The following is a 72,089-nucleotide window of genomic DNA, read 5'->3' as shown; positions in this document are numbered from 1 at the left end:
AAAGCAAATTTATATGCTACTGAATGTGTCCGTATTGCTTAAAAATAACATAGAAACAAGAAAATACTCTCATGAGTTAATTTTTTTAATGCAAAATTAATTTTTTTAAACACTTATTAAATTCAGAAACAATGGACATTGATTAAAGTAAGGATTGTCAACAAAAGCTTGGAAAAATAAAATAAGGATTTTAAAACCCTAAATCACACATTTTCTGCCTTTAGGAAGATCCCATTTCCTGCACAGATCACAAAGGAGCTTCACTACAAACAGTCTTCAACTGTATCACCTTCGAGTTAATAATTTTCAAGTGTGACACAAATGTAAATAATACAATGAATATCCTCATTCATTGGATAACTATTGATTGAGCACTTCCTTTGTTCTAGTAATGATGGTAGGAGCTGGAGCCGTAATGGTAGAATAAGATATGATCCCTGTCCTCTAGAATCTTAGAAGATGACAGGAGAGGGAAAGAAGAGATCACAAAACTAAAATCCAGGATAATGGACACCAACAGCTAACATTTAGGATAACTTGTATCAATAGCTAATATTTATTCAACACATATAATGTGCCAAGCAATATGCTAAGCACTTTCAAGCAGTTTCAGGCTGTTTCACAAAACCCTATGAAATGGCTGCTATTATTAGCCTCATTTGCCAAGTCGGGACTCTGAAGTCAAAAACTTACTAGAAAGCAGGGGAGGTAGGATTCAAGTCCCCATTTGCTGCATCCGAGCCCTGTCTGTTAACAATGACAACCATTGCCTTAGTGATAGATGTAGAATACACTGTGCTGTGGAATCCATAGCACCCCAGTCTTGGTGGATAAGGATCAGGATTCCTAGAGAGCACAACATGTACAATGAGACCTGAGCACAACATGTACAATGAGACCTGACAAGGATTGTACCAGTCAGAGAAGGATAAGAAACACCTTCCACGCCTTCCAGGTGGACAAACCAGAATAAGAGGAACCACCTTCCCATTGACCCGAAAATCATCCTAAAAACATGGTCTTCATGTTCCTTCATGGTATGGCCTAGACTTGTCTATAAACATTACTTTTACACTTCAATTATAATTTAACATTTTTCAATTGCTTCAAAGAACCAAGTTCACCGTCTCTGCTGGGCCTCTGGGCATGTCATTCTTCTGTCTAGGTTAGAAATCTTCTCCAAGCTAGTGCTTAGTCATTCTGCACGTCTCAGTGCAGGCACTATTTTCTCCAGGGAGTCTTCCAAGAGCTCTGTCCAGGCCCTTCTCCAATTGCATTTTGGGTCCCTACCATGCCTGCCTATGGCCCCTTGCATTTCTGTCACCACGGCACTAAGTAGACTGCTAAATACACTTCAAACATCTACCTTCTATATGATACTGAAAACTCCATTGAGCCAGGTCTGTTTGATTCATCACTATAGCCCCAGGGCCTGGCACAATGCCAAGCACATAGTAGGCACTCAATAATTATTTGTAGAAAAAGTTAAAAGATCTAAGTTTGTAGAGTAACATCCCCATCTTGTGGCCTTTTGGAAGACTCTGTTGAAGTCTAACACCCTGCTGTGTTTTCAATAACAAAAGCACAGGTGGGCCCTCGCAATCCTCGCTCCATGCACTGAAGGAAATGAAAGTAAAAGCGATATACCACCTGGAAGGTCCATGTTTTCTATGTTTTCTACCTTTAGTTGACACAAAACAGGAGAAATATTTGGAAGGGAATAGACCTGGAAGTACAGCTGTAAATAGCAGCGAAAGTACACTCACGACAGACAAACCAGTCCCCTTGCCTACTTCCATTTTTAAAGCAAAAGATTTTATTCAGTTTTGCCTTCTGGAAGGACATTTTCTGAGCACATATGTCCTCATGGACTGAGTCATTCTCAGTCAGACTCACGACCTTTCTAGAACCACAGCACCTCAGAGGGAAGGAAAGAGCCCACATTTAGAAAGAAAATACCCAGCTAGCAAGTGGCACTGCTAGGCCAGAACCCAAACCAGCTGGCTGCTAAACCTCAGTTGGGTTTGTTAATAATTTAACAATGATTAGTCAGTGTGCCGTGGAATGGAATGATGGAATGTATGAAAGAGAGGGATGGCACACAAATTAAAGCAATGCCCAAAATGGGATGTTTTGAAAATGTGTAATCATCCCCCAAATAATAACCTACAACTTCAGAATCCTTGACGATTTAAAGAGAAATGAAGCTTCGAGGAAGACTGGTTCTAATTAAAACAAATAAAAAATTGAACAAGGCTTTGACTTCCCCCAAATAATTACCACTCACACTGACTGAAGCACTTCCTGCGAGCCATAAACTGGATTCACATGGGTTACTCTACTTACTCTCCCCAAGCACCGCCATTCTGTCTTAAAGATGAGGAGGGCAAGCAAAGGTGGGGCTGAGGGGACCATTTGAAGTCTCTAGTGAGTAAATGTGGACTCGAGATTCTAGGTGCCTGGGTGTAGCGCTCCTGCTTTTGTGGCCCTTTGCAAAACTGAAAGTCAAGTCCTCCTTCTGCCAGTTTGTCACCATAAAACCTTCTTTTGAAGATGTGTGAAATGTATGACCTCCCTTCCTTTCAGACACTCCGTGTGGATATTCTCTTAGTCTTTTCACTTAACTGAATTTTTTGGCATAAAAATAAGCCAAAGTCAAGTCAAAAGAGCACTGGATTTAGCACTGGAAAACAAAGGCATCGGAATACTTGGATTTTCCAAGTTTATCAAAGGTCTCTTAACCTCCTTCAAAGTTTCCTAATCTGTAAAATGGAAGCAACATCCATTCCACAGATCTGTTGAGAGAGTTTAATGAAAGAACATATCTTAAAAGGCCTGGGACACGATGGGTGCTCAAACATTTTTTAGTTCCAGTGACCACTGTCCTCCGTCACCCCACCCCCCACCCCACTGGAAGAAGCCTGGGTATAAGGAGTTGGTCACTAAGACTCTGGATTGATAGAAGGAATTTTGTGACTATTTTCAAACACTCGCGAAGGCCCTACCAAAGCCCAGCAAAATATTTTCCCTTAATTTGGTCTCCTAAGCATACCAAATCTGGCACATTTCTGACCATGGCCTACATTTGTTTAGCTCAGCTTTAAAAATTAAATGACTCTTCAAGTCATCAATAAACATAGAGGAACCCAATAAGCTCAAATGAAAACATTCTTCATTTATTTTTCATGCAGAATCAATCAACCAATGATGAGATTCATTCATTCAGCACTCTGCAAACATTTATTGAGTGCCTACTATATTTGTTTTTAATAAAATATAATGCCAGGTGTTCCGAATATTTGGAGATTGGTAAAGTTCATATAACTTGTAAATATTTTTATTCTCTCTCCAATCATTCTCCAATAAAGAAATTCAGAGAGTGACGAGCTTAATCTGTCTGTGGAAAGCACAGAAATGACTGAACTCTCCAAGGTGACAACCTTCTCTTGCTAATGAGGCCTCCTCCTCTCCCACAGCTTCCTCACTCCATTGCCTTGGGTAACAGGCACCTCCCTGTTCTGATTCAGCCACTTGCATAATATGTTTAAGATTATGGATAAGCTTTCTTTACCATACACTCTGCCCATTGGCACAGCCCAAGGACATGAAGTCAAACAAACAGATATTAGGCAAATGTTCTCTTATCTCTTGCCATAGAGATAAAAGAAAAAAAAATGATTTAGACAACAAATGAAACCACCTGCTCTGAATGTTAACAAAAAAAAATCAGGAACATCAGGGCTTTGAATACTGCTGTAAGTCTGAGTACAGTTCAATATTAATTGATGCAGGCAGGGTAGGCCTTCAAGACCAGAGTCCAATGCAACAAAGTTAACCTTCCCCTTTGCTAATCTGTAAAATAGGGGTGATGTTGGCCTTTCACTTATCTGTGGGTCAGGGAAATGGACAGAGGCAAAAATGCTGTGTCAAGTGAAGAGAACCACCCCACTGTTCCATGAGTCTTACTGTATAGTTTTAACCCCAGAAATCTCTTATGCCTTCTACATTGTTTGGTTTCAGGAGACAGGAGAGGGGGATAATGAGAGGTAGGATGGAGTACAGGCAGAATAGGGCCCCCCAAAGATGTCTACATCCTCATCCCTGGAATCTGTAAATATGGCCCCTTACATGATAAATTGAACTTTATAGGTATGACTAAATTAGGTATCTGGGTATGGGAGATTATTCTGGATTCTCTGGCTGGGACCTTTGTAATTGCAAGTGTCCTTACAAGAGGGAGGTAGGAGGGCCAGGGGCAGTAAGGGAAGATGGGGCAGTAAAAGCAAGAAGGTGGAGAGATCCAAGGAAGAGGCCCTAAGCCAAGGAGTGCTGGTGGCCTCTGGATGCTGGAAAAGACACAGAAACAGATTTTCCCTCAGGCCTCCAGCATGACCCAGCCAGTGAAACTGGTTTTAGACTACCAACCTCCAGAACAGCAAGATAATAACTGTGCTGTTTTAAGCCACTGAGTTTGTGGTAATTTGTTACAGCGATATGAGTGGGAAGCTGTGTTCTCTAGTAAAAAGAGCAAAGGACTGAGGGTCAGAAAGACTTTGGCTCCTATTATAAGATTGGCACTACAAGGTGCCTGTGTGTCAGTCATTAAGCATCTGACTATGGCTCAGGTCATGACCTCACAGTTGTGAGTTCCAGTCCCACATCCAGTGAGCTTAAGTCCCACTTAGGGTGAGCATAAGCCCCACCTTGGGTGAGCATGATCCTTGCTTCAGGTAAAATATGAGCCCCAGGTGAGCCCAGCTTCTCTCTCTCTCTGTCTCTCTCTCTCTCTCTCTCTCTCTCTCTCTCTCTCTCTCTCTCTTTCTCCCCACTTGCCCACTTGGGCCCCCTCTCTCAAAAAACAAGAAAAAAAAAGATTGGCACCACTAGCCATGGGACCCTAAATGAGTCACATTACCTTTCAGGACTATCCATACACCACAGGGTTTAACTCTGGTTAATGCGTTAGTCCCTTCCAGCCCTGAGAGACTTTAATGGGAACAATGCAGATTATATTCTAAAATTTAGTTTACATTCTCCCTTCCATACCATAACTCAAATGACGATATAGCCAGATCACAAACCCCAGACATTAGTACTAAAGATACAGCGGCACACAAAATTTATTTCTAAATCCTGGGATGTATTTGCCTAGTACACAAGACTTTTTAAAACACACGGTGCTTGCCTTAGGTAGTTTTATTTTGGAGAAGGAGTTTCTTAGTTCTGGCCAAACATATGGTCTGGCAGTTCTACTACACCCACTGAGTGTTTATCTTCTCTGCTCCTGTGCAGTAATTTCAATAAAAGCCCTGTACCAGCCTTCACCCCAGGTGGTGAGCCCACCCCACCTGTCTCTTCCTGACAGACTGTTGAACATGGATGCCTTCCAGCAACTAAAAGTCATTATTTTGCCTCCTCAACCTTTCTGCTTTTGCTCGAGGTAGCTGTTGCACAGTGTTGTATATTTAGAAACATGATGTCAGCTATTTCTTATCTTGCCATCTTTAAGATGTCATGTGTCTTAGAATTTCCAACAAAATAGATTCCTCCTTGTAGCACTCCCTATTCTAGACACACAAAAGAAAATAAATGGATTAAAGGAATCCCATTATTTTATCTGGGATTTATCTATTTCATCATCTTCAGAATAAATAAGCCCACCCACCCAGGCACTTGGTGCTGGAAGTAAGCTAAGGAGGACAGCCAGGTGATGCTTTTTGCCCTTCACTGGCCCTATACAAAGGACAGCGCCTTTTTTGTCTGAGACTGAGCTGTTAATTGCTTTTAACCAGACAGATCCTTTGAGAACATTTTCACCAAAATCAAAATAGAAACCAAAATATTCTGAGTATATACATTTAAGAACCAGATCCCAGGAACTTGGCAATTCTGAGAGTTCATGAGAACACTCACTGTATTTTGTCAACAAAGACTCACTCCTTCCCTTTGTGAAGCTAGCAAACATCACGAAAAGAGAGAGTTAGATTTTTGTATTTCTTTCTCTCAGACTTTTGCGGGGGGGTGGGGGAGGGTTTCTGTACCGACCATCTTGAGGAATCTGGAGCCCCTGAAAGCTTAAACAATAAAAGGGGGGGCCTTTTAGAATGTGACATTAAAAAGATGATACAAATTATTTAGGAGATTAAGATATAAGAGACATGCTAGGAGATTAACCTTCACAGTGCGGAAAGGTCTGACCTTTGTGATACTCCTCCTGAAGGCCAGATGATAATGAAATTCTTTTCTTTCTCTTCCCTTTACTTGTAGGATCTGAAGCACTCACTTCACCTTATCCTGCACCTGCAGGCCAGTTCCATCCAGCGGTGGAACCACATGAAGATGAGAAGGGCAAATAACCCACACTGGAGACACAAAGGCAGAACTCTGCAGGCACAAGGCATAAGAGAAATTCAATAGTATCCTTCTCTGCAGAGAAACACACCTCCCTGAGAAGAGTTTAATTTTCTATTAGTGGAAATTATTCCACATTTTTTTTCTACTTTTTACTTTGTTATATAAAAAAGTAGATGAGCAAAAAGAACAACAATCATAAAAAAAAAATCTGCAGCATTTTTCATATAGCCCTCGATTTTTTGTGGTTCACTGTCCCTAGACAGAAATCAAATGTTATCCATGAATCAGTCTTGTAAAGGTCAAGGCTCTTGGTTGCAAACAATGGAGACCAAATATCACTAACCTAATGAAGCAGCAAGGCATTTATTAAAAGAATATTGTGTTGCTAACTCAATCAACAGGAAGGCTAGAGGGCCCAGGCTAAGAAAACAGGCAGGGCCACAGTACAGTGACCCAGGAACACCCAGTCGGGATGTGACCACCAATTACCACCACCACCAACAGCTCAATGTTGCCACCACTGGACACTTCATGGCCTTGCCTCCAGAATTTTGACACTGACCACTGCCATTGCTGAGCTCCACGAATCCCCAAGCTAGCACCAGGAAGTGGTGCTACTACTTTTTCACTAGCTTTGTGATTTAGTGCCCTACCCCAGGAAAGCCAGAACGCTCCTCAAGCTTAGGTAATGGAGGCTTATCCCAGCACTGGGGGCCAGGCAGGAATGTCTGGCCATTTTAGCTTCTATAATGGGAAGTGAGGCCTGCGTTCACCAAAGTTCGAATGTTGCAGGATTTCCCACAAATGGAAGGGTGTTGGGATGCCAGGTAGCCAAGCAATAGCAGATGTCCAGCACAGTCCAGTGCTCTTCTTACCGGATTTCTACATACAGTCCTCACTCGCAAATACTCCTGCTCATCATGGAACGCTCTTTAATCAAGATATTTTCATTCCCTCCCAACAAAGGAAGGTAACCTTCAGCCTTGCTAGTTCTGCCTCTAGATCAAAGTCTGAGATCTCGGAGTAATCTTTTTTCCTCCATTTCTGTTTAATGCCTACTTAATATTCTGCTGCATATAACCCAAGACGTAAAGTTATTCAACAAAATTTATTTAGAAATGGTGTGGGAAAGAGATAGAAAAGGAAAAAAATAGTTAAAATACACAAATCTATACATGACATGGCAAGGAGGGAAACGGTGGTCACAGGATATATAGTTGATAGTTATGATTTCTCCCTCTATCACACATTTTGTTTACCCATCGTCTTTAGCCAGCATTGTCACTGGTATGGGGTCTTTAGCCACATGGATGATACAAACCTTCTTTCTCACCTGGGGTATCTCAGTCCTGTGGGTTAGCCAATAAGGGGTATTTGTAGTGTTTCAGTAACTCGTTTAACTTGATAAAGTGGTAATAGGATGCTTCCCAGGGAATTAACTGTACTCATCTCTGTCTCTTTTCAGTAAGTGAAACTGTATTTCTTCTCAATAGTCAGGATGCATCACCCCAGTTTACCACCATGAGCCTCCTTTTCCTCTGTTTTCCCAAAAGAATGAGTGGTCTGAAATGGTTAATGTTAGTTTCCAGTTCAGTTGAAAACTATTGCTATTTCCTCTGAAAGAAGTATTTCTCCTTGGGGTACGATAATTAGTAAACTAACAGAATCCAGAGTCACAGAACAGAAAACAAGGTTTATAAGTGGGTCATTAGTCATACTAGGTAAAGGATCCACCTTACTTCCAGTTCATTATTCTTGGACATGCACATTCTGGCTATGGGAGAAAGAACACCATATTTCAGTTGTCGGTTCAGAGCACATTCTGAATTTTGTAAGACAGTATCCAACTTCACTAGGCATTGGCACTAAAATTGAGTACCTCATAGTCCATTGCACCATTTCATAAAGCTAACTGCTTCTAGTCATAAAGATATAAATTTAGTGAATTCCATGGACATCAACCATTGCCTTGTTTCTCATACTGTAGCTTAACTTCCACTTGGCCCTTCCTACCATACAGTCTACTTAATGGATTAGAAAACTAATGAAGATATATGCCAATCACTCGGGATATTATTTTATGTAATATGTATACTTACCTTACATTTATTTATATATACATATATATACATCTATATATATGTATATATATAACCATGTATACAAACACACTGAACCTGTGATAAGGTGGATCTGAGTCAAAACTCTATTATCTCGCTTTTTCAAACCCCATTCTTCTTGGTAGACCTTAGTGGAATTTGGGGTCACCAGAAACTAGCCTGAATCAGAACCATTGTGAAATCCTCCCCAAAGTAACTCGGTATTATACATTTACAATGGTAAATGGCTATGAGCCCTTAAAGAACAAGTAGTGCCTAAAGTATATAAAGAGTACACACTTGTTTGTGACTTTCTAATATGTCCTTTTTAAAATTTTTTTTTAACGTTTATTTATTTTTGAGATAGAGCACGAGTGGGTGAGGGGCAGAGAGAGAGGGAGACACAGAATCTGAAGCAGGCTCCAGCTCTGAGCTGTCAGCACAGAGCCCGATGTGGGGCTCGAACCCACAAACAGTGAGATCATGACCTGAGCCAAAGTTGCACGCTCAACCAACTGAGCCACCGGGGCGCCCCTCTAGTATGTCCTTTTGGAGGGGTCCCAGAGCCACCTTTCTTCAGGGGCTCCAGGTCTGTGATGTGGCTCAGGGCTGGGCATTGGGTGAGGAGACACTACTCTATCATAGAAGCTCATCAGGCCTTTTTTCACCACACCTACAGATATTTTTATTTTTTACTTAAATACATCAGGGACCACAGAGAGCTTCCAATCAGGTATCCCATGATCAATTATCCACCTCCAAAATCTGTATGAGTCACACTCTTCTAGTCAGCCATTATCCCAGCTGCCTGTGAAGGTAACCACACCACTTTGCCTCTGTCAATAAACACCATTACCTGGCCTGGGCATCTGGGTGCTTCCCATCCCCACTGAGTTTATGAGTCCATTTTCCTGCAGCACCTCCCACTGCCATCGCAGCCTCCAGAATAGAACCCCTGGACTGCTTCTCAAAGCTGCTCACCTCATCACTGCTTTACTCAAGGCCTTGGTGAAGACAGTTTCTTCTGAGGCCTCTTGGAAGGAGTCACTATAGGAGTGACTCACTATAGTGACTCACTATAGCTATAGGAGTCACACTTGATTAATGTAATCAAGGACTCCTGTCTTTGTAGACACAGGCTACCTTGCACTATTTTCTGACAGATCACGTTTATTTACTCTAGATCTCCGTGAAACCCAGTTTTCACTCAACTAGCCAAATCAACATTAAGAACTACTTCCAGCCGCTTGGTCCAGCACACAGGACCCAGAATCCGTGGGGCATATGCCTGCACTGATAAATTAAGTCGACTCTGTGATTCTGTTCTTCCCTCCTTGATACAGCTTCCTCAGAAGTCATTCCCCTGTAGATTTTGCTGACGTGAATTAGCTAGCAAAGATGTTTACTTCTTTCTTTACGTCGTCACCTTCTCCTCCTTTGTTTACTTTTGTAATTTCCCAAGCACCCACTCCTCCATCACCCACATTCAACACACACTTTGGTTTCAAGTCTAAAGACATCACTAGGGTGAGTAAGTGCAAAGAGAAAAAGTACTTCTTCCAGGGCAACTCTCTCAATGTACTGTGAAATAAAGTTGCCTTACTCTGAAATTCAACAATGCTTATAGAAATATTTTTGCATATTTCACGGGCTTTCCAGGTGTTCTGAGTTGAGAGGATTACTCTGAACAGCAAAAGCACCATATTCCTGTAAAATTCTCCTGAAACATTTGATTCTTGTAATCACTGTCCTATTTGGAAACCCTTCTCCTTCTAACCTTCTATCCTTCTCCTTCTATCCTGTGTCATTTCATGTTCCTGGTTTTGACTTTCTCCCTCAGTTTCTGGCCATTCCTCACTATTCTAAGATAATCTTTTATCTTCTCTATCTTCTCTCTTCGCTTCCCATAGTTCCAACCACAATCAATTATTCATTTTTTTTTCAACCATAGCTACATGCCTAGGTTTTCTCTCTCTTGTGAACTCCATTCCCACATTTCCAGCTGCACAACAGACACCCCCAAAGCTGCCACTGCAACAAGACCGAACTCCCCTTCTTCCTATAAAATAAGTTCACCATCACCCAATTTAGGTTCTGGGAATCATAGTTCAGTTGTTCTCCCTCACTCACATCATCTATGCCAGTTCCTTTCAAATATCTCCAGTCTCTAGGATCCATACCATTTTTATACCATTTTCGGCTAAAATATTTTCAAAAGGTTCCCATTGCCTTGAAGCAAAAAAAAAAAAAAAAAAAAAAAAAAAAAAATCTATATAGTATAAAAGGTCAAGCTATCAGTAATCTATAGTCTTTTCCCAGCCCTATCAGTCTCTAAGCAGATCTCCAGTTCACCCCTTGACCTCCAACCATACTCCCCAAGGTAATCTCAAGTGTCTACTATTTCTGATATTCACCCTTCACGAATTCACTTCATCATCTCTAGTCATGCTATTCCCTCCATCTTGTCACTCCCAACCCTCCTTTCTCAACTGGATCAGGTAAAGAACCCAAGAACTGGAGGATAGATATAATAACAGAAACAGAGAGAGAGGACACAACAATGATATCCTTGAGAGGGCATCCTATGCTTAGCCATCTCCTTTCCTAAATTATAAGGATGAGGAGGGGGAAAAAAACTAATAAACCTCCAGATAGATGTTTAGGAGGCACAGAGCAAAAGGAATCTGTGCTCTATGCCCCCTAGAACCCTGAAAATTGCCAAGATCCTGGTGTTCCTAACCTCAGCATACATGGGAGAACAGAGAAGATATAGCAGTGGAGTGGGAAATCCAGAAGAAGAGCCTTACATGGTCTCAGAGAGGGCCTGGGTGCACATTCAATGTCAGACAAGAGAATGAATGACTTCATTGCACCAGAAACAGTATTTCAGAGCAGCAAACAGCATGGAAGAGGTGACTCAGCACTGACAACCCCTCAGTGGCTGAGAACATGCTTATGTTTGGAATGGAAGACACAGGAATTACCTGGGTGAAATAACTCAAGACCAACAGGAATGAGAATGTCTCAGCTGATGTAGGAGAGGTCAGTCACAAAGACCCATGCAGCATATGGCCTTTTCAATGCCTGAATATCATAAAGCTACTCTGCCTTCCCTCAACCCTCTCTCTCTTTTCATGAACATGGCCTTGGGTTGAGGAGGGGAAGGGTGCTAAATTGATGAAGACTTAACACCTGCTACCTAGCAGACTGAGGACTCTGAACAGAAATTAAACTCATTTATGGAACAATAAAAATCATTTCTTAATCACCTAATTTTGTGTTTGAGATCCGTATCTGTATATATGTATTAAGTATATACATCTACGTGTATATATATTTTTTCTTTCATCCATAAATCATCAATGTGTGTCTTAGTCCATTTAGGCTGCTACAATGAAGTATCACAGACTAGGTGGCTTATAAACAGAAATTTATTTCCCACAGTTCTGAAGGCTGGCAAGTACAAGATCAAGGTGCCAAAAGATGTGGTGTCTGGTGGACTTGCTTCCTGGTTCACAGATGGCGGTTTTCTCGCCGTGTGTTCACGTGCAAAAAGGGACAAGGGGGCTCTCTAAGGTCTCTTCTAAAAAGCACACTAAAATCATCCCAGAGGGAGGCACCTGGGTGGCTCAGTCAGTTGAGCATCCGACTTCAGCTCGGGTCATGATCTTGTGCTTTGTGGGTTCGAGCCCTGCGTCGGGCTCTGGTCTGACAGCTCAGAGCCTGGAGCCTGCTTTGGATTCTGTGTCTCCCTCTCTCTCTGCCCCTCCCCCCTTGTGCTCTCTCATAAATAAATAAATAAATAAATAAATAGATAAATAAATAAATAAATAAATAAAATCATTCCTGAGGGGTTCCAATCTCATGACGCCCCAAAGGCCCCACCTCCAAATACTAGCCCACTGGCAATTAGATTTCAATGTATGAACTGGGGGAGGGGGCACAAATATTCAGTCCATAACAATGTGGTCATAAATATTGTGACGAAAGATAATCTGTCAGTAAGAGGAGTTTGTGACTATAGAACATCATTCTAAATACTTCTAGACATGAAAATCAACCAACTGGTAAAACAAACCAAAGTCCTCTGCGGGAAACACTATCCTTAAGGACCTCCAGGAAGTCATTTTCTAAACTTTCTTGAAAACTCAAGTAAGAGTTTATTATAAATAATAGAATCTGACAGCACTGGGAGGCAGTTTGTAAATTCCATTCTATGATGAAATCATGCAGCTGGAAACTTGAGGAATAGACTAAATAAAATGACCTTAGAGGTGACTTCAAAACAGCAACCCTCATTATATTTCTGGATCCTAAGTTTCCTACTTCGTATATAATTTCAGGACATTTAAATTGCCAATTGCAAGAAGAGATCAGATAAAAATACTCAGGAATTTAAGACACAACTATAGAAAACATATATCAAAATATGTATGTTGACACACACACACATATATATACACACACATACACATACACGCATAAATAGTAAAAATACATAAATATATAATACATAAGAACTTTTTTAAACCTTTTACAATTTTGTCTCATTTTTTTAAAGTATTTGGATATGTGTGTATGTGTGTGTATATGAATCAGTGGGAGACATACTGATTTATATAAAATCATGGACAAAAGTAGCTTATTGATGTAGACAACCAGCAGAAAATACAGGAACACATCTAATTATAAAAGATGGGAACTATAAATGGAAAAAATTGCATAAAGACATTGAAGCTGAGTCAAGTCAAGGGAAGTCTCCAAGCTCTTCTTTTAAGAATAACTGTTAAACAGATTTCATTGAAATTATACTTCACAACATGTTAATTCCCTGTCCCTAAGGGATTCCATTTTGCATAGAACCTAAATAAACTGCCTGAAGAAATTTTGCTGAGATTGTATTTAATTACCGACCTAATTCTTCAGTAATGGAAATTCAGCCAAACAACTGGGAGAAACTGCTGACTGAATAGAGACCTGAGTGACCTAGCTAACTGGAAGGGAACAACATTTTTGATTAATTGAAAGGACAAACACTTCATCTTAAAATATCTAAAGGTGAGACGTGTCGCACTAAATAAATCTACAACACTGTTTGATAGCACTTTCCCAATAACCCTGTGGAGTACCTTTTCATATGATAATATATTAAATAGCAAGAAGCATAATTTTGCAGGCACCTTTCTACACCCAAAGTAAAATTTAGCATTTTTTAGAGGCTCCTGAATAGGCATTTCTACCACCCATAAAAACAATCTCTTACATTTTCAGGGTTATTTTTACTGCAAAGGTCACCAATTGTAATTGGTTGCAGTACTTTTGTATGGCACACTTTTGTTTGAAGTTGGTAAGAGGCTGTTAAGTGAAAAATCATTTTGGGAGAATCTAAGTGGAGTTGTAAATGTCTTTACAAGATAAACTGCCTCCATAGCAATGAACTGCAATGATTCTACATGTTATTTCAAACATGGAAATGTCACAATTCTTCCCTTTGCAAAGCTATCCCGAAATCAGCAACAATTAGTATGGTTGTTAAAAAAAAAGGTGACTTTACTGATATTAAGAATTCAATGCCACACTAGAATCAAGTTTATTATCACTGTTCTAATACATCTTGAAATTAACATGCAGCCTTTAAATGGTGTGTTTTGTTTGTATGTTAATACGTCTTTAAGTATTGTATGATCTGTTCAAATATGTTTCTTAAGTAATAGGAGGGGAAAAACAGGTTTGGCTACTTTAAGAAGTCATTGTAGGACTTGTTTATGAAAATGAAATATCACTAACTAGGGGAAAGTTATTTAAAGGGACATAACATGATTGTTGCCAAAGTAACCTCCCTTGATTGGAGGAAAATCATGACAGGGAATCATGCTGTAGACAGAAACGTAACACATCTCATTTTCTTTCTTCTCTCCTTGTTTTAGGCTAAAGGGAAAGAACAAGGAGTTTCTCTATCCTCAGAGCTGCCTGGAACACATATGGAGTCTAGAGTCCCATAAAGAAGCCAAGGGATAAGCAGAAACACATTCAGAGATGAGCAACCAGAAGGACATGAGACTGGACACCAAGTCACAGGATGCCTAGTTTGGAGAGGGGGCAACTAGGGAAAAATACAATAACTAATTTAAATATTTGGAGCTCTTTCTTTAAAATTCATTTTACTTAAACTAAAACCAAAAACAGTTCACCTGTTTCCACCCCCATCCCTCCCACCCTCTGCTTCTAGGAACCACCAACCTGTTCTCTGTATCTATGAGTTTGGTTTGGTTTTTAAAAATGTTTTTTTAGGGGCGCCCAGGTGGCGCAGTCGGTTAAGCGTCCGACTTCAGCCAGGTCATGATCTTGCGGTCCGTGAGTTCGAGCCCCTCACTGGGCTCTGGGCTGATGGCTCAGAGCCTGGAGCCTGTTTCCGATTCTGTGTCTCTCTCTCTCTCTCTCTGCCCCTCCCCCGTTCATGCTCTGTCTCTCTCTGTCCCAAAAATAAATAAACATTGGAAAAAAAATTAAAAAAATAATAATAATAAAATAAAAATGTTTTTTTTAGATTACACATATAAGAGAAATCATACGGCATTTGTCTTTCTCTGTCTGACTTATTTCACTTAGCCTAATGCCTTCAAGGTCCATCCATGTTGTCACAACATGGCAAGATTTCAATTATTTATGGCTGAATAATATTCCATGGTATCTATATACCACAATTTGTTGCTCTATAATGTAGAATGTGTCTTTAAATGTGTTTGTGCAGGGACAGAAAGCAACATTTACCCACATCTGGGCAAGCATCTGAAGGTAGCACCCTGCCCCAACTGCAGGCAATGGACTTCTGGCCTTCTCCTGCATATTATTGTTCCCTTGATTTTCTTGTGGGGGACTTTGCTCCCTCAGGTTTCTCACCTGGGTCTTTTCCCCTTTTTTAAGAATACAAGTAACACACTTAGACAGAAGTAAGTCCTATTTGGTCATCATTATATAAAGGATGCTATTTGCTTGGTCTATAGGAATCTTTATTATTTATTGCAAACTGTAAATATATACATCTATGTGTGTGTGTGTATGTATATATGTTTATGATTTAATTCATGTTCCTTCGAGGGAAAACTTGGAATATGTAGAAAATAGAAATTATCCATAGTCCTGCTACTCAATCACTACTAAAATTATGCTCCTTTTCTTCATGACTTTTCTGAGTATTTTTAAATTTTTTTTAATGTTTATTTATTTTTGAGAGAGAGAGACAACGTGTGAGCAGAGGAGGGACAGAGAGAGAGGAAGACACAGAATTTGAAGCAGGCTTCAGGCTCTAAGCTGTCAGCACAGAGCCCAGCATGGAGCTTGAACCCATGAACTATGAGATCATGACCTGACCCAAAGTTAGATGCTCAAATAACTGAGCCACCCAGGTGTCTCTTTTCTGAGTATTTTTGTAAAGTTCTAATCTTTGTACATAGTCACTTTTATAAGCAGTTCTCCTCACTCATTAAAACAAAGATTTTTATGTTCTTAAAAATACTTTAAAATCTTTAATGATTTTATAGCTTTCTATTATAACATTATTTAACTATTTTATCATTTTGGGGCATTGAGAGTGATTATCAACTGTCCCTGTTGTCAATATGTTGGATTAATCTGTTATTAACCCATCTGGAGTTTTTTGTTTGTTTTTGATTTTTTTTTTTCCCTGAAAATTCTCACTTTGCTCCATGACCTCTCTTTTGGTCATTTAGGCTTTGCCTCAGGGAAAGGACAAGAGGGCAAATGAAAAGAGTCCACACTCAGCTCCCAAGATTTAAGGTAGACTTCTGAAACTTGCAGCAAAGATGAACAAAAAGTTACCTTTGAGCCTTAAAAGCCTGACTTTTGAGTGTCAAATAAAATCATGATGTTTGTGGATTTATACCATATACAATAAATTTGAAAGCATGTGAGATTAGCCAAAACAGTTTAGAAGGGATAAAAACATACAAGAGAGAAGTCTGAGACATGAGGGTAGAGCCACGGAGTTAGATGGTGTGGGTCTCTGAAAAGAGGTCCTGCCCTCTGACCATCATCACCAGAGCCAAAACTCTTGGGAGAGGGTGAAAGAAACGAACTCCAGATAGGTTTGGGGCTTTGAGTGAAGAGGAGACCAGTGCCCCACTTCCTGACTAGAGACTAGGCAAGAGGCAAGTCTTATAGAGGGCTCTACCTCAGCAAGATGACAGTGGGTAGAGATGATGCCATGGGGGGGGGGGGGGGGGGGTTCTATAGGGAGACACCTAAGAAAGCTCCACAGAGTTTCCTTTGGCCACATTGTAGAATAGAAGAAGAGCTTAATTTTGCCTGTGCCCCACTGAGGCATGGAGTCATTAAAAGAGAGCTCACGCTCTCATTAAAAGACATCTTAATGACATCTTATTAATGTCTTAAGAGACATCTGTCTTAAGATGTCTTAAGAGATATCTGTCTTAATGTTGGGATTAATGACTGAAAGGTGTGCCAGTGGAGTACAGCAACTAGACCAATGAGAACCCAGATGCCTCAGCAGATGCTGCAGTGGAAAAGTCACGGAGCCCAAGGAGCAGTTAGAATAGTGTACATCACCAGATGCCAACTTGGGTAGAGAATATCCCAGGCGCACCCTCTTCTTCATGCATTGATGTAATGTAACTTCTTCACAATTGAGATGTAATCTCAGAAGGGGGAATCCTGAATTTACTGAGAAAACCATAATTTAACTCAGTCTATCCTGAATTGCCTAAGATTAACTATCCAAGTAGAATAAGGAGCTCAACAACAATGTTAGTTTTAGTTAGATAAAAATTATTACATTTTTGCATACCCAAATCTTCAACGTTTATTTATTTTTGGGACAGAGAGAGACAGAGCATGAACGGGCGAGGGGAAGAGAGAGAGGGAGACACAGAATCGGAAACAGGCCCCAGGCTCTGAGCCATCAGCCCAGAGCCCGACGCGGGGCTCGAACTCACAGACCGTGAGATCTGCATACCCAAATCTTACACCACACTTCACCACTCGCTGATTTGCAGCAATAAGAACTTGAATGCCTTTGTTTTAGTCATTTACCTTTATACTCATTTATTCCTTCAATGAAATTTTTGAACACCTATTTTCTAGGCACTATACTAGCCACTAAAGTTAGAGCATGGAACAAAACAGATATAGCTCCTCTCTGTTTTCATTGACTTCCAGTTAGGAAGACTGACAATGGAGACGTTATTACAACAAAGTGATGTGGCCCTTTTGACAAAGGAGGGGTACTAACCTGGTCTTCTTTAGGCAAAGCATGAGAGACACAAAATCCCAAAGAATTAATAGACATAAGTCAGAGAACAGTATCCTAGTATCCTTTGGAAGAAAACAGCTTATCCAAAATGTCAGGGATCAGAGAGAGAAGGATGATATGGCCATACATTACAACCATGCACTTAGCATTTGAGAATGTATGTTGTGTGTCTTATAAATGGATTTTCAAGCACCATGTTGCTACAGTTTAAATAAAAAGGTAGGACTAAGGGCTAGAATTAGAAAAATACATTCTGTGAAAAATACACCCTCTGTATTTGATAACCTACCACTTTTATTTCCACTTAAATCAGTAAATAGATACTTCATTTTTCCATGACTGGAACAGAGACAGATAATTGCCTACCTCAATATTAATTTTCTCCTTTTTCTCTGATTGTAAAAAAGGATTTTACTCAGTACAGTCATATCCTCAGCTTTTCTCCAATTTCAGATGTGACCAGGGAAATAAATTCTGGTCATCTAGAAATAAGTAAAAGTATAGGAGGTACCTTCAGGAAATCTTCTTAAGTTCCCTTCACTCTGCTGCCATCCTAGAGTGCAAGCATGATATACGGATCTCCAGCTGTCATCTTGAAACATGAGGACAACACTTGTACTGCAGGATTTGTGGAGTGAAGAGTGAGAAGGACCTTGGTTACCAATGGTTTTGTAAAAGCCACCAGACTAGCTTCAAAATTGCTTTTACATGAGAGAAATAAACTTCTCTCATATTTGATCTATGTTCTTATTTGTCAGGGATATCATATAGCTAGCCAAGCCTAATCCTACCTAATAGTGTGGTAAGGAGCTGATTTAGGATAGCTGAGAAATATTCTAAATCTGTGGCAAAGGTCCAAAACAAAAATCGGAAAACTCTAAGGCTTAAAAGAAATGTAGAAGTGGTTATGTCCAACCGTTTCATTTTGTTTAACCTGATCATTATCACTCTCAGGGTTCAGGCTGTTCATCCTCCTCATCGATAAGATGTCTTAAGTCTAATAAGCTTCTTGACCAGTATGATCTGGTTCCTTCTACTCACCATCCTTATTTCCTAACATTGAAATTATGCTTTTAAAAAAATGAAGGAAGGAAGGAAGGGAGTGGGAGAGAGGGAGAGGGGGTGGAAGAGGGAGAGAGGGAAGGAGGAAAGGAGGGAAAGAAAGAAAGAAAGAAAGAAAGAAAGAAAGAAAGAAAGAAAGAAAGAAAGAAAGAAAGAAAGAAAGAAAGAAAGAAAGAAAGAGAAAAAGAGTTGTATGCTCAGGAATTATCAACTATTTCTAGTATCCTGATATAACATGCATCTCTCCATCAAAAATATGCTTCCCCTGCTTAGTCATTTTGCTCAAAAATTTCCTTCTCCATGACAGCTGCCTACCTCCAAATTACCAGGCAGGCTGACCATTTCCTCCTTTGTGTTATCTTTTTGGTGTATATGTTTTTCTAATATTATATATAAACATGTAAATAGTCACTATCTAATGAGACATTATTTCTGTATTCCCAGGGTCCAGCACAATAACATATAGGAGGTGCTGAATTTGTTGAATTGACTTTTATTTCAAATTAGAAAAATTAAGAACTCTGAAAAACTAATCAAACTAGGTTGTAACAGAGCAAAGAGACCCAAGGGTTATATCAGGGGCCAAAACAAAAAAGATGAAGCCAAAACATCACTTTTATATATAATAGAGATCAAGTTGGAGGGCTTGGCCTGTATATTGACACCCATTAACACTGAACTCCACAATTGGGCAGACCTACTGGACTAGGAAGGAAGCACTGGAACGGGGCTAGGCTTCCATGCGTCGTAATAGAGGGAAACGCATATTTACTTCTGGGGCAAGGAAAATGGGAGCTGAGCTGAGTATGCCCTACTAACTGAACTCAGAGGCTAAAAATCTCTCAGAGACAGAGCAATTAACAGGGAAGAAGGGAGCCCAGAGTTATAAGAACTTGAGCTCCTCTCATAAGAACAAAGCCTCAGGAGTGGGAAAGAGGTGAACCCCATCAACATACCCCAGCCTTTCATTCTCTTAACTCATTGAGCATGAAGCTTAACTTCATTAAGCATGAAGCCTTTGGTCACAAGAGTTGTGGCTCTCTCCCTCAGTAGAACTTTACCCCTGACCCTCATGAGACCACACTCTACACCAATTTCTGCTCTTCTGGGTTTCCTCCTGGGTCCAATGGCAAAGCTTAATTTTTTAAATGCTTAAATATTTAAATGTTGTCCCCAGAAGAATCTGCAATGGGTCAAAACAACACATTCATTGTATCAGCTTTGAGTCCACTCCACGCCAAAAGCAGAAAATGTATTTCCTATTCTATTTTCTGTCCAAAATTCTGTCTAGGCATGCTGTCCAATGTAACATGACAGAGGTTCTAAAGAGATTGAAAGCTATCTTAAAGATACTTCAATAATAAAATGACTTTAAAGAGATGTTTCATATTTGAACACAATTTCCTTTCTATTATTAAATTCCAAGAAAGAAATTAAAGCCCGAAGATTGCATTCGTTTACAAGTTGAAGACATTAAAATCTGAAAGAACTAAAGCCTGAAATCAAATTCTCTTGTCCTGTGTGTTGAAGTTCAAAGTGTAAAGTTCAATGGGGCTTCTTCAGCAACTGTAGCAATCTTTCCCTGGAATGGGTTTGGAGCTTCAAAAGCCTCAGAAGTCATAGTAATACAATGCCTAATTTCTCAGAAGCCTCACTTCCAAAATTCCAGAGCTAACAGGTCACACAGAATTATCCCAGGCCTTTTCCAGATCTACCTAATATAGAAAGCCATTCTCCTGCCATTAAGTCAATTAGTGCAGGCCAAATTACATTCCCAGCACGAGGGCTGCTGAGACCCCAAGAGTAATCCCATGATATCTGAGAGGAAAGGAAAATATTCTTGACCTCAATATTAGCAGGAAGTCTGTCATTCAAGACCAACTGTCTGGATTCCATGACCTGTTTACTTAAGCCAAACGAAGAAAATTCTCCCAACAAGTTATTTGAGCCTACACATTTAGCATTTTCATTTACACTTCTTTACATTTACATTTTTGTAGACAAAATAAACCCATCTCTGATTCCTACATCCTCACATAAAGTGTCATGTGAGGCATTTCTGTCCCCTTCAAATAATTGCAGTGGGGCTTCAGGTGATTTCTTCCACATCCAGCATACCCAGTACTTCTTAAATTTTTTTTTAACGTTTATTTATTTTTGAGACAGAGAGAGACAGAGCATGAACGGGGGAGGGTCAGAGAGTGGGAGACACAGAATCTGAAACAGGATCCAGGCTCTGAGCTGTCAGCACAGAGCCCGACGTGGGGCTCGAACTCATGGACCGTGAGATCATGACCTGAGCCAAAGTCGGCCGCTTAACCGACTGAGCCACCCAGGCGCCCCTACCCAGTACTTTTTAATCCCTTTCCCATGGAGTCTTGGGCCCCTAACACCACCCTGAGGACAGGTTCTGTCTGGTGACACAACTGCACCACTTCCTGGGAACAGGTATTTTCTGTCCTGTGCCACAGTGGTTGTCTCACTGCCACTAGCTTGGGGGTTGCTTGCACTGTGAGACCTGCCCCCTTGGGAAGAGGTCTTAATTCCCCCATTTGTTTTAGCTGAGGAATCAGATTCCTGCACGAAGAGATGTTGATGCTTCTCAAGCTTGTGCCCTGAGGAAAAGCCGTTTCAAATGTCTTGGGGTCTGAATAGCTTTTTTTATTTTTTATTTTCCTGCTATGTCTTTTTCTGAAATACTGGGACATACCACTGGTATTTAATTTCCCTCTGCTATTTCCTGACAGCTTTCAGGAAGGCTATTTGAGTTTGTTAACAATTTAATCTAATTCTTAAAATGGCCTCTTTCCTTCTCTAATCCCAAGAGCTAATGCTGCTTTCTGGAACTGAGTGCCTCCCTTCTGTTTACTTTATCTTTACTTTCTGGCCCAGATGGTTATTTTTATAACAACTCTGCATTAGTAATAATAAAAGAGAAGAAATCAACAAGTTCTGGGTTTATTGTCCAAATATTTTCTACTTTATTCTCAAGGAGATGGATAATCCCCACCTCCCTGGAGATATCCTTCCATCAGACAGGTAGCTAAAGCTTGAACTTGTTCTTTTGTCACTGGATTTCTTCACATCTCTTCTCTACTTCCCTTTAGGATCCTCACTTCATAAATTTATCAGCTAGATTCATTAAAAGTTCCTTCCCCAAAGCATTATTTCAGTGAGCTTCTATGTGACAGAATCATAGTATACAGAGAAACAGCCAATGCCATTTCCCTGAGTAATATATGAAATTGTTGAATCATTACGTTGTTCACCTGAAACTAATATAACACTGTATGTTAATTATACTTGAATAAAAAACCAATTTGCCTATTTCACATGCATTTCCTCTCTCAGTTCTGCCCAGAATTTTTTGTAACCACTTGGGGTTGCTGTTCCAATCTCTAAGAAGTGGTTCTTCAATTGTTCTGAGTGATGGCCTGTGACTTTCAGAAATCATCTCTCAATGACTTGGCCTTTCTTTGAGGAATCACTCAAGGTTGCTGTTAGGTTTGTTTGGATCCCAGTCACCATTTCTGCTCTAGTAACAACAACAATATCTTTCCTTCTTAAGAGCAGTTAGAATCTGGGTACTTTTCTCCCCTGCTTGCATTTTTGTCATTCAGGATGCCCTTTTCCCCTTATTCTTTCTTGAATGAATAAACAAAAAAATCTCTTCCTCCAGTTTAATCAGCTGTGTTCCTTTATTTTCTTAATCTTTTTGTGCTCCTGGGTTTGATAGTAAAACTGAAGTACCCTTTCCAAACCACTCTGGTTTCTCCTTGTTTTCCTAAGCAAATGGGATTATTACAGGCAAATAGTTCCAAGCATAGAACACTGTTTCTAACTCTGTGTTTGTAATAATGTAATTTGGGTGACTTTCTATCTTAAGGGGATGGCATTTTCTTTCTAATAGGGGCTCACATCTCTTACCTGTTCATTAAATTTAACATAAGTTTATGGTGAAGCCATGTATCAAGTCAGAGTTAGAACTTATACCAACATAAAGCCAATGTGAGATTCTATAATGGGACAGTGAGTCATAAAAATAGGCAGAAATGCCACATGAAGTCAAGGTCTCTCCACGGTACCCTCCTTGATCCTGAAAGAGGAAGAGAACGTGGAATACCCAATGTAGTTGCCTACCCAGCCATGGTACTAACTGTATAAAGTTAGGGCATCTCTAAGTGTTCTGTTATACATGCAGAATTCAGCTGCCCTTCAGTTTAAAAGTAGCAAATATTCTTTTGTCAGCCAGTGACTAAAATACTTGCAAAATTCTTCTCTACAATGGAATCTTTGCCTTGGCTAAAGAAAAGCTAGCCTGTGCAGTAAGCTAAAGCAGCCTCTACCTGAAGCTCCCAACACAGCTAACGGGTTCTCTTATTTTCTCACATAAGTTGTGTAAGTCAGAAGTTGCAGTCACCTGCCAAGCTCAAAATACCTCATGATAGCTAGAGCTTCTTTCCTAGGCTACAGAAGTTCAAAGACATGTGCAAAAGTGTAAACACATGTTTGGCCTAAAATAAGCCTCTGTAAACCAGGCATAAATATCTTTTCCTGAAATTTTCTCCCTCAAAATGTTCTTTTATTTCTCAATGTTCCTGATGAATAAACCAAACCTGTGAGAGCCCCTACCCGATAAATCGCACCCTTATCCCACACTGTTTATTTATTTTGAAAGTGAGAGAGCACACGGGAGGGGCAAGAGAGGGCGAAAGAGAATCTGAAGCAGGCTCCACACTCCCAGTGCAGAGCCCTACCTACAGCCTGAACCCATGAACCATAAGATCATGACTGGGGCCGAAATCAAGAGACAGACACTTACCCGCTGAGCCACCCAGGCGCCCCCACCCTCAGTTTAGAACAAGTTGAGAAATACAACAAAACATAAGAGTGGGAGGCCAAAATAACACCTGTTACTGATAGAGAGCAGCCTCTATGGCACGGTTTGTTTGGTAGGGCAGTGCTGGACTTGGGTAGGCCTCCCCATATGTAGGAAGCCTGACTAGGTAAGGTTTACAACTTAGAACACACAGGCTCATTCTCAATAAGAAAAAAGTTGGAGCTAATCAAGCCGGTTCACGTACTTTTCTCAATGCTGACATTCAAATAAAACACTTCATCTCTCTAGGAGCTGAATAGATAAAGGATAGAGAGGCCTGGAGTTACATTAATAGAGCCCACTTCCCAAGAAGGAAATATTAGGAATGGAGAATTATTTGCAGCTAACAATATTTGCAAACACAGTTGAAATCCTTGCTTATTCGTTTTTGAACTGACAGTAACTTTTCTCAAGATGTTTGTGTTATTCTGATGGTATAATATTCTCATGTTTTCAATACCATATTGCACTGCAATTTAATAAATCCCATTAATGGAATTCCAATGTTTAAAATACCAATATTATTTTCATAAAATTTGACATCAGAAAGTCCATTTTAGAATTCAGTCTTCCACTCTACAAATGGGGAATGTATTCATAGTAAGCTCTGTTATTTAAATGTCTGGAAATGGATTTCCCATAAAATTGTAGGCCAGATTATTCAATTATTCCCTGCCAAATAATTTCCCAAATCCAACTTCAGTAGATATATCAGAAGAACATAGATGTGTAATGGTATAACAATAACTCTACATAGAAATATTCACTGTTTACATGTGTTGTATTATCAACTAAAGAATCCAATCTTTGCAAAGCAGGAGGTTGGAGGTGGGGAAAGTTAAAAGGATGTGGTTAAGAAATGTACCAAAATGGAGAATGCATACTCTAAACAAAGCCATTCCTCAGCTCCAATGAATTAAATTCTAGAAAGGAAAGGAATGCCAATTTTTTTTCTAAAAAAAAAAAAGAAAGAAATTCATTCTTTATAGGATATCTCTAGATTTTTAAATATTGATAACAAGATATTTTGAAGCAATGTGTAATTCAACACTATGTAAACCAAATTAAAAACTTTGTAAGCCAGGAGTTTGCAGCCAAATGTTTATACAAAGAGTAATTAATACTCTCAACCCAGTGGCTAGATTCTGTTAAAACATAAACCTGATCATGTAATTTCTCTAAAACCCTCCACTGACCTCCTTTCTGGAAGGAGCAGCGGAAGGGAAGGAAGAAAAAGAAGAGAAAACTTAATTAACTGTGGTTTATAAGACTCTACATTAGTGGTGTGCTGGAGAAGACGTACCAGCTCACAAGGTCTAATAAATTTTATGGAATTTTTGAAAGCTCGTTGTTCTGTTAGTAGCTTGAAATTGCCGTGGCAGGAATATTTACACCAGAGAAATTAGTAAACAGTGAAAACCAGGGATTTTTATTAATTTTGCCCCCAAGGAGCCAGCTGATAAAACATTTACCAGCACACCAGTGCCCTATATGATCTATCCTACTCCATGCAAACCCGATGCAGCTCTGACATCTTTTACCACTTTCCCATTTTACCCAACTCACTTCACTGGCATGTTCCTTCCTGCCTCAGGTCTTGCCTATATTGTTTATTCTGCTTAGAATTCTCTTATCCCTGATTAGTTCTCTTGTTGAAGAGGTTTTCCCTGATCATCCTATGTAAAACAAACCAATGCTCCACATCCATAACACATCTGACACACACTATTTTATCTATCATCTATCTTTGTGGTATAATGTCATTCACAAGGGGAAGTGCTACCTATTTTGTCCTGCTATATCCCCAGTGTCTTTAAAAAAATACCATGGCACATAACAGGTGCTCAATAAATATTTTTCTGACCTAATGAATGGATAAAAGTTGCACTTAGTGGTCTGAATCTAAATATTTATAGTTATATGTATCTCTTTCTTGCACAGAAATTAGGTGCTAGATCACTTAAGGCGATGAGTATGAAGAGTTACAGTTGTTTGTTTTTTTTTTAACACATATCTATGTTTTGCATTATATCCATGCTTTCTAGAAATCTGCTGTGTCATCAGAGTGAGTCTAACCATGAGTCCACATAGTCAGTCTGTTCTCAATTTAGTGGCAGGTACAATTAACTACATACACCAAATGGTGCAAGTACAGAAGGATGAAAATAATACTCATATATCAGAGAAAATAACCAGAACCTGACAACTGGCTGTTTTAAAATAAAGGGAGAGGTCAATTTACTCCAAAGTTTTGGGGGGTTTTTAAAAAATTTTTTTTAGCATTTATTCAGTTTTGAGAGACTGAGACAGAGTGTGAGTCCGGGTGGGGCAGAGAGAGAGGGGGACATAGAATCTGAAGCAGGCTCCAGGCTCTGAGCTGCCAGCACAGGGCCCAACATGGGACTTGAATCCATGAACCATGAGATCATGACCTGAGCCGAAGTTGGAGGCTTAACCACCTGAGCCACCCAGGAGCTCCAATTTACTCCAAAGTTTTACACCACGTACTAGGAGAAAAGTGGTGTACTAACACAAGCAAGAAGCTAAGAGGAGTAGTTGGTTTAACAGAAAAGCTGGTGAATTATTTTTTTGATAAGCTAAAGTTAGTGAAGATGATGTTAGGAAACACACCAAATGTCTCAACATGTGAATCATTAGCATATGCATCATTTATAAATCCCAAACTGAGTTATCTCAGGCTACATATAAACTGGTCATTGAATAAAGAAAATTAGATGGAACCACAAGAAATTCCAACAGTTGTAGAACATGAAAAACAATCCAAAAAGATGACTCTGAGAAAAGAATACCGGAAAAGATCTAGTTGGGAGCTGGGAAGATCAAAAGCTGTTTGGGACATGTTCCAAGTTGAGACGTCTTTGATATATTTGTGAATAAGTATCAGAAAGGTGTTTAGGTGTAGAAGTCTAAAGTTCAGAAAAAGTCTGAGCTTATGTAAATGAAATTATTGGCTACAAAGTGGTATCTGAAGCCCTAAGCTTGAATAAGATCACTCAAGGAGAGTCTTATGAGCAGAAGGGTAAAAGATAAAGCCATATTCCACATTTGATAGTTTAGTAAGAATAGCCTGTAAAGTTGAGCACCCAAAGAAATAGTTAAAGAAAACAGAAGACAGCATTTGTCTCAAGGAAGCCATTAAAAAAAAAAAAAGGAATTCAGGAAAGAGTAACACATGTTGCTGAGGTCAACCAAAAGAGTTCACTGGATATAGAGCAGATATTCATTGTGTGGAGATACAAACATATACCTGGTTTTTGACTAGATGGGTTTTTTTTTTTAATTTTTTTTTAAATGTTTTTATTTATTTGTGGGACAGAGAGAGACAGAGCATGAACGGGGGAGGGGCAGAGAGAGAGGGAGACACAGAATCAGAAACAGGCTCCAGGCTCCGAGCCATCAGCCCAGAGCCTGACGCGGGGCTCGAACTCCCGGACTGCGAGATCGTGACCTGGCTGAAGTCGGACGCTTAACCAACTGCGCCACCCAGGCGCCCCAGACTAGATGGGTTTTTGAAATTATGAGAGGAAAAAACAGATTGAAAGGGGTTGAGAAGTAAGAAAACTGTTGCAATGAGAACAGAAAGCATTATTTAGAAGTTTGTAAAGAGTAGTAAAAAAGGCCCAAAGATGGGGCTACAGTCATATAAACAACTTTTTTTCTTAATAGGAGGGACTTGAATATATTTACAAGCAATAGGAATAACTTTCTGCTTTTGGTTTGGCTGATTACTTCTACCAGGCCAACCTTCCAGTAGATAACAAGGATAAACAATGAACAAAATATAAATAGCAGTTGCTGTACAGAGAAGAAAAACAAGCAGAAACTGGAAGGGAGTCAAAGTGGGATATGGTGGAGCACCAGAAGAGTTTCCCATTTTTTTAGGGCTTTTACTAAGAGCAGGCCCTCATCTGCATTAAGATAGGTATCTAATACCTCATGGAAACCCAGTTTTATTGAAGAACTAGAAGACTAGGGTAACCAAAACTGCTAGAAAGTTGTAGAGACAATCCCTGAAAAGAGAGAACAAGAGAGCCTGAGCTCCAATTCCGCACATACACTCTCTGACTAATGCCTGAATCATTCAGAACTTCTGGTGCAATTCACAATTATTCAATATACAAAGAACAGGACGTATCAAGAGAAAGGATGACCCACACAGACCAGCCCCATAGAATCCAGATTGTGAAATTCACACACAAAAATACTCAATGCAGTGACTATAACCAGGCTCCAGGATATAAAGGAAAATACGCTTATAATAGATAGAAAAGTACCAGTACTGAAATAGACACTGTTAATAAGAACAACACAGATATTCTAGAACTAAAATATACAGTATCTTAAACATACACTGAATAGTCTTAATGGGAGAATGAAGATGACAAAGGAGCTGGAGAACTAGAAGTCAGATCTGTAAAAATTATCCAGTCTGAAAAACAAAGAGACAAAAATGTTTAAAAAAATGAAGACACAGGAATCTGTGAGATAATAGCAATAAGTCAAATATATGTGTACCTGGATTCCTGGTAGAGCTGTAAGTGAATGAGTTGTAAAAAATTTTCATAAAATAATAACTGAAAATAATCCTAAATTTGGTGCAAAATATAAATGCATAGATAGGAAGCTCAATGAGCCCCAAGTAAGATGATTACAAAGAAAACACCAGGCATATCATAGTTAAATGTTAAAATCCAAAGCTAAGAAAATACTTGACTGAGGACGTTTTGCTAAGTGATATAAGCCAGGAGCTCAAACAAACACAAATACTGTAGGACTCTACTTATATGAAGTACCTAGAGTAGTCAAATTCATAAAGACAGAAAGTAGAATGGTGGTTGCCAGGGGCTACGGAGAAGGGGGAAATGGGGAGATGTTATTTAATGGGTACAGAATTCCTGTATTGCAAGATGAAAAAGTTCTGGAGATGGATGTTGGTAACAGCTGCGACAATGCAAATGTACTTAATGCCACTAAACTGCATAGTTAAAAATGGTTAGGGTACCAAATTGTGTATGCATTTTATCACAATTAAAAATAATAAAAAATTTGGGGCGCCTGGGTGGCGCAGTCGGTTAAGCGTCCGACTTCAGCCAGGTCACGATCTCGCGGTCCGTGAGTTCGAGCCCCGCGTCAGGCTCTGGGCTGATGACTCGGAGCCTGGAGCCTGTTTCCGATTCTGTGTCTCCCTCTCTCTCTGCCCCTCCCCCATTCATGCTCTGTCTCTCTCTGTCCCAAAAATAAATAAAAACGTTGAAAAAATAATAAAAAATTTAAATAAAGAAAAATCTTCAAAGCAGGCAAAGAAAACAAATTACACATACAAGGACAAGAACACATATGACCAAAGACTTCTCATCAAAAATAATGAAGGACAAAAGGTACAAACTTCCAGTTATAAAATGAGTAAGTGTGGGGGATCTAATATACAGCATGATGACTATAGTTAACAATGTATTATATACTTGGAAGTTGCTAAGAGAACAGATCTTAAATGTTATCACTACAAAAAAAATGTTATGGACATGTTAACTGACCTTATTGTGGTAATCATTTCACAATACACAGGTGTACCAAATCATATTATACACTTACAGGGTTATAGGTCAGTTAGATCTCAATAAACTTGGGGGAATAATCAGAGAAGAAAATGTGAGGATGGAAGCAGAGTCAGAGAAACATTTGAAGATGCCACATTGTTGGCTTTGAAGATGAAGAAAAAAGGAATGAGCCAAACAATTCAAACAGCCTCTAAAATCTGGAAAGGCAAGGAACTAATTCTCCCCTAAAACCTCCAGTGAAACATATTTTAGACTTCTGACCTCCAAAACTGAAAGATAAGCTACTAACATCAACATCATCAACATCACCACCACCATCATCATCATCATCTAACAGCAGAGCAACAACTAAAGAAAATTCTGCCAATCTAGAATTTCACATCTAGTGAAAACATCCTTCAAAAGATTAAGACAAAATAAACACTAAGAGAATCTGCCAATAGACCTACACTGTAAGAAATGCTACAGAAAGTTACTCAGGCTAAATGGAAAGCAAAACAGATCAAACTCTGGACATTAAGGAAAAAATGAAGTTCCAGAAAAGGTAAATAGTTAATGTTAAAATCTATTATTTTTTAATGTTTATTTTTTAGGGACAAAGAGAGAGCACAAGTGGGGGAGGGGCAGAGAGAAGGGGACACAGATTCCTAAGCAGGCTTCAAGCTCTGAGCTGTCAGCACAGAGCCCAACACAGGGCTCAAACCCACAAACTGTGAGGTCATGACCTGAGACAAAGCCGGACACTTAACTGACTGAGCCACCCAGGCACCCCTAAAATCTATTTTTCCTCTTAATTTCTTTTAAAGTACTTGGGTCTATTTGTTTAAAGCAAATTAATACTGTATTATTGTTAAGTTCTACAAGGTTGTAGATGTAACATGATGGTCATAAATCACAAAGCACTTTGAAAACAATGGACATCTTGAGTCTTCAAATCCAAGACAAATTTCTCTATTTCTATAGGTGTTCTTTAATTCCTTTTAAGAATTTATTTTGAATATACAGGTCTTGGGGGCAAGGTTGGTTAAATTTATTATTTATTATTCTAGGGGGTCTCTGATGTATTAGAAATTTAATCAATTATTTAAACTTTATTTTCCACTAGTATCCTGCTACTATGTAAATTGACTTCTATACATTAACTTTACATCTTGTGATCTTACTAAATTCACCCATTTGTTAAAGGAATTGTTATTTAGAATTTTTCTAGGAAAACAATCATTTTGTCTAATACGAAGACTTTTCTTCCATCCTTTTGTTTCCTTATGCCTGTTATATATTTTTCTTATTCAACTAGCTTGTTAATGATGTATGTGCTAACAGTCTTGGGAAAAATGTACTGATGTCTGTAACTTGCTTTGAAATGCAGCAAAAACATGAGGACTGAAAGATGGAAGGACAGACATATGATAAAGCAAGTACTGGGACACCTGGGTGATTCAGGGAAGCATCTGATTCTTGATTTTGGCTCAGGTCATCATCTCACGGTTCTTGAGATGAAACCTTGCATTGGGCTCTGTGCTGACAACACGGAGCCTACTTGAAATTCTCTCTCTCCCTGTGTGTGTGTGTGTGTGTGTGTGTGCGCGCGCGCGTGTGTTCTCTCTCAAAAATAAACTAAAAAAAAAAAAAAAAAAAAGCAAGTACAGTTAAAATTCACTATAAAACATTAGTATGAATGCTGTCAATATTTTCCAGTTTTCTGTATGTTGGAAACTCTGATGATAATAATGTTAGGAAAATCAAAAGCAACACAAGGGTCTACTTTTGAGAGGACTGAAAATACAAGAGAGAAAGGACAGAAGATACTGACACTTTTTTAGACACAGGCTACAACTGATGAAGATTAGACTCGAAACAAAGATGATAGCTTCTCTTTATATAAGAGAATATGCATGCATAGACAGTACATAGGATGCATACAAATGAGCATATAATACAGAATGCATACACATTTGATTAGCTGGTTGATAAAGAGGTAAGTTTTAAAGAGGCATTGTGGAGACTTGATAGAGAAATGTAAAATTTATTAGGCAGTATTGAAGACCTATTTCTTGGGTTGGTGGCTTTCAATTCATTGGAATAGAACCTGTGCTCAGCTGCCTGGATCGTTTTCCCACTTGCAAAACAGGGTAGCTCTGAGACTATTAGGAGAGTTAAATGAGGATGCCAAAAAAAAAAAAAAAAAAAACCTAGCACAGTGCCTCACACAGAGGTACTTAATGTTATTCTGGAAAGGCTGTGTGGAGTTCTCTATGTGCCTACTACGAGTGATTATTTTGTACAGCTGCTCTTCAGGAAGTTGCTAAAGTTTCTTATGCTGCTGTATTAAAGAGCTGGTAACTTCGGGAGGCAATCAGCTAATCAAAAGAGCTGCAACAGGCAGAAGGTACCAAGTCACAAAGGTACCATACAGTGTTTATAACCAGCATTAGGCTGCAATTCAGACATGAGCTAAGGTTCGGAGGGACCACTATTTTTGCAAAGCTACTGAGAGGAGTAATTTATTGTTAAGTCATGCATACCACGATCAAACTGATAAATAGCATCTTGTGATAATGTTCCAAATTTCCATAGGAACTATGAACAGGAAAGAAACTGGGGTGAATATCTAGTGGAATTTAGTTCACCAATTTGAAAAATATGAAAAAAAATTATGTTTTTCTTGAGAACTAGGTACAAGGAAAATTGCTGCCAAGAGTTGATTTTTTACTTTTTATGAACTGTGTTTCACAACTTGGAGTGCTATAATTTGGAAAGAACATTTAAATCTCTATCATTCAGTTCTGATATATCTGAATATAAAACAGAACTTTATTAAAATCACAACAAAGCTTTTCGTTGTGATGTATATTGCACAACTTCAAATCTTAGGAACAAAATTTTAATTTATATTCTAAAAACATAAAAAGAAAGGAGAGTCAGCATCATAACAGCTTAAGTCCTCCCTGGTTTTTGTCCCCCATCCACAACAAAACTTTGGTATCCATGGACAGAAGTGCCTTTGAGAAAGCTGTGGGGTTCAGCCCCATATGTCAAGGGACTCTAGAGGAGTCTCACCCACCTGTGCAATGGAGTCACAGACAGACCTCGGTCCCCGTTGTTGACCCTACAGTGGCCTGTAAACTGGGTCCAGGCCCTCTCCAATCACAGTCCCCTGAGAACACTGACGAACACTAACTTAAGACAATCATTTTAAAAGGAGAGAACCTTTGTGGAAGTCCAGGTTTCTAAGAAGTTCTAGCACTCCACTGGAGCAAAAAAAAAAAAAGTTTCAATGAATTGTAGTGGGTAACAGTAACAGTTTAACTTTATCCCTATCACCTCCTCCCCAAGGCATCACAACTTAGGGCCAAACGACACCTTCCTTCACCATGATTTGTCCCACAGGGGAAGAGTGTGTGAGCCCCTGGCTTCATCTGTACATGATGCTGCTCAAGAGGTCCCTTTCTTTATTGCCCCATCACAGTGCAGAATCACGAGCTACATGACAGGAAAAGATGAGGAGAGTGGCAAATATAACTACTGGATGAAAGTAAGGGACTCAGATCCTAACTAGATCACAGATTCCATCAGAACTCTGCCAGTGAGCTGATGGGAACACCTCACTTGTCAATCACTTCAACTGGCCCACAGAAACCTCTAGCACTCTGTGTACCTCACGTACAAACCTCCCTATCTTGTGGCCAGCTATCTGTGCTCCCAATGGTGGCAACAAGAGTGAGCTCTGGAAGATGGCCAGTGAACATGCACATAAGTTGGCAAATCTGCGGGCCAGGGAAAGACCACAAATTTGAACTTCAGTACCACCTTTAAGGGGAAACAAAAGAGAAACTGTCAGCACTTGGCATGTTGCATTATAGAATACAGGAAAAGCTTAAAGCTTAAGTACTCTGCCATCGAGGGGCAAGAAGTATGAACAGCTGGACCCAAAAAAGATCTGAGATAGCTTCAGAATATCTGTCATGGCTGATGGAAGGTCTTTCTCTCCCAAAAACAGTTAGTAAAGCCCAGAAGAGGTGACTCCTACTTCAGAAGTGAAGAAAGTAATGCAAAACTTCAAAGAGCATGAAAAATCAAGGTCACATGATTGCACCAAAGGATCACAATCATCCTCTGGTGACAAAATCTAAAGACAAAGAGATCTGTGATTTACTTAGTAAAGAATTTAGGCAACCTAGATAAAAATGGATAAATTCCTAGAAACAATAATCTACCAACACTGAATCATGACGAAATGGAAAATCTGAACAGACCAATTACTAGGAAGGAGATTTAACTGGTAAAAACCCTTGACAAATAAAAGTTCAGGACCAGAACTTCACTGGTGAATTCTACCAAACATTCTAATAATTAATACCAATACTTCTCAAGCTCTTCCAAAAATTAAAGATGAAGGAACTCTTCCAAACTCATTTTATGAGGCCAGCATTACTCTGATTTCAAAATTCAGACAAGAATACCACAAGAACAGAAAATTACAGGCCAATATCCCTAACAAGAATAGATATAAAAATAATAAATTATTAGCAAAGCAAATTTAAAAATACCTTAAAAGGATCATACATCATAATCATGTAGGATTTATTCCACGGATGCAAGGATGGTATAAAATCTGCAAATCAGTCAGTGTGATACACATTTTAATCAAATATGAATAAATATCATATGATCACCTCAACAGATTCAGAAAAGACAACTGACAAAATTCAACATCCATTTATGATAAAAACTCAACAAAGTGGGTAGAGTGGAAAAATACCTCAATATAAGGGCCATATAGGACAAGCCCAGAGCTAACATCATACTCAATAGTAAAAAGTTGGAAACCTTTCACCTAACATCAGGAAGGAGACAAGGATGCCCACTCTTGCCACTTCTATTTAAGACAGCACTGGAAATCAAAGCCAGAGCCATTAGGCAAGAAAAAGGTATAAAGGGCATCAGAACTGGAAAGAACAAGATAAAACTGTCAGTGTTTGCAGATAACCTAATTATTATATCTAGAAAACCCTAAAGACTCCATCAAAAAAGTGTTAAAACTAAAACAAATTCAGAAAAGTTTCAGGATACAAAATCAATACACAAAAAGCTTTTGTATTTCTATACACTAATAACAAACTACAAGAAAAGGAAACAATCTTTTTATAACTGTATCAAAAAGAATAAAATAAACTGGAATGAATTTAACCAAGGAGGTTAAAGACGTGTATATTGAAAACTACAAGAAATTGAAGATAGAAAAGATATTCTGTGCTTATGAGTTTGAAGATTAATAAAATGTCCATACTCCCCAAAGCAATCTACAGATTCAATGCAGTTGGTAGCAATGGCATTTTGCACAGAGATAAAAAATCCTAAAATGTGTATGGAACTACAAAATAACCCCAAATAGTCAAAGAAGTCTTAAGAGAGAAGAACAAAGCTAGAAGCATTGTGCTCCCTGGTTTCAAATTATATTACAAAGTTATAGTAAATAAAACAATATGGTATTGGCATAAAAAGACATAGAGATCAATGGAAAATAGAGAGCCCAGAAATAAACCCATGCATATATTATCAAATAATTTATGACAGAGGAGCCAATACTACAATAGAGAAAAGACAGTCTCTTCAACTAATGGTGGTGGGAAAATTGGACAGCCACATGCAAAAATAATGAAACTCAACCGCTATCTTATACCACACACAAAAATTAACTCAAAATGGATTAAAGACTTGAAGACCAGAAACCATAAAATTCCTAGAATAAAATGTATGTGGTAAGCTCCTTGACACAGAGTGAGTGTGACACCAGAAGCAAAAGTAACAAAGCAAAATTAGTTAATTTGAATTAAATCAAACTAAAAAGCTTCGGGGCATCTGAATGGCTCAGTCAGTTAAATGTCCAACTTTGGCTCAGGTCATGATCTCACTGTTCCTGGGTTTGAGCCCTGCATTGGGCTCTATGCTGACAGCTCAGAGCCTGGAGAATGCTTCCCATTCTGTGTTGCCCTCTCTCACTGCCCCTCCCCTGCTTGCACTCACGCTCTCTCTCTCTCAAAAATAAATAAACTTAAAAAAAAAAAAACTAAAAAGCTTCTACACAGCCATGGAAATCATCACTAAAATGAAAAGGCAACCTACTGAATGGGAGGAAATTATTTCTGGAACATGTCTGATAACATCCAATATCCAAAATACGTATCCAAATACCCAAAATACATACAGAACTCATACAATTCAATAGCAAAAAAGGAAATGATCCAATTAAAAAATAAGCAGATCTGAATAGGCATTTTTCTAAAGACATACAGATGGCTAACAGGTACATGATCCATGATTCAGCAATCCCACTTGTGTATACCTCTAACGTAATGGAAAATGGAAAATCTAAGGGATATATGCACTCCCATGTTCATTGTAGCATTATTCACAATAGCCAAGGATAAGAAAACAACCTAAATGTCCCTCAACAGATGAATGGTTAAAGATGTGATGTGTGTGTGTGCATGTATACATATGTACGTATACATGTGTACACACACACACACACACACACACGATGGAATTATTCAGCCATGGGAAAGAAGGAAACACTGCCATTTATGACAATATGGATGGACCTTGAGAGCATTATGCTAGTGAATAAGACAAAGGCATATAATGTATGACATCACGTATGTGGAATTTTAAGAAGCCCAACCTCACAAAAACAGATAGTAAAATTATGGTTATCAGGAACTGAGAAGTGGGAAAATGAGAAGATACTGGTCAAAGAATATAAACTTCAAGTTTTAAGAGGAGTAAGTTCTGGGGCTCTAAGGTACAGCATGGTGATTATAATTAATAACACTGTATTATATACTTGAAAGTTACTGAAATCTAACGGTCTCACCATAAAAATGAAATAGTAATTATTTGATGTGATATGATGAGAGAGGTGTTAGCTAAAACTATGAGGATACTCATTTGGCAATTACGTATATCATATCAACACACTGTATAACATAAACTTACAGAATGTTAGATGTCAATTATACCTCAATACCACTGGGAAAAAATACATTAAATCATAGAGTTTTACAGAAATTAGGGCTTTCAGTTAAAATCTTTAAGACTTTCACTACCAATTATGTAAGAGTAACTGATACTGGACTTGCTTTCCCACTGTAAACAACTAGAAAACTAGACAAAATACATAAAGCAACTCTGTAATAGATGTTGAACAGAGAATGCAAGACTGTAAGGCATAAGAGAAAAAAAAACCAATGAGGTAAACTAAAGTCACCTGATTTTTGCCTAGAGGCACTTTCCTGCAGGGTAAGAAGGGCAAATCCAGGCAGACAACTGTGATAACAATGAGCTGGAGAAAAGAGAATTCAGAAGCTAAGGTGGTTGAATATGCACAGCAGAGATCTGGAAAAAGAGCGAAACAGAAAAGGCGTACAAAAATCTGCATAAGGGTTTCTTTTCTTGCATCTTTGGATGATTACTAAGCTACATATGCATTGAGTGTGACTCCACAAAGCCAGACCCCAAAAAAAAAAAATAATACTGGGAAAAGATATGCTGAGAACTGTAAACTGAAAAATTACCAGAGCTCACACAGGGTTGGAAGACATTTGATTTCTGGTGATCCAAGACACAGACACCTTAGTGATCTCCAGGGTATTGAGTAGAACACCAGAAATGTAATGTCTCAGTTGTCAAGCTTAACTACTCTAAAAAAGGTGAAAAACAAGCAAGAAAAGGGATCAAGCAGTTAATCAAATAACTGCCCGCTAAAACAAAGTTCAAAACTGTTTAAAGACAACAGAATTCAGACATTCAAAAATGAAACATTACCATGTAATATTCAAAATAGCCAGCATCCAATAAAAATTAATGCACGTACAGAACCGCAGGATATATGACCCACAACCAGGAAAAATACCAGTCAACAGAAACAGATCTAGAAATGACAGATGGAATTAATCAAAGACTTCAAAAGGGCTATTATTAATATAAGAAATTTTTAAAAAATCATGAACAGAATAAGAAATGTAAAATACAAAAAAAGAACCAAATGAAACTTAACTTCCAGAGTGGAGGAACTCAGTATTTAAAATGACAATTTCACTGCATGGTCTTAAAAGCAGATTAGACTGTGCATAAGATTAGTGAACTTGAAGGTAACAGAACCTATTCAAACTGAAGGACAGTGAGAAAAGGCCTAGAAGAAAAAGAGAGACTCTACAGGACACTATCAGGAAGTCAGAAATATAAAACTAGAGTCTCAGTGGACAGGGCAGAAAAATATTTCAAGAAAATAGCTAAATTTTTCCAAGTCTAATAAAGTATATAAACCCACAAATCCAAGAATCCCAATAAATACAAAGCAATATAAACAGGAAACTACAAAGAAAAATAGTGTCAAGACACATCTTAATCAAACTCCAGGAAACTAGTTATAAAGAGAAGTTGTAAATCTCACAAGTAGCCGTAGTAAGTAAAATAAAAGAAACAAAAACACATAGGGAGAAAAATTAGGATATAAATCTCTCTTCAGAAAAAATGTAAACCAAAAGACAAAAAATATTTTTCAAGAAAAAAAACCCATCAAAGTACAATTCTATATCCATTAAAAATGCTTTCCAAAGAACACTGCATACTAAAGACATTTTAGGCCCCACCAAAACCAACAAAACAAAACAAAACAAAACAAAACAAAACAAAACAAAACAAAACCCTGAGAGAATTCACCAGATCTGCCCTGCAAGAAAAGCTTAAAAAAAAAAGGTTTTCAGACTAAAGGAAAATGATATCAGATTGAAATTTAGATCTACAAAAAGCAATGAAAAAAATGAATCAGTGAAGGGCTACTTACACTAAGTGAAACAGGAGGAAACTGGGTGATCTCCCTCTACAGAGAAGTATTAAAAATGAGTGGATAAAACTGTCAAAAACAACCAATCAGGATACTTAAAACTGATCCAAATTAGGCAAATTAAACAATGTTTATTGCTAAGAAACTAGCTTTACAAAAAACGGCAGCAACTCTATGGCCTTCTCCACCTGGTATTGTTAGAACACACCTGTCACTTGGTCAGTAAAAATTGTAGCTGTGTAAGTTCAAGGCTGATTGCAGCCAGAGTAGTGGACTCAATTCAGGATGTAGACATATGAAAACCTATGGCTTTGCTGGATAAAAGTGGCAGACGTGGTTCAAAAAGGATGGGGGAAAATCTATAGCTTTGCTAGCCCAAGGTTACAATTCTAGTTCATGACCACTGAGAGACCAGTCAGTTATTGAACTGAGAGATCCTGGAAATAAAAGAGCCATAGAGGGACTAAGATACAATCTTGACTGACACATAACCAAATGAATGCTAAACTGGGGAAGTGAAAACCAAAGGATACTGAGAACTGGTTGCAATCTTGGAATGTGTTCCTCAGCCCACCTATAGCTCAGCCGACTTCAAGCCTCATTTAAGACGTTGAGCTCAAACTGCCCAAATGATTATCTGGTCACGAAACTATGCAGACAGAAAGATGAAGCCAGGCTTAATAATAATAATAATAATAATAATAATAATAATAATAATAACAACAACAACTGAGCAGAAACATCAGACACTGCACAGTGAAAGGAAGATAAATTACACAGTTTAAGTCTAGGTAAGCTATGAAACAAAAAAAATCAGAAAAAAAAAAAAAAACACATAAAGATGGCTAAAATATATTATCTAAAATTAAGTTTTCAGCCACAAATTACCAGACATGGGGTTATGGGAAGGAAAGAAATATACTGATACTGAGTAGAACCAGATGTTGGATTTAGCAAAGACTTCAAAGCAATTATAAATATATTCAAAGAATTAAAGGAAAAAGATAACAATGAGACAACAAATAGGGAATTGCAATAGAAAAACTGAACCTACATAAAAGAGCAAAATGGAAACTCTAGAGTTAATATGCACAAACATTAAAATGAAAAATTAAATATCAGATTGCACAAACATTAAAACAAAAAATAAATTAGCTATCAACTATGAAATGGCGTAAGAAGGAATCAATGAACTTCAAGATCAATGAAATTATCCAGTCCAAAGAACATAAAGGAAAAAGACTAAAGGGGCGCCTGGGTGGCTCAGTCGGTTCAGCGTCCGACTTCAGCTCAATCATGGTCTCATGGTCTGTGAGTTCGAACCCTGCATCAGGCTCTGTGCTGACAGCTCAGAGTCTGGAGCTTGCTTCAGATTCTGTCTCCCTCTCTTTCTGCCCCTCCCCTGCTCATGCTCTGTCTCTCTGTCAAAAATAAATAAACGTTAAAAAAAAAAAAAAAAAAAAAGACTAAAAAAATGAACAAAGCATCAGCATGGCGGGGGGGGGGGGGACATCAAGCATTCCAGCATATAAATAATGGGACTCTCAAAAAAGATGAGAAAAAGGATCACAGAAAAGATATGAATAAATAATGGTTAGAAATTTCCCAAACCAGGGGCACCTGGGTGCCTCGTTTGTTGAGTTGGCTCAAGTCATGATCTCATGGTCCATGAGTTTGAGCCCTGCATCAGGCTCTGTGCTGATAGCTCAGAGCCTGGAGCCTGCTTCAAATGCTGTGTCTCCCTCTCTCTCTACCTCTTCCCCACTTGTGCTCTGTCTCTCTCTCAAAAATAAATGTTAAAAAAAAAATCCCCAAACTGATACTACAATAATACTACTCATAATAATCTAATCCAAGAAACTAAATAAAACCCAAGATAAACACAAAGAGAATTAAAACTAGACACATCTTGGTCACACTGCTAAAAAGCCAAAGAAAAAATGAAAATATTGAAAACATCAAGAAGAAATAACAGAAGGTAGTAGAATAAAATATTTAAAATGCTGGGGGGAAAAAAAAGTAAAATCAACCAAGAATTCTATAGATGAAGACAAAACAGATACATTCCAGATAAAACTGAGAATTCATTGCTAGCAGAACAAGAAATATGCCTACCATGCAAACTCTCATCAAAAGAAAGCTGGAGAAGCTATCAATATTAAAGTAGATTCAGAGCAAGAAATATTATCTGAAACAAATATTATCTGAAGTAATGACAAAGGTGTCAAATCACTAGCAAGACATAATAATCCTAAATATGTTTGCACCTAATAATGAGATTGAAAATGCATGAAGTAAAACTCAAAAGAATTGAATGCGATAAATCCATAATTATGGCTGGAGATTTCAATATTCCTTTCAGTAAGTGAAAGAAAATTAACAATAAAGAAGACTTAAAAATATATCTGGAAAATCTTAAGTATTTGGAAATTAACACATTTCCAAGTAATAATTCAAAGAAAAAATCGTTAAGAAAAACGAAAAAATAGTTTGAACTAACGGAAGTGAAAACACACAATATCAAAGTCTGTAGAGGAAGCTAGATCAGTATGCAGGGTGAAATTTGTAATTTTAAATGATTATTAGAAAAAAATGGTCTAAAATCAATGATCTAAATTTTCATGCTTAGACTCTGGAAAAATAAGAGCCAACTAAGTCAAAAGTAGAAGAATGGATTAATAAAGATAAAAAAGGTAATCAATAAAATATGAAACAGACAATACAGAAAATCAATGCAACCAACCAATTTTATTGAACAACTAGAACTCTCTTTTTGTTGACAGGAATGCAAAATGGTACAACCTCATTGGGAAGCTTGTTTGGCAACTACTTAAAAGTTAAACTTACACCTATCTTACGTCCAGTCATTGTATTCCTATAAATTTACTGAAGAGAAATGCAAACAGTATGTCCACAAAAAGACTTATACAGAAATATTCAGAGCAAGTTAATTTATACTAACCAAAACCTGGACACCCAAAGGTCCATCAATTAATAGGCTTAAAACATACACAAACATATTCTGATCAATAAAAATTGAAATTAGTGAAACATACGTGTTTCAACAACATAAAGGAATCTCAATTATAATTGAGACAATGAAGCCTGAGAAAAAGACCATACAGTATTTGACTTTAAATTCTTGAACAGGCAAAACTAATCTATAACCACAGCAAGCAGATCGGTGGTCACTTGGGCCAGGGTAGGGGTAGAGTGACAGCAAAGGGATGTGGAAGAAACTGAAGTTGATAAAATCTGTATCCTGATTGGGATGGTGCTACTCTGAATACATTTGTCAAAAATCAAATACAGACAAAGTGGGTATGTTTTAGTATAAATTACACCTCATTCCTCTAAACTTCAGCCTCTTTATTTTTATAGAAGATAATACCTCTCTCCTAGAGATGTAAGGGTCTAATAATACATAGAAAGTCCCTAGTGCAACGTCTAGCATATGTAAGCATTGCATTCTCCGACAATTCTCCAAACATTTCCTGTTTATAAGAAACTCTCAAGCTTGCCATACAATTACAAGACAGCTGCTGTTAGAAAGTTCTTCTTCACTTTCAACTAAAATGTCTCCCTTTAATCTATGCACACTGATCCTAAGTACACATTCTCTAGAGCAGTGGTTCTCAAACTTAAGGGTACACCAGAATTCCCTGAATAGCTGATCCGATTCCCATAGTTGCTGATTCAGTAGATGTGGAATCAAAGTTGAGAGTCTATGTTTCTCAGTTCCCAGGTGATGCTGGTGCTGTCCAGAGATTCTACTTTGAGAAGCACTGCTCCAGAGGAATAAAAATTATAAGACCACTCAGACTTCCTAAACATCAAAAGATAGTCACAATATTTTCACTTTTTGTTTTTCAAATTAAAAGTCCTAACTCTGCCAAACCTCACTTTCCCAGTTCTTTAGTTATAGTCAATATCCTTCCTAGCATGTAAGTGCCCCAAGGACTGGGACTGCTAACTGGGGCCTAACTAGTAGCCCCAAAACAAACAAACACAAGAAGGTCATCTTTCCTGACCTTAACAGCTTCCCATAAGCCTAAAACTGCTACGCGTTTTTATATGTGTGTAGCTGTGTCCATCAATTAAATACTTCCTGACTGATCACTACCACAAGAAGTCTCCCTGTTATCCTCACAGAGGTAATTTAACTTATTGGAACTTAAAATCTTTTATTTCACCCTTGTTGGTTTAGCTTTTGAGTCATGCTTCTGTTGCCCAAAATTAAAGAAACTATTCAGAGCCTGTCCTACAAATCTGTCAAGCAAACTCTTTGTTCCATGAACCAAATATCTAATGAAAAAATGTTCCAAAGGATAGGATCAATGACAGAAAAATACACTTGTTCAAAGAGTAATTTCTATACTAATATACCTTTGCTGTGAAACACATGATGCATGTTCTTCAACAATCTCAAGTATTCAATGAAAACATTCTTATTTCTTTTTTAGCCCACCTAATATGTGAATTACTGAAATAAAATTGGATTTCTATAGTCTCAACAGGAATGGTACCAACAATGTTCTTCACACTCAGGCTATTTTATTTCAAAATTAATCCTTATATTTCCTGAAAAAAAAAAAAAAAAAAAAAACCCACAATTCTTGACTGAGAGAAAATATGATTAAAGGTAATGACTTGCCAAGCAGAGTTATGTGCCTGTGGCCAAAAATGGTCATTTAGAGGATAGAAAACAATCTCTGCTTTTGTATGTAGTAAATTTCCTCCAACAGATGAGAGAAAGGATGGAAAATGGGAAGACCAACACTGCATAGTTGAATAGCAAATTTTGAAAGTATATTAAACTCTAAAATCATGTTTCTGGACTCTGAAGTTCCTAAGTTGTGTCCTTTCAGTAACTTCAACAGTATAAAAGAGCAATTATTTAAGTATAATAATCAATAGTTCACAGAAAAATTGCTACCAAAAAAAAAAAACACAAAACACCACAAATAAGGCATGGTTAAGTGAAGTTAGTTTATTTTACCTGCAGCTCTTCCAATATAAAATGGATGTAAATGATGATACTGAGATATATTAGGAAGAATTAAGGATAGCTGTCAAGATGTCAAAACATCATGCCTTCCAATCCATCCTCCATGAACTTCTTATAAAGTGCCATAAATTTGGCTACAAATGCTTCCAAGTGATAAATGGCTTTGCTACCCAGCTGTAGACGATGTTCATAGTAAGCTGCCATCTGGGCCACTTCCCCTTTCAGCTGTCCATCACAATTATGTAAAAGTTCTGAGAGAAGGCCCTGAAAAAAAGATAACCAGTAATTTAAAAAGTAATCATTAAAAAAATAATAAGCTGAAACAAGTTTTATTTCTCATTCAAAAAAGAAGCAAAACCTCATATGTTCTTTTTACTTGTGAAATCTCTTTTGTATGTTCTTTTATATGGTAGTTTTCATCCAAAAACAAAAAAATTGCATACCTTTTCCATAATGTAAAATGTGGTAGCTATCAATCATATTCCAAATGCCAAATACTTAATGTATGAGGGTGCAAAGAGAGAAGTAAAAAGATGCTCACTGCAATGTTATTAGTTACAATAACAACGTGTAGCCAACCTAAAGTTCCACCAACAGCACCATATTCAAAAAACTATGATATAGTCCCATAATGAAATTCCATTCATCACTAGAAAGGATAAAAGAAATCCATACTGTCATGAAATATCATCCATGCTACATTATTTAAAAAAAAACAAACCACAATGCAGAACATTGTGAAGCTTTGTGAAACTATATACACACAGCCATACATATGGGCATATTTCTACATGACTAGAATACAGGTCTGTTGGAAGTGCTCACCCTTGTAGAAATGGATGGGTAGAACTCACTCTCTTTTATATTTGGCATAATTAGAATTTTTTCTTGTGAGTGTTGCCATATAACTTTAATAAATACAAACAGAACCCCCTGCATTCCCTAACATCTAAAATCAGTCAACACACATGGCTTAGACCTACCAGACCAAACCTAAAGCTGTGCCTTACAAAATCTTACAAAGTCTAGATTCCGCCTACTTCTTTAATGTCATTCCCTATGTGCACTAAACCTCACTGTCTGAAATACAGCTGACCCTTAAACAACGTGGGTTTGAACTGTGAGGGTCCACTTGTAAGCACATTTTTTTCAGTAAGTCCAGTAGCATAAATGTATTTTCCTTATGATTTTAATGTTTTTTCTCTAGCTTAGTTTATTGCAAAAATACAGTATATAACACATCTACATAATGTGTTAATCCAGTGTGTTATCAGTAAGGCCTCTGGACAGCAGTAGACTATTAGGAGTCAACTTTTGGGATAGTTAAAAGTAATACACAGATTTTCAACTATGCAGGAGGTCAGGGTCTTAACTACCACATCGTTCAAAGCTTCAAGGTTCAAAGGTTAACAGTACTTGTTCCCCAACTATTTACACGCTGCCTCTCTTTTAATCTTCCAAGTTTCAGTTTAAACATGCCTTCCTCACAGAAGCCACAGCCCACCTTCCATTATTACCATTTCACCTTCTTACTTCCTTTGTAGCACTTATAACATTCTGAAATCCTTTTGCTTCTTGTTTCCCATTTCACCCCACTAAAATGTATATTTTCTGAAGGCAGGGCCTCCCAGGTCTTCCTCAACACTCCCCTAATGGTATCTGGCACACACAGGAAAGGTTCAATAAATACCTGTTGAATTAATGAGCTGGAGAGAAAGAAATGACAATGTGTCTCAGTACTGCAAAAGTCCAAATTTCATGGTTATAAATGGTTCAGGAACTGAAATCGGATTACCTTCATTATAATTTCAGGAGGAATACAATGAGTTAGAAGCTCATAAAGTCTTCCACGGACTTCAAGGAGCCTATATAAAACAAGATAATTAATACTTTGTAATGAAAATAAGACACAATTTTTTCAAGAACATACTGTGCTGTTTTAGTTTATGAATTAATTCCCATACATTTTGTTAAATGGCTTATCATACTTAAGATACACATTTAAGCTTTTCCTAATTTCAGTTCATGTTTCTAAAAGAAAATGTTCAGAACTCATTTAAAGTCAGACATTTATATTCAGTTATTAATTACATCAAAATACCATGAAAGTGCCAGATAAAAATTAAGACTTCAGGAAGAGTGAGGGTTGACATTATTCACACTGCATTTCAACCTACTTTCATGACATATCATGTGAATATGTTTATTTTTCCTCCAGATAGATACCTTGGACATCTAGAAAATGGTCATGAAAAGGTAAGACAATCACTAGTTAATTATACAAGAAAAGAGCATACAAGCATGATTCTATATATCATTACATACTACCTCAACTGCAAAGTAAAAAAACAGTATGGCAAGGAAACAAAGCGGTCCTGTCACAGAAAGGCAGTACAATAGGTCATAGGCAAGCACAAATTCAGATTGTCCAAGTGAATATGAATACTCCAACCTCTGAGCTCTTAATTTTCGGCCCTTCTCATAATAGTTCCAGGAAAGAAAGAATACATATGGCATTTTAAAATGGCAAGAAGAAAATGACAAGTAAAATTGTAAGTACACACAAAACAACTACCTTTCTCCATATATATACTTAGTACCCTAAAGGGAAAACATATTTTAAAGCTTTTAGTAAAATATTAGTAAGATTTAGGAAGATATTAGTAAATATCACAGATGTTCCATATTTAGATCAGAGAAGTGACTCATCAAAGATTTTCTTTTGCAATACTAGAACACTTCCATTCAAAGCAAGTGTCTTCCTTAATGCCTCTTGCCCATTTAGCCCATCCCCCCCACCCAATACCCCAACAACTCTGTTCTCTGTATATGAGTCTCTGGTTTGTCTCCCTTGCTCTTTTTGTTATTTTTGCTTCCTTTCTGTTATGTTTACCTGTTTTGTATCGTCCACATATGAGTGAAGTCATATATTAAGCTTAGCATAATACACTCTAGTTCCATCCACATTGTTGCAAATGGCAAGATGTCATTCTTTTTGATCCCAAGTAATATTACATTATAGATATATACCACACTTCTTTATCCATTCATCAGTCAATAGACATATGGGCTTTTTCCATACTTTGGCTATTACCACCAGCACTGCTATAAACTTACCACCAGCACAGCACCCCTGTATCCTTCGAGACAGCGGTCCTATGTCCTTTGGAGAAAGACCTAGTAGTACAATTGCTGGGTCATAGGGTAGTTCTATTTTTAATTTTTTGAGGAACCTCCATACTGTTCCTTCAGAGTAACTGCACCAGTTTGCATTCCCACCAGCAGAGCAAAAGGATTCCTCTTTCTCCGCATCTTTGACAACTTCTGTTGTTGCCTGAGTTGTTAATTTTAGACATTCTGACAGGTATGAGGTGGTATCTCATTATGTGGTTTTGATTTGTATTTCCCTGATGATGAGTGAGGTTGTGCATTTTTTCATGTTATGGGTCTGTTAGCCATCTGGATGTCTTCTGTGAAAAAGTGTCTATTCATGTCTTTTGCTCATTTCTTCACTGGATTATTTGGTGGGTGTTGATTTTGAGAAGTTCTTTACAGATTTTGGATACTAACCCTTTATCTGATATATCATTTGAAATATCTTCTCCCATTCCGTCAGTTGTCTTTTAGTTTTGCTAATTGTTTCCTTCACTGTGCAGAAGCTTTTTATCTTAATGAGATAAAGTTCAATAGTTCATTTTTGCTTTTGCTTCCCTTGCCTCCAGAGACATGTCAAGTAAGAAGTTGCTGCAGCCGAGGTCAAAGAGGTTGTTGCCAGCTTTTTCCCCTAGGATTTTGAGGGCTTCCTGTCTTATGTTTAGGTATTTAATCCATTTTGAGTTTATTTTTGCGTATGGTGTAAGAAAGAGGTCCAGGTTCATTCTTCTGCATGTTGCTGTCCAGTTTTCCCAACACCATTTGCTGAAGAGATGGTTTTTTTTCCACTGGATGTTCTTTCCTGCTTTGTCAAAAAGACCAGTTGGCCATACATTTGTGTGTCCATTTCTGGGTTCTCTATTCTGTTCCATTGATTTATGTGTCTGTTTTGTGCCAGTACATACTGTCTTGATGATTACAGCTCTGTAATACAGCTTAAAGTCCAGAATTGTGATGCCTCCAGCTTTGGCTTTCTTTTTCAGAATTGCTTTCACTATTTGGGGTCTTTTCCGGATCCATACAAATTTTACGACTGTTCTAGCTCCGTGAAGAATGCTGGTGTTATTCTGATAGGGATGCATTGAATATGTAGACTGCTTTGGGTAGTGTCAACATTTTAACAATATTTGCTCTTCTGATCCATGAGCGTGGAATGTTTTTCCATTTTTTTGTGTCTTCTTCAATTTCTTTCATAAGCTTTCTATAGTTTTCAGTGTATAGGTTTTTCACCTCTTTGGTTAGGTTTATTCTTGAATATTTTAGGGTTTTTGGTGCAATTGTAAATGGGATCGCTTCCTTAATTTCTCTTTCTGCAGCTTCATTACTGGTGTATAGAAATGAAACTGATTCCTGTACGTTGACTTTATATCCTGAGACTTTGCTGAATTCATGTTTCAGTTCTAGCAGCTTTTTGGTGGAGTCTTTTGGGTTTTCCAAATAGATTATCATGTCATCTGTGAAAAGTGACAAGTCTGACTTCCTCCTTGCCATTTTGGGTGCCTTTTATTTCTTTGTATTGTCTAATTGCTGAGGCTAGGACTTCCAACACTACTCTGAATAAGAGTGGTGACAGTGGACATCCTTGTCACATTCCTGACCTTAGAGGGTACACTCTCAGTTTTTCCCCATAGAGAATATTAGCAGTGGGTCTTTTTGTACATGGCTTTTAGAATCTTGACATATGATCCTTCTATCCCTACTTTCTTGAGGCTTTTTATTAAGGAAGGAAGCTGTATTTTGTCAAATGCTTTCTCTGCCTTTGAGAGGATCATGTGGTTCTTATCCTTTTATTAATGTGATGTATCACATTGATTTGCAGATATTGAACCAGCCCTGTATCCCTGAAAGAAATTCCACTTGATCATGAAGAATTCTTTTAATGTATTAGTGGATCCAGTTTGCTAGTATCTTGTTGAGAATTTTTGTACCCATGTTCATCAGGGAAATTGGTCTATAGTTCTTTTTAGTGGGGTCTTTGTCTGGTTTTGGAATCAAAGTAATGCTGGCCTCATAGAATGAGTTTGTAAGTTATCCTTCCATTTCTATTTTTTGGAACAGCTTCAAAAGAGCAGGTGTTAACACTTCTTTAAACGTTTGGTAGAATTACCCTGGAAAGCCATCCAGCCCTGGACTTTTGTTTGTTGGGAGATTTTTTGATTACTGATTCAATTTCTTCCAGATTTGTCCATTTCTTCCAGATTGCCCTATTGGCATATAATTACTCATAATATTCTCTAATTATTATTTGTATTTCTGCAATGTGGGCTGTGATTTTTCCTCTTTCATTCGTGATTTTTATTTGGGTCCTTTCCTTTTTCTTTTTGGTCAAACTAGCTAGGGATTTATCAATTTTCCTAATTATTTCAAAGAACCAGCTCCTGCTTTCATTGATCTGTTCTGCTTTTTTTATTTCAACAGCACTGACTTCAGCTCTAATGATTATTTCCTGTCTTCTGCTGGTTTGGGACTTATTTGCTGTTCTTTTTCCAGCTGTTTTAGGTGTAAGGTTAGGTTGTGTACTTGAGACCTTTCTTCCTTCTTTAGGAAGACCTGAATTGCTATATACTTCCCCCTTATGACTGCCTTGGCTGCATCCCAGAGGTTTTAGGCTGTCATGTTTTCATTTTCACTGGCGTCCGTGTATTTTTTAATTTCCTCTTTAATTTCTTGGTTAACCCATTTAGTCATTAATAGGGTGTTCTTTCATCTCTAAGTATTCATGATCTTTCCAAATTTTTTCTTGTGGTTGATTTCAAGTTTCATAGCATTGTGGTCTGAAACTATGCAAGGTATACTCGTGATCTTTTTGTATTTGTTGAGGGATGATTTGTGACCCAGTATGTGATCTATTCTGAGAATGTTCCATGGGCACTAGAGAAAATGTGTATGCTGCTATTTTAGGATGAAATGATCCGAATACACCTGTGAAGTCCATCCAGTCCAGTGTTTCATTCAAAGCCATTGTTTCTTTGATTTTCTGCTTAGATGAAATGTCCATCGCTGTAAGAAGGGTATGGAAGTCCCCTATTATAATGGTTATTATCATCAATGAGTTTATGTTTTGATTAATTGATTTATATATTTGGGTGCTTCCACGTTGGGGGCATAAATATCTATAATTGTTAGATCTCTTTGGTGGACAGACCCCTTAATTATGATATAATGCCCTTCTGAATAATAATGCCCTCTTGTTACTGTCTTTATTTTAAAACCTAGTTTACTTGATATAACTATGGCTACATCAGCCTTCTTTTAGCCACAAATAGCATGATAGACGGTTCTCCAACCCCTTACTTTCAATCTGTAGATGTCTTAGGTCTAAAATGGGTCTCTTATAAGCAACATATAGATGAGTCTTGTTTTCTTATCCATTCTGATACCCTACGTCTTCTCATTGGAGCATTTAGTCCACTGACATTTAGAGTGAGTACTGAAAGATATTAATTTAGCGCTGTTGTATTGCCTGTAGAGTTGGGTGTTTCTAGTGATGTTCTCTGGTCCTTTCTAGTCTTTGTTGCTTTTGGTCTTTTTTGTCTTGTTTCATCTTTTCTCCACTCAGAGTCCCTCCTTAAAATTTCTTGCAAGGCTGGTTTAGTGGCCACGAACTCCTTTGGTTTCTGTTTGTCTGGGAAACTCACTGTCTCTCCTTTTAATTTGAATGACAGCCTTGCTGGTTAAAGAATTCTTGGCTGCATATTTTTCCAGTTCAGCACACTGAATATATCCTGCCACTCCTTTCTGGCCCGCCAAGTTACTGTGGATAAATCTGCTGTGAACCCGATCTGTCTTCCTTTATAGGTTAAGGACTCTTTTTTCCCTTGCTGCTTTCATAATTCTTTCCTTGTCTGCGTATTTTGTGAATTTGACTATGAAATGCCTTGGTGATGGTCGGTTTTTGTTCAATCTAATAGGAGTTCTCTGTGCTTCTTAGATTTGGATGTGTCTTTCCCCAGATTAGGAAAGTTTTCTACTATAATTTGCTCACATTAAACTTCTGCCCCTTTTTCTCTCTCTTCATCATCTAGGACTACTAAGATTTGGACATTATCTCTTTTTTAATAAGTCACTGAGTTCTCCAAGTCTTACATTATTTCCTGTAGAACTGAAACTATGAAGCACTCTATAGTCCATACACTAAGCAGGTAGACAGACCTGTGTTGGACTTTTAGGGGATGTGCCTGGAGGGCACAGCTGGGCAGGGCTTGGTGAAAAGGCTCTGTTCTCCACTAGGTGGTGCTGCTTAGCTTACTGAGCTGGATCAGTGTGATCTGCACGCACCGTTATGCATGTATGCGGGAGAGGTGGAAATGGCTTCACCCAGCTTTCTAGTCTGACAAAGGAACTTTGTGCTCTCACCAACCCACAATCAAGCACCTCTCCTTTGTCTTGGGCTTCCATGCACTCCCCACCTCCACCTTGTCCATGTCCAACCCATCAGCCTACCAGGCAGCATCTCACTCCAGAGTTTTATCTCAGATGGGGTTGTGTTTCAAAACCCCACACTTCACAGACCCCTGCAGCTTAGATCCCTGCTGTCTCTCTGGGGGAGGTGCTCGCTGAGCAATGGCTGGGTGGTGAATTACCCCCAGAAAATGTTTGTGCAATCGCACAGTGGTAGAAGTTCAGAGATTATGGCAAATCCCAACACAGAGCCAGTGCCTGGTTTCAACACGCTCAGGTGTCTTTGTCTCAATAGCAGCAAATGTGGCTGCTCTCAGGGGTCTGCTGGGACCACTGCCTGTGGAGAGGCCATATGGCCTCTACCAAATGTTTTCCAAGAAGGGGAACCGCTTCTCCCTGTGTGGCACATGGACCCGTCAGACCCCGCTGCCTGCTCCTGCAGATTTGCCCTTTTACCTCTCCAGAGCACAGAGCACAGAGGATTTATAGAATCCTAATGGTATTGAGACCCTCTCCTTCCTTTCTGTCACTGGTTTTAGGGACCAGATTTCTTATTCAGTCACTTGTTAGTGTTTTCACTCTTTCTCTCTCTCCAGCTACTTTCAGGAGAGTGCTTTTCCTGCACTCTCCACCCCTCTTTCCTCTCTCCACAAAAACAGCTCCCTATCCTCTGTGGCTATTCTCTCCCCCAGTTCACTTCTCCACACAGTGTACCTGCCGAGTTCTGTGACTCAAGTTATGCATATTGTTGTGTTAATCCTCAGATCAATTTCCTAGGTATGCAAAATAGTTTGGTGCTGATACAGCTGCATTTCAGAGATAAGACAAACAGAACTTCCATGGTGCTTTGCCATCTTGCCTCATCCCCTCATCAAAGATTTCTTAAAAGTAGAAGTTCAGACTCTTCTCCAGAGAGCCCAAGAGTATGAAGTTGTATCACAATAAAATAAAGTGGGAAAAAAACCCAGCATCTTTTGAACATCTGCTATGTGCAAGACACTATAACAAATTATTTTACTTAAGTCCTCACACTAGCTCTGAGTGGGGGCATTATCTCCCTTTTTTTAGATGAGAAAAAAAAAAAAAAAGGCTGATAGTTTAAGTAAGCTCACAAAGTTGACTACAGAAGAACCATGAATTAAGAACAGATCTGCCTTACTCTCAAATCCATACCCTTCCAATGTTTGCCAAAGTATTTAAGTCTTTCCTCTGTATGAGACTGACTACAGTATGCTATTTATAGCTCACAACACCATTCTTTTACTGAAAAGAGAGGTTAGGCTTTCATTTAAACTCATGTCACTGAGGCAGAATCTTAATTCAAGTCTGATTCCAAAGGCCTTGATCCTTCTTGGACATGATAGTATTATCTTTAAAAAAAAAAAAAAAAAAAAAGCAGGGGTGCCTGGGTGGCTCAGTCGGTTAAGCATCCAACTTCTTGGTTTCTAGTTTAGGTTCAGGTCATGATCTCACGGTTCATGGGTTCAAGCCCCACATCAGGCTCTGCACTGACAGTGTGGAGCCTGCTTGGGATTCTCTCTCTCTCTGCCTTCTCTCTCTCTCAAAAATAAATAAGTAAACATGAAAAAAAAAAAAAAGTAACCCTGATTATTAAAGAGTTAAGAAACAGATACAAATGACAGATGGTATTAAACCATTTTAGGGAATCTATATACCCAAACTGACATCAACAGTTGCATGCTCTATCAACAGAGTCAGCCAGGCACCCCAAAATTATTCTAATAATTATGCATATCATTTATTTCTAAAAAGTTAATTCAGGATGTTTTCCTCTACAACTGTTCTATGCTGTGTGCATTGTGTGCATGTTACATGCATCTTGTCTTAGTCTAAGTTCATTTCTAATATAACTTAGTTTCTTAAAAATGAATATATTCTACAATTTTTTTGTGTCATTATTTCTTGGGGATTGCAAGTGATAAAGAGTACAAATTCTTCTGTCAGAGAAACATGGTATTATTGAACTGTCTCTGATTCTTAACTGAATGTCTTCAAGTAAGCAATAATCTCCCAAAACAGTTTTCTTACCTAGAAAATAAAGATAATATTAATAATTTTCCACGTAGGACTGCTCTATGAATTAAATGAGATGTCACAGTGTAAGAACATTAATAATTGCTCACTAAAATTAGCTATCAAATTAGAAAACTATGACTCTTCTAAAATCAAATAAGAATCAAGACTGTAAATACCACAGCAAGTCTAATGGGTCAAAAATGAGAAACAATTATTTGGTACTGTGTGGGCCAATAATCAGAATGATACCAGCCCTCCTAGTATTTCTGGTCAACCTGAAAGCTTTGAAATTCAAATTTCTTTTTTGTAGCACGACGAAATCAATTCCTACAACTGTTAGTCTAATCAGGAAATAACAACACCTCTTTTTTAAAAAGTGTATTTGTGAGCTGCCCAAACTTGTTTGGAAAATTGAAAGAGATAGCAGCTGCTAGAAGAATTAAGCAAAGCAATGATCAACTAGTCTTAAGAACAAACTAGTAATTATCAAATACTACAACATCTGTACCTAGCTCTCCTAAAATTAGGAAAGTTCTACAACTGCTACTACCAAGTTTTCGTCTTTAAAATCAGAAAACAAGAAAGTCATCTTCAATGCAGAAATATTTTACAAAAGTAAAAGTCTCCTAAAACATGTTTTGAATTTTATCTCTTTTAAGGCTGAGATTACTTCACTGCTTAGCAACATTTTACAAAATGGAATGCACACTTTTTCCTAAAGTAAAGTTTTCTTTTCTGAAGAGACTACTTACAATGTTTGGCACTTCTTAAAAACTATTAAATTCTTCCATTAAAATAAATGAATTATAGGAATTCAAAGCAAACCCTGATGAAATACTAAGAACCCATTATGTATGACTATCCACGAATCTACATGGTGGCCAAAGAGTACATGTTATAATCCTTTTGAAGAATCTTTACAAAAATTAGAATTCATCAGATATAAGACCCAAGAGGAGAAACAAGGTATATCTTTCTCACGATTATTTTCACATGAACCAACGAAGCTTAAACTTTAGCAGATGAACACAGTCCAGTGTGTTTCTTAAAGCAATCAACTACCCTCTCTTAAGTCCAGAGATGGTTTCTCAGGTCTGACAGGCATTAAGAATAGGAGACTACATATCAAAGAGCCTTAAAAACCTCTGGGCCTTAAAACTGCCACTCCTGATTTGGAGAAAAGTAGATGGCCCTTCTCAAAGTTGTCATAAATCAAACAATTAATGGCTGACATATTTTCAGTATAAGCCACTACTGAATAATAGACCCACAGAAGTAAACGAAAACAACTGTTCAACAAATAGGTTATAAAACACTTCCTAAACACTGGTGGCATATACACAATTTTGTTAACAGAGCTTATCATCATACTTGAGCACAGAGTTCATGTATGTTTTCAAACCATTATCACACAATCTTTTTTGCTCTTCATAGCAAAGGCACAAGTATTCCCGGCAGAGTAATAACAACAGTATCTTCATTATATAAATGAAAAAGTTAAAACTTGTTAAAATGAAGTTACCTGCTCAAGGGCATAAAAATCAGTAGAGGTATGATTCATAGCCTGGTATCTTTCCAAGATATGATGCATCAATTACAATTATAATATTATTCTTTTCAATATTAGAAAATTAAGCACATTGAGTTATAAATTAAGTCATCTGAGATTCTGAAAAGAAAACTAAAACTTCCAAGATTTGTTTTAATTTATATGTAAGTTCCATATGCAAATGTCAATAGCTTAATAAAAGCCACGTTACTACATACCACCTATTCTGAACCAGTAAACTTCTAAAATTAAAATCCTATCTTTTCTTTGAAAGTTTAGTATTCATATTCAAGATTTAACTATAATTCTAAATGGCACTGGTGGTAGTATGAAATAGCTAATCCATGGGGCGCCTGGGTGGCTCAGTCGGTTAAGCGTCCGACTTCAGCCAGGTCATGATCTCGCGGTCCGTGAGTTCGAGCCCCGCGTCAGGCTCTGGGCTGATGGCTCAGAGCCTGGAGCCTGTTTCCGATTCTGTGTCTCCCTCTCTCTCTGCCCCTCCCCCGTTCATGCTCGGTCTCTCTCTGTCCCAAAAAATAAATAAACGTTGAAAAAAAAAATTAAAAAAAAAAAAGAAATAGCTAATCCAAAACTCAGACTATCTGTTCTATTTCTATGATCAAACTTTTATGGTCATTTTTGAGACTACTTACCTTTGTGGAGTCTGCTGACTGACAATAGCATTAGCAGTCTCCCTCAGATACACCTCCCAATCTGTTTCAGGGATTTCTTGATCTGCAGTAAAAGGATATCTACATGATAAAAAGAGAACACAATAAATTATATGGAAGCTTGTGCCCCAAAATGTTTCCTGTGGTAACTGCCCCTTTCACTCACTGTTGCACTCTGCAGGCTTCACACATAAGTAGGGCTTTTCGAAGATTCCTGCAGGACTTCTCTGCAAGTCTATGAGCCAGTTGTGAAGGAAGATTCAGACCTTCCTTCTTACACACAGTAGATAAAACGTGACAAATCTACAAAAAAGACAATTAACAAAAACGGGCAATCTATCAGCACACTGAAGCAATTTCTGTTGATAACACCTTTATAGACCCTTGTTATTTATTTTTGTCACTCCCAACCCTAACCCACAGGCTCCTTTAGCAGAAAGCCAGGGGTCAGTCAAGTTGTCAGGAAGAGGCAGCAACTGGTCCTGCCAACTACAGAAAGAGCTGGTTTGAGCTCCAAGTCCTGCCAGCCATCTTGGGGGGCTGGGTGTGTGTGGGGGGGGGGTGCTGTGAAAAAACACACAAGGCCTCAGGTCTTTGACAAGGACACCGATCAGAGGGCTGCCAAGTAGAGTCTCATAGGCTGAATTCTGCATGACTCGGGGGGTATTACTTGCATGCCCTAAGAAGCGAATAGTGCCCACAGGAGTGGTGTAACCTGGTGGTCCCTTTTAACTATATTACTCTCAAAATTTTTGTAAGTGAAACTTCTAATAAAGTTACTTCACCACTTTGCAACTAACACAAGGTGACATATTATCCCTACTTTGCATAAAATCACCCCAAATCTATTAATAGCAGGAAAGCTGCTTATTGTGAGAAATTTGCATTTTTACTTTATAAGTGTTAAGAAAAGAAATCTATCTCAAGTCTCCTCCAAAGCCAATTAAATCAGCTTGAGGTAGAATAACTAAATAACTAGAATAACTAAATAACTAGCCCTTAACTAGTTTAGTGAAATTCATACCTACTTAAGGTAAAAAATGACTTAAAAGGAAGAACTTCTTAAATATTGGTGGCATATATGCAATATTATCCTTAATAAGAGTTTATAATCATATTTTCTATGTATTGGTGATATCTGGTATTTAATACCATACATATTCATTTATATATCTACTACAGGTTAATATCCAGGCCATAGCTGTTCCTGAATCACTAATACATTTCACTATGTTTTTACAAAACAAACATGACAAAGATATACACACAGTACTCAGAGAATCTGAAATGAATGACTTCTGAAAAGTTTCACTTGACTTACATCTTCAATGCTGGGAGCAGGCACACGAACTGCCAGGCACCTACTACGAATAGGTGGTATCACTTTAGATGTAGAATTGCAACACAAGATCAATCTGCAAGTGGACATATACTTTTCCATGGTTCTACGCAAAGCATGTTGAGCGTCTTTGGTGAGTTTGTCAACCTCTGTCAGTAATACCACTAGTCAAGGAAAAAGAAAACAAATTTTAACTTGAGAATCTATCTCCTTCTCTTCCTTCTCATTATTTGGAGTGAAATTCTAAATAAGAAGTCTGATATACTACTCTTCCCTTTGGCAAGGACATATAAAAGTCTCAGGTATGGTGAGAATAATTTATTTTATTTATTTTTAAGTTTATTTTGAGAGAGAGGCAGACTTCATAAACGCAGAAGAAGGGCATAGAGAGAGGGAAAGACTCCCAAGAAGGCTCTGCACTGATGCAGGGCTCAATCCCACAAACTGTGAGATCATGACCTGAGCTGAAATCAAGAATCAGGCGCTAACAGCATGGAATCTACTTGGAATCCTCTCTCCCTCTCCCTCTGCTCCTCCCTTGCTTGTGTTCACTCTCTCCCAAAATAAAAAAATAAACATTTAAAGAAAAGATGTTAAAAGAAAATTCCAATCACACTTAAGAAACACTAGGCTAAAATGAAGTTAAAGATGTTACTTTTTTGTAGAATTCACCGCAGTCTTTATTATATTTATATGAACCAAAGCTCACCAAGACAGAGAGGTACTAGGCTGTACTTCCCCAAAATATTTTATCTCAGAAGCACATTTCTGGGGAACACTTTAAATCTTATCATGCCTAAGAATATACTTTGGAAAATACTGATGCAAGAAACAGAGCCAAAAAGAATAAAGACAGCTGGTCACATGTACTGTGAGATTCCACCGAGCCATAATAAAGGATTGACTTTAAAGTGTTTCAGGAATACTATGCAGCTAGACCTGAATGCAACTATTTATTGTATTTTTCATCATATTAAGTTATTTCTAGAAGATGGCAGTGGTAGCAGTGTAGATTTGAATCCCTCTCACAAAAGTAGAAAGATTCCAAGACCAAAGACTCATGGACAACATTTATACCAAAACAAAGTGATAGGTTTTACCTAAGAACTCCCCAATATGAGCAAATGAGAACAAGCAACTATGTGTCGGAGGGTGGCAAGAATGTACCATGTTTCTGACAGCCTTTGGTCCAGAACCCAAATCCAGGTACCTATAAGAACACACTGTGAAGTATAATGGGACAATTTGAGAACAGCACCCACAGGGTTCAATTTATGGGTTAAAGCAAAGGAACCTGGATGCAACAAGGTTTGACAAGAACAGAACACTGAAAACAAAATGAAGCTCCCTTCCAAGACAATCCTTCACAGTGAGGAGAAATTCTAGAGATAGAATCCAAATGGAATAGGACAGGAAAAATAGAAACAAGGAGACTGATCCCAAAATCTAACAAATAGCACCTAACATAAAGTACTACAGACCAAATGATACAAAAATAAGTCCTTGGTAGGCAGAAAACAGCAGCATATTTTAAAAATTAACACATCATGACCAAGTGAGGTTTACTCTAGAAATAGAGAGCAATTTCACTAGAAGAGCCAATAATATAATCTACTTGACCAACAGAGCTAAAAAGAAAAATCTTAATACCACATTCACGGATGCAGAAACAGCATTTGAAAAAATTTAATACACATTCACATTAGGAACACTCAATAAAATACAAACTGATGCTTACTTTCTTATTTCTTACTATGATCAAATAGATACAGGGACGCCTGAGTGGCTCAGTCCGGGTAAGTGTCCAATTCTTGATTTCGGCTCAAGTCATGATCTCATGGTTCGTGAGTTAGAGCCCTACGTTGGGCTCTGTGCTTACAGTGCGGAGCCGGCTTGGGATCCTTCCTCTTCTCTCTCTGCCCCTCGTCCACTCGAGTATACGTGTGCACATGCATGAGTGTGCTCTCTCCCTTTCTCTCCCTCTCAAAAATAAATAAATAAGCTTAAAAAAAAAATAGATACACCTCAGGCCAAAATCCAGCAACTAAATGGGGAAACCCTAGGGCTCTCCTTCCAGTCATGACAAGGATGTCCACCATCTTTAGTACTATTAAACACTGTACTGGAGGTACTGGTAAACATAATTAGATAAGAAAGAATGTTGAAAGCCATACAAATTGGAAAGGGAAAAAATTGTCTCTATTCAGAGATGATATAAGTATGTATCTGAAAACTCAAAAGAAACCATGGAAAGGCTATTACAAACAATACAACAATGAATATAGTTAAACATAAAATTAAGATATAAACATCATAGCTATCACATATAACAAAAGTTAGAAACGTAAGACTCCATTTACAGTAGCAAAAAATAGATAAATGTAAATTTATTCTGAAATACAGTGAACTAAGGAAGATAAAAACCAGCTGAAATATGCATAGGCAATTCACAAAACAGTAAAATGAGCAACAAACAAAAGAAAAAAATTATCATACTAACTTAAAGAAAAAACAAACACAATTTATTTTCTCCATTCAAACTGATAAAGATTAAAAATAATTGACCACAATGGTGATAAATGTCAAGGAATAATGGCACTCCCAAACACTTCAGATGGTAGTATAAATCGACCTTTTGAATGAAGAATTTAGCAAAATTGTATCAAAGGCATTAAATTCTGGCATATTTATTACCACAAAATCTTCTATGAGAATGTACACATACATGTGCATACAGGTAATACCGGAAGGTAATGACAAAAATGTTAACAGTAATTGTCTCTGGATGGCAAAATTATACCTGATTTTGTTTAATATATGATAATAAACATGTAATTTTGGTCCAAGGAACAGTTATGCCTTTTTTTTAAATGTTTATTTTTGAGAAAGAGAAAGACAGAGTGTGAGCAGGGGAGGGGCAAAGAGAGAAGGAGACACAGAATCTGAAGCAGGCTCCAGGCTCTGAACTGTCAGCACAGAGCCCGACGCGGGGCTCAAACTCATGAACCGCGAGATCATGACCTGAGCCGAAGTCAGATGCTTAACCAATTGAGCCACCCAGGTGCCCCAGAATAGTTCTGCTTCAATCATGTTATTTCTTATTTTAAATAAAGTGTTTTCATTACTCATCTAGTTCTAAAATAACAAATGAGTGGCATAAATTGTCCTCTTTCCACCAAAATTCAATTCTATTAGGCTACAACCTCCCACGAGCAGAGAGATCATGCCTGTCTTACTCACTTTTATGCCCAAAACTAAGAGAGCATTAATGCTCAGTATACAACAAGTTAATAAATATTCGCTACATAGATGGAATTTATGTTTCCCCACTACATTTTCCCTTATACTCACTATGTACCAGGTCAGTGTTCACCTTAAAAGAAATATGTTTATCACATACCTTTAAAATCTCTTTGAGAGTTTGTTTCAAGTTGCTGTGATTGTGCCACTGTTTTCAACATCTCTTGAATTACTACCCGGTCACTATTTCCAGCATCACTATATAATACAAAAATAATGGTAAATATAGACTTAGGTATTTAGAAAGTATTATCCCTTTAATCTGTTATTATAAGAAAAACATTGAAGATTTTAAGTGGTTAAAATATTAATCAAAATTATTCACACCTAATTACATTCACAAAACTTTCAAAGTGAAATAGTTCAGGGTCATTAAAATAACAATATTCCAATATTCAATTACAATATGATAGATAACACTGAAAGCGGTAAACATGTTCTTATATTAAGTTTATTGTTACTTAAAAAAAAGAGCAACAACTGGGGCACCTAGGTGGCTCAGTGGGTTGTGTGTCCAACTTCAGCTCAGGTCATGATCTCACGGTTCACAAGTTCAAGCCCCGTGCAGACAGCTCAGAACCTAGAGCCTGCTGCAGATTGTCTCTTTCTCTCTCTCTCTCTCTCTCTCTCTCTCTCTCTCTCTCCCCCTCCGCCACTCGTGTTCTGTCTCCCTCTCAAAAATAAACATTAAAAAACAAAAAGCAATAACTAATACCTAAGTTTATCAAATACTTTAATATTTCTGTACCGACTATAGTTAGTATCTAGTTACAGCTAATTTCTCAATCATCTGTAGTCACTCAAAATGTAAAAATAACTCTGAAACAAAAAAAAATTTTTTTTTTAATTTTTTTAAACGTTTATTTATTTTTGAGACAGGGAGAGACAGAGCATGAACAGGGGAGGGTCAGAGAGAGGGAGACACAGAATATGAAGCAGACTCCAGGCTCTGAGCTGTGAGCACAGAGCCTGACGCGGGGCTAGAACTCACGGACCGCAAGATCATGACCTGAGCCGAAGTCGGCCGCCTAACCGACTGAGCCACCCAGGCGCCCCTGAAACAAAAATTTAACCTCCATGCCTCTCCTCCACCCAAATAGTAAAGGTCTGAGAGAGAACAAGCTTAGACAAGTCTGCTCCCAGCACTAGCATGGAGCTGATTCAGGGTCTTGGCAAGATGATGAGACAAGCAAATGGAATTTAAGATAGTCAGAACTCTGTAAACTACTGACTTATGATAAGCATTATCTGTCATTTACACCTACATTATTGCTTTAGCACCTAAGTCCTGCACCTCACAAACCAACATAAAGTCACCTAGTTAATTTAGGCTGTCAATTTCAAACACGTGAAAAACAATCAGCTCAATCTCTAATGGACTACTCTTGCCACAGAAGAACTCGAGATGAGAAACAGGGCAAAAAAATCAGCTTCAGTTTATTTTCCCAAACAGCCATCAAATCCTTCTTAATTCACTAATATTGTATCAATATGCCTCAAGTGTCTCTTATGATCATTTCCTAGTCAAGAATCAAAAACAGTTCCCTCTGTCTATGAAATTACCATTTTTCCCTACTTTTCTAATCAGACCCTTTCTCACTAGTCATATTTCTCTTAATTTTCTTGGACACATATAAGGAAAGTAATAATGCCTAAGCTGTTTTGAAAACTACATATAATTATCCATGTAGAGTAACAGTGCCTGTTACTGAATACATATTAGCTTATAACTATATTCCTCCTGCTCCATTCAATCTTGATATAGATGTTCATCCTCATCTCTCTGCCACTGCCCAAAAAGGTTGCCTTTGCCTGAAGACGTCCTTGATTTTCTTCTCCTTCAAGAACATACCAGGCCCCAGACAAAACTGAAGCTTTACTCAACTTTGCTCCCAAGACAATCACTTCTACACTATTAAGCAGTACTACACTGCCATGGCATGAGTTTTCAATGTGTCTCCCAACAGGAGCCTAATCTTTGATTAAGTCATGATAAGTAATATAGACATTGGTTGGTGGACTATTATAACACACTTTAATCAAGAAACTGAAACAAAGGAGAGGCAAAAAAAAAAAAGATTTGGTAATCCAAAATATATCCTGAAATATTCACTCCAGACATTACAAACTTTTTAGCCATACTTTATTTTACTATCAGTTCTGCTTGAGCCAACAGAACAAAAATTTAATGACTATGAAATGTACTTTGTATAAAACACTGAGTTCTATAGAGCAAGAAAACTTAATTATTAAACTTATTTGACTCAGAAGTCAGAGAAAAGGGGAAATGGGAAGGTTCTAGTCTCCCTATTTCACAATGGGCATCTTTACTTTTACCTATTGTACATATGGTGTTTCCACACGATTCTATTTCAAGAATGGGTTTAATTCTTAAAAAAAAAAAAAAAAAAAAAAGAAGAAGAAAAGACTTGTTTCTATATAGTAGAAACCTACCTGGGATTAACTTCAAGGTGATAATTGCTCGCAATAGTGCTAATTTCAATTTTCTTTTTAGATGGAGTCTGTGGACAAAGAAAATAAATGTTCTGAATGTGTAATTACTGGCTATTTCTCCTCTTTTCTCTGTTTCACTGTTTGTTTTCAAAACAATTTATTCTTAATAAAAAAAAAACTTCAGATAACCACCAAGAATATTTTAACTTCATTAACCCCATTTTTTTCTCTATGTGCAGATGAACGTATTTCTATATAAATTGGGTCATATCACACACCCTGGTTTCTACTTTTCCCTCTATCTCCAGAAATCTACAAACCATCTCATTATGAGTGATCACCCCTGTAAACAGTCTGCATATGTCCTTGCATAGACTTTTCCATAACACACAAAAATAAACACATAGATATGTATCTATTTATATAGATATATTTAATATATTTCTATAGAGTGTGTTTCTTGTAAAAAAGTTATAAAAAAAAGAGTCAATCATACCCATTTCTCTGTGTTTTACTTTTCCTAGTTAACAATGCATCTACACAATTCCCCTCAGATACTGGTGTAGGTTAGTTGCATATGACCTATAACATGGATGTCCCAAAGCCAATCATACTGATGGGCATTTTGCTTCTTGCTTTTTGACATCCCAAACTATCCCACAATTATCATCCTTCTCCATACATCTATCATGTACTGACTTCATTTCTATGCAATAGATTCCCAATAAAGGATTTGCTGGATTGAAGGGGACACATTTTCTAAATTTTTATGTGTGTGTATGTATGTATGTATATATGTATAATCAGCCTATCTCCCCCCAAAAAATCTAACAATTCAGTTTTCCACTAGCAACAAATACTCTTGCCCAACATTCCATTCTGGATATATCATGCCTTTAAGTTCTGCCAATTTGATAACAGACTCACTGCTTCTCTTTAACTATCAAAAATGACAAACATCTTTACACACATTTATTGGTCATTTACATTTCTCTCTTATGACTCTTTTATTCAGTTTCTTACCAAGTTGTCTTTCATTGTCAATTTGTAAAATCTTTTATCTAACACATTCCTTTCAACTATTTTTTGACAATCATTTGTTTTTCTACTGATTCTATGTACATTATATTCTATAATAGGAACATAAATTTATATACATCCAAGTATATATTTCTTTTTTTCTATCACTTCCTTATTTAAAAACTTTTTTTAACGTCTATTTTTGAGAGAAAGAGACAGAGTGCAAGCAGGGGAGGGTCAGACAGAGAAGGAGACACAGAATCCGAAGCAGGTTCCAGGTTCCGAGCTGTCAGCATGGAGCCCGTTACGGCTCGAACTCACAAACCGTAGGATCATCACCGAAACCAAAGTCACTTAACCAACTGAGCCATCCAGGTGCCCCTGCCCCTTCCATGTTTTCTATTAAAAGGTATTCTCGACCTACAGGCTGCTCATATAGTCTAAGAAATTTAGTGCTTCATTTTAACATTTAAGTTTTTAATTCATCTGGAACTCATCTCTGTAAATTATGAATCATAGGGATTCAACTTTATTTTCTTCAGAGTAGATAACTAGTTATGCTAGCACATCTTGCTAACTCAGGTTTTTAATACTGATTTGAAATAGATTTTCCATCGTAATTTTGGGCTCTCTAATAAGTTCCACTGATCAAATTCTCTATTCCCATGCCAATATACTGTTTTGGTTAAAACAGCCTTACAATATGATTTAATATCTCATTAACACAAGTCCCACTTCACAAATCTTTTTTGTATGGTCTCAGAAAGGTATTCTTTTATATGTACTTTCAGATCATTTCATGAAATTAAAAAAACAAGTTGGATTTTAATTCTAATTTCACTGAAATTTATACTGTAACTTGGGGAAAACAGATATTTTAAAATATTAAGCCTCCTACCTGAGAACTTGCTGGATCTTTCCATTTGATCAGCTTTTTTTTCCCTTTTATAAGGTATTACAGTTTTCTTCCTACAGATCACACACCTTTCTTGTTAAATTTGTCCCTGAATATTTTATAAGAGTTCCCACCAGGATGTACCACAAGCCACCTTAAACTCAATGTGTCTAACACAAGCTCATCAATATTAGCTCAAAATCGATTTATCTTCCTAAAGATTCTATTAATAGCACTACTTACCATCCAGTCACTCAGCATTCATTTTTTCAGTGCCTAATATGTACAAGATGCTACACCACGGGCTATGAAGGATATAAAAATGAGTAGGACATGTTCCCTGCATAACTTCAAAACAAATACAATCTTCTCAAAAAAAAAAAAAATGTATGATAAACTATAATGAAAGCAAAACAAAGTAAGTACTAAAAAGTATAAGCTATAGGTTAAAAAAGGAAAAACTAGGGGTGCGTGGGTGGCTCAGTCAGTTAAGCATCAGACTCTTGATTTCGGCTCAGGTCATGATCTCATGATTCATGGCTTCAAGCCCCGTACTGGGTTCTGCGCTGACAGTGCGGAGCCTGCTTGGAATTCTCTCTCTCTGCCACTCCCCTGATCGCGCTTTCTTTCTCTCTCAAAAAAAATAAATAAGCTTAAAAAAAAAAAAAACTTAAACAACAACAACAAAAAGGAAAAACTAATTCTAATGGGGTTGGAGAGGGGCACACCAAGAGAAGGTAATTTCAACTGAATCTCAACCACTGTCTATAAGAAGAGTATGAAAATGCACTGCATGGTACAGGCTGGAAAGCTCAGCCAAGATAAATCATAGGAATTCTCTGAACATCCCAGAGCTTCATGCTTCCTTGTCTAATCAGTCAGCTGTCTAATCTTTATTAAGTTGCCTGATTCCACATTTACAATTTTTCTCAAAATCATTGTTTTTCCAAATCCATTATTGCTCTCAGAATAATGAACTGTAGAGACTTGAGTTCCAGTTTCAGCTGAGGTACTGATTTGCTAGATAATCTAAAATAAATTCCACTGCCTACATTTTACCCCAAATCTCTGGTTGCTCATATTTCCTCTCGAACATAACTGACTTTGTTCTGGTTTTAACAGTTAGGTCTATAAATCAGTAGCTCTCAATCCTGTGCATCTGGGTTATCTGTGAAATTCTTACTTAAATCACACATTGGGCAGCAATGGACAGGGCCATGGGAATATATATGATAGGACTGGAAATCCCTCCTATAAATATTTGGAGGCCTCAAAGCAAAATGCTTACTGTGATGGTCTGATGTTCAATTCTCAATTTTTCCACTCCAACACCATAAAGTTCACGTAGAATACACATAATCCTTGTCTTTTTTCCAGCACCTGATGGTCCATACACTAAGAGATGAGGAAAATCACCACATTGCACCTGGAGGGAGGGAAAAAAAAGAGGCATTTTCCCTAGTCAAACAACTGCTCTAGAGAGAATTAAACTACTTTTTTAGGTATCAAATATTTTGTGTCTCCACTTATGAAACTTCAAAAATATGTATGTATGAGCCTATATAGAGACTTTTATATTTATTTATTTTTATTTATTTCTTTTTTTCTGAGAGAGAGAGACAGAGCACAAGTGGGGGAGGGTCAGAGAGAGAGGGAGACACAGAATCTGAAGCAGGCTCCAGGCTTTCAAAAACTCCTAGAAAACTTTTTAAAATAAAAAAACTTTTACTGGACCCCATCCATGAGATTAAGATTCAGTAACTAAGAAATGATGCCTGACTTACTTTGGGCTATAGTCTCTTTTTTTAAGAATTGAATGTATGTGGTTTATTTGAAAAATAAAGGAAAACTTTGTAGGGGAATAAGAAAGCAAAGCAAGGAAAGGAAGGCAGCCAAGGAATGCATTATCTGCTTAACCACTCTAGGCATCTGCAGTTTAATCCAGCTGGGGATACTCTTGAAGCCAGTGTAAAAAAAAACACCACAATAGGGGCGCCTGGGTGGCTCAGTCAGTTAAGCGTCTGACTCAGGTCATGATGTCACCGCTCGTGGGTTTGAGCCCACATGAGGCTCTATGCTAACAGCTCAGAGCCTGGAGCCTGCTTAGGATTCTGTGTCTCCCTCTCTCTCAGCCCCTCCCTCGCTCTCTTTCTCTCAAAAATAAACAAACATTGAAAAAAAAATTTTTTTAAAGAAATAACACACCACAACGTTAACCCACCCAAGAGGTGGGGAAGCTGGAGTACAATACGCTCTCTCTCATCAATCCTTTGATGCAACTTGCTTGGGAAAGTGGTTCAGATTAAGGAAGAGCATCAATTACCAGGCATTTCAAGTCTGCTTAGGAGTGTCAGCAAAAGAAAGCCTTCAAGAAGCACAGATCCTGGAAGCTGGAAGTCAATCTGTGTGCATTTATAAGTCAAGAGCAATGGGATGGAGTAGGGCACTGACAGTGCTGCAACAGAGTACAAGACTGTGCTTTTAAAAAACTTCCCAGGTGACCCTGGTGATCAGTCACGTTTGGGAGTCAGTGCTATGAAGGCTTAAAAAAAAAAAAAAAAAACACAACACTGAGAACACAGGTCTTAACCTCAGGGGCATAAAATCTTGTGACAGAAGTTTCTTTTTTTTTTTTTAATTTTTTTTTTTCAACGTTTTTATTTATTTTTCGGACAGAGAGAGACAGAGCATGAACGGGGGAGGGGCAGAGAGAGAGGGAGACACAGAATTGGAAACAGGCTCCAGGTTCTGAGCCATTAGCCCCGAGCCTGACGCGGGGCTCGAACTCCCGGAATGGGAGATCGTGACCTGGCTGAAGTCGGACGCTCAACCGACTGCGCCACCCAGGCGCCCCACTTGTGACAGAAGTTTCTAAGTAAGCATTATAGAAAAAAATGAAATAAGTATCTTAACAGAAAAGCTTATTGGGGTGAATTTTAATACTTTGGAAACTCATCTATGTCTGGTACTGAAAAAAAAAAGTATCAAGGAAAGGAACTATTCACCTGAAACAGTGCCTGGAAAATAGCAGGTGCTTCACAAGTACCTGTTGCCTTTGCTTTTTAAACTCCATCTAGCCAAAAATTAAGGGTATGCTTTAAATGTTCCAGTTTTACTAAATTGTAGATTCAACAGTAAAACAGTTGAACAGTTTTTAAAAGCAAATCTATAAACATCCGAGAGCAGTATATTAAATTTTTGTCCAAAATATTTACTCCAAATTCTGTATAACAAAAAGACAGCCATAGAAAATAAAAGGTGTCGTTTGCCTAAGAAAATCAAAGTGAAAGCTATGGCGAGAAAACGCAATTTGTCTAGAAATGGAAGTATAGAGCTGTATACAGCTGTAATAGAGCTTAAACTACCATAGATGGAATACCAATAATTAAAAAAAGGAAAAAAAAACCTTCAATCTCACAACACTATCAACTTTTCCAATGACTCTGAATAAGGATAGAGTTCTTTTTTTTTTTCATTATTTCTCATTTTTTTAAGTACTTGCCAAATAGTACCTGTAACAGAAAAAAGGTGGGTGCTGAAGAACCTGAGAGCTGAGCAAAACACTTTTATTAGCATATGGTACTACTCGGTTCTAGAAAGGAGTGAATAAATAGCTTACACAGACACTAGATTTTTCTCAAGACCCTTCTCCCCTCTCCATTTCCTAAAATATTCAGTTTGCTTCTCAGAAAACATTGCCATTAGACACTTATACCAACTACAACACGAAAATACACGTCAGGATGGAGAAAAGAAAAAAAAAATCTTCTATTAGGAATTACACTCAAGGACGATCTAATACAACCTTTTAAAATTAGAAATGACCTCTGAAGTTAATAAATAAAACACCCTCCTTTTTATAAATACGGGAAATGACACCAAGAAATTTTAAGTTACCCTGTTAAAAAGTAAAGTCACATGATGTCACTTCTCTGCCCTAAACCTTCCATGGCTTCCAATCTCACCCTACAAGATTTTACTGGATCTGCACCTCCCCCCGCCCCTCCCTCTGCCCACTATTATCCAGCTACACTGGCCTTCTTGAGGTTCCTAGAATAGGCCGGACACACTCCTGCCTCAAGGAATTTGCATTTGCTGTTGAAAGTGCACTCTTCCCTCATTTTCCTCTATTTCAATGCTTTCTCACTTCAGGGCCTACCACACTCCTTAGGGGCTTGAAACTCCCGAGATGGGGGCCTACCCTCTCCCCGCTCTCCCTGCCCCGTTACGCGGACTCACCAGGTTGCGCAGCTGGGCGGCCTGCTCCTTGTGATAGTCCAGCCGTCCCAAAGAGCAGGGACGGTACTTGTCCACCCAGAGGCTCATGCCAGCTCCAATTCCCGGGGTCGGCCGCTTGAAAATCCCGCGCGCGGGCGCTCTCTCGGTCCGCCCGCAGAGAGAAGTTCTCCCGCGAACTCCAAATCTCGCGACGTCACTTCCGGCCCTGGCCGCTTACGCGACCAAAGAACTAAAGACTACGGAAGCTGGGTCGGGACAGTACTAGCCGCAGTGTTGGTGCCGTCTGGTCAATGATGTTCATTGTCTTATTAATCATTTTTTTGTGTTGTTCTTACCCTCTATGATAGTCCAAAAATTACTAAACAAAATTGGAAATTCGGCTCCGGGCTTCAAATACAGATACCCAGAGGAGCCATGTTCCCTGATCAATTTCGTTCGTTCGTCCACTCATTCGTTTTACAGAAACCTGAAGAATAAATACTGCGTTGGGCCCTGTTCCCGGTACTAGAATATATAAGACCTTGGTCAGTTCTCACTGGGTAGGCTCTCAATAAAGCTGTTTAAGACAAATTGCTGAATTAAAATCTAATCTTCACTACCTTTCCTTACTTCGATTCCTCAAGAGTCTTACTGGGTTGAAAGCAAGAGAATCAAAAGGTCACAAAAAACTACAGAAGTGTGGCCTGTAGAAGAGACAACATGACATTAGTATGTTATTTTAAGTCCAGAATGTTTGTAGAACCTTCTGATTAAAATGAGAATAACGGGTGCCCAGGTGGTTCAGTAGGTTAAGCCAGTGGACTCCCCATCTGGTCATGATCTTGCAGTCTGTGGGTTCCAGCCCCACGTGGGACTCTGTGCTGATGGCTCCAGAGCCTGAAGCCTGCTTCTGATTCTGTGTCTCCCTCTCTCTCTGCCCTTCCCCTGCTTGCACTCTCTCTCTCTCTCTCTTTCTCTCTCTCTCTTAAAAACAAACATTTAAAAAAAAATTTTTTTAATGAGAATAACGTGAAACCCTTGGGAAAATATTCTGCAGAGCAAGCCTATGTAAAACTTTCATTGTGCCTCTCAAACTGCACTCTCAAATGCACCCTTCTAGTTGTACATAAAATTCGTTGTTTAATTTATGCTTTTATTTTATATATTGTTATAAATATTTGCTGTCATTCGGTTGCAAGTTCTTACAAGACAGGTATTGATTTCCAAATATGTCTTATAACCTATCAAAGTACCCCCCTCATTCACTTATTAAACAAGAATTTATTGTGGTCTATGAGTCGTCATATTTACTGAGTTATTTCTATGGGCAAGACATTATTGGGCACAATCAACAGTACAACCAACTATAAGATATAGTCCCTATTCTAAAGAAACTTTCTGAAACAAGCTCCAGGGGGCTTCTACCTCAGGGCCTTTGAACTTACTATTTCCTCTTCGTGGACCACTTTTGTCTAAGTCTCAACAGAGATGGGTCTCTCACCTCTCTCAGGGTATTTGCTCAAAGTCATCTCTTCAGTGAGGCCTCCTTGGCCATTCTATTTAATACTATGAAACTTTCCATATTCCCTATGTTACTATGTTGAATCAGAATGGAGGGGGAAAAATGTTTGAAATTAGAAGGTAAAAGAACTCGGAAGCAAAGATATTGAATTGTCATCTATGTGGGTAATATAATCCTCAAAAAATAATAATGGAAATAATTACTCAGAGGAAGAAGGTGAACCAGGTGCTGAAATGATCAGTAAACTGATAAGAATGACCCTGAGCATGACAGACAACTTCAAATACAAGGAAGGGTAATAGAGAGTGGAATTTGAAGACATGTAGACACATGTTTCAAAGTTGCCAGAGGTTATAAGGAGAAATGGTGTAAAGAGAACAATACATAAGAAAGACACTTAGCTCACTTAGGATTGTCAGATTTCATAACTTAAAAATAAACAAAGCCCAGTTAAATTTGAATTTCAGATAATTGTCACTAAATATCACTACAAATAATATTTAGTACTACTAAATATTACATAAATATTTAATAAGCATACGTATACAAAAAATATTTATTGTTTATCTGAAATTACAATCTAATTGTGTGTCCTGTATTTTATCTGGCAATCCTAGACTCTTGAATATATGGGAAATGAGGGAGGGCTGGGAGGAAATAGGATCCTCAGGGGAGAGCCAGAAAATGAAAAATATGTTCAGAGAAGAGGTTATACATATTAATCAGTGGCCGGCAAACAATAGCTTCAACAGCTCAATGACTCAGCTTCCTCAGCCCTAAAATAGGGTTGATGAAACCTGCTTTATTTACATGGTTCATCTGAGGATTAAGTGAGGTAATGTAAGCAGCAACCACATCAAAGGTACTCAATAAATAGTGGTTATATTTTATTGAGAAAAGACATTTACGGTGATACAGGGTAAGGGGGCTTGAATACAGAGATGGTTAAGAACACACCAAGTTTAAATTTTCACTGAGCTCATCCAAATGAAAATGATAAAGCAGTCATCTTTTACCTGTAACTAAGGGCTAGGCAAAACCAACCTAAACTTGTAGAGACGCTCAAGATGAAGGAATGAGTTACCTGGGCTTTTCTGCCCCTAACCCTTGGCAGTTTATCCCAATGCACCTCTCTGGAGCAAACCTGTACTTGGATGTTGCCAGAATCAGAAGTAAGGTATTTTTATAGGCTGGATCTAATTTTGTTTCTTTAAAAAGAAGTAATGAAGCAGATATGTCATGATCTCAAGAGGTCTAGAGAGGAGTCAAGGAGTGTAATTTTACTTCCTCTAAAGATATATTATCACTTTGACTTCACATGTTTGTGAGTTTTCTCTTTCATATATCTGAACAGATCTGGATCTTCCTTTGCAGAGGGCATACCCAGCAAATTTTGCTGGCAACCTTGCCCCTATCTTAAAGTGAGAGTGTTCTGGTCCTTTATACTTATAATGTATTCTTTGAAATTGTCACCGATAGTGTCCAGTTATAATTCCATTTCAACATTTGGGGAAGGGCCAATGGGCAAATCCCTCTCTGCACTTTAGAAATAACATGAAATAGTAAGGTGGAAAGAATTTTGAACAGAGGTTTCTCAGAGCAGCTTTACATAATGTCACGTTCTTTGATAGCAATAATATGAAATTTAACATTCTGAAATAAGTGAGCATAGATTTTGCTGCAAATAGCTTGGGAATAATTTAAAACTCCCAAAGAGAGAGGGGAGAGGTAAAATTCATTTTAAAATTGTGGCAGAGTCAATGCTCTGTGTTCACCATAGCTCCTGATTTTCCTGCATACACAGGTGCTTTCCCCAGCTTTCTCTGTAATTAGTGGAATCACGTGACTGAATTCTGGCCAATGGCAAGTAGGCGGCAAGGATGGGCACCATTTCCGCTCCTGTCCCATTAAAACTCCCGGGTGCTCCTCCACGCTTTCACCACTTTTGGTCAGTTTGTTGCAGAGAATCTAGTGGAGGGCTCTGAGGTTCTAGGAGACACCTGAAGCACTGGAGGGAGGGGACCTAGATGCCCGTGTCTTAGCCCCAGTTACTCTCCACACAGCTGCAAAGCAAAGCAGGTAATTTATTTGGGATGTGATTACACATATCAGCAGAGATGGACTTAGGAAAGAGAAATAGGGGAGAAGTAAAGCCAAAGCAAGAATGAGTTATCAAGGTCACCTCTGTGGGAAACTGTGGCTAGATCACTATCTGAGAAGTGTGCAGATTTCTTTCAGTAGTCTTCTGAGAGGATTAGGGAGAAATGTTTATCCAGCAGCTCCCATACTCTATTGGTTGAAGGCATTCCTTGGAGATGCTAATCCCCAACACCCACACACACATTTCTGTGGCACCAGGCCTGCATGCTCAGCAGAATCCTGCTGGTGCTGTGCCATCAAAGTCCAACAATC

The 72,089-nt window shown here is 38.0% G+C and overlaps 1 protein-coding gene across 3 annotated transcripts; it reads right to left on the bottom strand.

Moving 5' to 3' along the window:
• Positions 1–36,015: 36,015 nt before the first annotated feature.
• On the bottom strand, positions 36,016–68,374 carry RFC3 (replication factor C subunit 3). Of its 3 annotated transcripts, none has more exons than XR_006593899.1 (10): positions 68,177–68,372; positions 65,226–65,363; positions 62,023–62,090; positions 59,669–59,766; positions 56,251–56,432; positions 55,096–55,232; positions 54,912–55,010; positions 44,914–44,983; positions 43,110–43,382; positions 36,016–36,660 (listed from the first exon to the last, which is right to left on the bottom strand). XR_006593899.1 is itself a non-coding variant. In XM_023250701.2 (10 exons), exons 1-10 carry the CDS (start codon positions 68,261–68,263, stop codon positions 43,357–43,359), a joined length of 921 nt encoding a protein of 306 aa, XP_023106469.1. In that variant the 5' UTR covers positions 68,264–68,374; the 3' UTR covers positions 43,212–43,356. The 3 variants fall into 3 exon arrangements, 2 of the variants coding, with proteins under 2 accessions (XP_023106462.1, XP_023106469.1); XM_023250701.2 differs by lacking the exon at positions 36,016–36,660 and adding an exon at positions 44,809–44,824 and having other exon boundaries at positions 43,212–43,382; positions 68,177–68,374; XM_023250694.2 differs by lacking the exon at positions 36,016–36,660 and having other exon boundaries at positions 43,081–43,382.
• Positions 68,375–72,089: the final 3,715 nt, after the last annotated feature.

The sequence above is a fragment of the Felis catus genome, chromosome A1 (assembly GCF_018350175.1).
Source record: "Felis catus isolate Fca126 chromosome A1, F.catus_Fca126_mat1.0, whole genome shotgun sequence".
Classification (NCBI taxonomy): Eukaryota; Metazoa; Chordata; class Mammalia; order Carnivora; family Felidae; genus Felis; species Felis catus.
This window is presented reverse-complemented; position numbering and strand designations above follow the sequence as displayed.

Coding starts and splice junctions, on each gene's coding strand:
- RFC3 (XM_023250694.2), bottom strand. CDS start 68,263: ATGAGCCTCTGGGTGGACAAGTACCGTCCCTGCTCTTTGGGACGGCTG. Junction 62,091..65,225: donor TTGAACATCAGACCATCACA/GTAAGCATTTTG, acceptor CTTTGTCCACAG/ACTCCATCTAAAAAGAAAAT. Junction 44,984..54,911: donor AGTCAGCAGACTCCACAAAG/GTAAGTAGTCTC, acceptor TGTTTTATATAG/GCTCCTTGAAGTCCGTGGAA.